Here is a 72,089-nt window from a genome sequence, read left to right as displayed (position 1 = left end):
CTAATTTTATTTGAGTCCTTTCTCTTTTTTTCTTGGTGAGACTGGCTAAGGGTTCATTGATCTTGTTTACCTTTTCTAAGAACCAGCTCTTGGTTTCATTGATCCTCTGTATTGTTTTTTTAGTCTCTATGTCATTTACTTCTGCTCTGATCTTTATTATTTCCTTCCTTCTACTTCTTCTTGGCTTTACTTGCTGTTCTTTTTCCAGTTTTTTAGTTGCAGGATTAAGTTGTTTATTTCAGCTTTTTCTAGCTCCTTAAGTTATGCTTGTAATGCTATGAACTTTCCTCTCAGGACTACTTTTGCTGTGTCCCACAGATTTTGAGTTGTTGTATGCTCATTTTCATTTGTTTCAAGGAAATTTTTTATTTCTTCCTCGATCTCCTATTGACCCATTCATTATTTAATAACATGCTATTTAGTTTCCAAGTGTTTGAGTGTTTTTCAGTTTTTCTATTGTAGTTGATTTCTAGTTTCATGCTATTGTGGTCAGAGAAGATGCTTGATATGGTTTCAATCTTCTTAAATTTGTTGAGACTCGTTTTATGCCCTAATATGCCATCTATCCTAGAGAATGGACCATGTGCACTTGCAAAGAATGTATGATATATTCTGCTGCTTTAGGGTGAAAGGTTCTGAAGATATCTATTAAATCCAATTATATAGTGTGTCCCTTAATTCTGCTGGGGTTTTTTTTTGTTAATTTTCTTTCTTGAGGATCAATCCAGTGATGTTACTGGGGTATTAAAATCCCCTACTATTATAGTATTGCTGTTGGTCACTCCCTTTATGTCAATCAAAATCTGTTTTATATATTTAGGTGCTCCTATATTAGCTGCATAGATATTTATAATGGTTATTTTTTCCTGTTGGAATGCTCCCTTTATCTTTATGTAGTGACCTTCTTTATCCCTTACTATAATCTTGTTTTAAAGTATATTTTGTCAGATATAAGTATTGCTACCTCAGCTTTTTATTCCATTTCCATTTGTATAAAATATTATTTTCCATCCTTTTACTTTCAGTCCAAGTGTATCTTTTGTTTTGAGGTGGGTCTCTTGTAGACAGCATATGTATGGGTCCTGTTTTCTTATCCATTCAGCTTCCTGATGTCTTTTAATTGGATCATTTAATCTATTTACACTTAAGGTTATTATTGATATGTAGTTGTTTATTGCCATATTTTTCTTTAAATTTACATTCTTCTCTTACTAGATTTATTCTCCCCACTTTGTTCTGTCTACAGCAGGCCCCTTAATATTTCTTGCAGCATTGGTTTGGTTGTGATGAATTCCTTATGTTTTGTTTGTTTTTTTTTTTCTTTTTTTTTGTTCTGGAAAACCTTTTATTTCTTCTTCAATTTTAAATGATAGTCTTGTTGGATAAAGAAGTCTTGGTTGAAGGTTCTTGTTCTGCATTACTTTGAATATTTCTTGCCATTCCCTCTGGCCTCAAGTGTTTCTGCTGAAAAGTTGGATGTCATCCTTATAAGGGTTCCTTTGTAGATGTTTGACTGTTTTTCTCCTACAGCTTTTAGTATTCTTTCTTTATCTCTTAGCTTTGGTATTTTGATAATGATATGTATTGGTTTGGGTCTCTTTGGGTTCTTTTTAAATAGAGTTCTTTTTGCTTCTTGAAACTGTGTGACTCTTTCCTGCATCAATTTAGGGAAATTTTTAGCTATAATTTCTTCAAATAGGTTCTCTATTCCTTGTTCTTTCTCTTCTCTTTCAGGAACTCTTATTATGCATATATTATTTCTCTTCTTATTGTCACAGAGCTCTCTTAGAGTTTCCTCAGATGTTTTATCCTCTTTTCTTTTTTCTGTTCTGCTTCCATGCTTTTGCTTATCTTGTCCTCTATGTCGCTGATTCAATCCTCTGCTTCATCCAGCCTGCTTTGAATTCCTTCTAGTGTAGTCTTCATTTCTGATCTTGTGTTTGTCATTTCTGTCTTGTTCTTTGTTATGATTTCTCTATGGCCATTATCCACAGCTGCCATCACAGCCTCCTGGCCCATGCAGGTTCACATTGGATTCAGACAGATGGTAAAGAAACAATGGATCCAAGAACTGGTGGACCATCATCTTTAATCCCAGCTTGCACACAGCAGGCAAGTAAAAACACACACTGAGCTCCAATACCCACTCATTCAGTGCTCACAAAGCCACTGACTTATCCGAGTTTCCTAGAATCAAAGGTTTCTAGCTCACCAGACTTATTCACCTCTGTTTCCCATCTCCTTCCTTCTCCCTGCACAAACTGGCTTCTCACTCTGCACTCCACCATCTTGGCTGCTTGTCCTGGCCTCCTCCACGTGGCCTTTTTCTGCTTTCCTTTCTCTGCTCTCTCCTCTAATGCTAATCTCAGGAACCAAGAGAGAGAGCAAGCTTCTGGTCTGCCCCACATTATAGTGCAGAAATCAAAACCTTTAATCCAATATACAAAATAGAGAAGTCTCTAATACAGGGGTCCCCAAACTATGGCCCGCGGACCACATGCGGCCCCCTGAGGCCATTTATCTGGCCCCCACCGCACTTCTGAAAGGGGCACCTCTTTCATTGGTGGTCAGTGAGAGGAGCATAGTTCCCATTGAAATACTGGTCAGTTTGTTGATTTAAATTTACATGTTCTTTATTTTAAATATTGTATTTGTTCCCTTTTTTTTTTTTTTTTTTTACTTTAAAATAAGATATGTGCAGTGTGCATAGGGATTTGTTCATAGCTTTTTTTATAGTCCGGCCCTCCAATGGTCTGAGGGACAGTGAACTGGCCCCCTGTGTAAAAAGTTTGGGGACCCCTGCTCTAATACAAAGTCACTTACCTGAGGCATAATCAGATTCCTCATGAGAGTGCACCCCCCTACATCACAAAGGGTGGGAAAGTCTTACTCCTAAAACCAAGCTCCAGGCTACAAGGATCCTGCCTGCACACAGCCAGCCCCCAACACACATTAATACATGCATTCCCATCCCAAGCAATCACCTGGTGACAGGCTTCCATGTGGGCAGCACCATCTTTAACAAAGTGAGCATAATATATTTTATCTGCCCAACAATTTCCATGTCCTTTTTGATGCTTACAATTTCTTTATTGATGTGTTCATTAAGTCCATCCATTGTACCTTTGAGATCCTTAAGCATCCTAACAATCATTATTTTATAGTCTGTATCTGGTAATTTGATTTCTTCCATTTCATCCAGGACTTTTTCTGAGGATTTGTCTTGTTGAAGCATAGGACTTATGTTTCTCTGTCTTCCCCCTGTTCTTTGTGTGGCTTGCAGGCTTTTTCCAGGTGTGGTCTCCTTACTAGTAAAGCCACTTGGAAGTCTTGATTTGTTTTTTGTTTTTTTTCAGTTTACTTATCTCAGTGGTAGGCTTGTTTACTAATCTCAGCAGGGGGCTTATTTGAAACTGTATCCAGAAATGCAGTGGGTGTAACCTCTGAGAATCTGAAGGCCAGTTCTGCCAGCTGCTCTCTGGGGGCAGGGTGCTTTCTCAGCTTCAGTAGGAGGAGGTGTATCTCAGATCTCCTTGGAGACCTGAGTTACTGCCCCTCCACCCACTTTCTGCTTTCAGCTGTGTCTTTTGCATTGATTGGAGCTGGAGAGCTTTCTGGAGGTGGGTCACCTGGAACCACTTTAGGCTTGTGCTGTGTGGAGGGATCAACCCCTCTCCCAGCTATGGCTGCCTCTGCACTGGATGAGTCAGCTTCTTAGGTCATCCCAGGCATTCCTCTGCCCATGACCGTCTGTCTCGCTCTCCTCAATTTCCTTTTGGAAGACAAGCCAGTTCTCTCAGCCCTCCTTGCCCCCAGTGCCCAGGCAAGTGGCTGTGATTAATATTATCTGCTCTGTCCCTTTAATGCACCCCCACCACTTCCCACTCACAGAACTTTGCTCTTCTCCCCTCTTTCTCCTCCAGTCCCTGGACTTCTATGCTGGATCTCTGGTTCTGAGACTGAGGGACCCCATCGCTCAGGGTCTCTCTGCTTGTAATGAGAGCCCTTCTGGGCTCTCAGCCTCCCCTCACTCCTGGAAGCAGGGGAGCCCCCACCATACCCTCTACACCCCCTACCAGGCTCAATGTGCCTTCTTCTTTGCTCCTTGGTTTTTGAGACCTGTTCTTTTAGTTCAAAGTTGGTTTTTCATGCTGACTATTCCTGAATTAATTTGTAATCCAGTTTGGTGGTGTGAGCTTGGAGTCTGTGCATCTGCCTACTCTGCTGCCATCTGGGGGGTGGCTCACTTTTAATATTAATTCCCAAAGACCTAGTTAAACATTAACTGAAATTATTTTTTGTTCAGTAATTTCAAGTAATGTTAAAGGAAAGCATAGAGTTTTTAAATTATTTTTTTAATCTAATTGTCCTTGCCCTGGTTGGATAGTTCTGCGGATCTCAGAAGTCTCAGGTTTGATACCAGGTCAGGGCACATACGAGTAACAACCAATGAGTGCACAGCTAAAAAATGGAACAATTAAGTGGACCAATGAGTTGATGTTTCTCTCTCTCTCTCTCTCTCTCTCAAATCAATGGAAAATCTAAAAGAAACAAAAAACTAGTTGTCCCCAGTCTGGAAATAAAAAAGCCTAGAAACAAATATTGAGTTCTGTGACTTAAGCCTAAAGACTCGTAAATGCAGGGTCAGAAAACTCAGGCCAGTCTGACTTCAAATGTCAAATGTGTTTCACTCAAACATACCAGGCACATCCTGCCTCATGGCCTTTGCATTTGCCCATGTTTTGACTTGCAGTGTAAAACATATTTCTTTCTATGAACCTTGAAATAAAATATTTTAAAGATAGTACATTACATCAAGCTGTCTCCACTTCTTTGTTCTCTCATACCTGAGGTTTCTTAAACCCAGTAACAGAAGTAAGTTTATTATACAGGTATATAAGTGTTGGGCAGATAAAATGTATTATGCTCACTTTGTTAAAGATGACTCTGCCCACGTGGAGGCCATTGCCCAGGTGATATTAATGTGTGTTGAGGGCTGGCTGTGGGCAGGCAGAATCCTTGTAGCCTGGGGCTTGGTTTTAGGACTAAGCCTTTCCCACCCTTTTTGATGTGGGATGGTACAATCCTATCATGCCTCAGAAAGTGACTTTGTATTAGAGACTTCCCTATTTCATATATTGGATTAAAGGTTTGGATTTCTATACTATAAAATAGGGGCAGAACGGGAGCTTGCGCTCTTGGTTCCTGAGATTAGCATGAGAGAGCAGAGAGAGCAGAGCAGAGGGCTGAAAGAGGCCGTGTCGCCAGGAGAAGCAGCCAAGATGGCGGAATGTTGAGTGAGAAGTCAATTAGTGCAGATTTTATGCAGGGAGAAGGAAGGATATGGGGAACAGAGGTGAATAAGTCTGGTGAGCTAGAAACCTTTGATTCTAGGAAACTCGGATAAGTCAGTAGCTTTGTGAGCACTGAATGAGAGTGGGTTTTGGAGCCCAGTGTGTGTTTTTACTTGCCCGCCGGGTGCAAGCTAGAATGAAATATAATGGCCCATCAGTTATTGGCTCTGTGTCTCTTTACCGACTGTCCGAATCCAATGCGGACCTGCATGGGCCAGGTGGTGGCTGTGATGGCAGCCCTGGCCACTGGCCATACAATAAGAAATTTAATTTTTTAATAAAGTATAGTTTTTCAAATCAGATAACGTTGTCTTTCCATTTGCTTTCATAGCTCATAGGTACTTTTTGTCTCTATTTGGTTATTACACATCTTAAAGCTTAGGCAAAAATATGAACAAAAAATAAATTGTTGAAATGGTACTTTCCTTAGTCTTTAAGAAGAGATGGAGTTTAGTTCGTATACTGAACTTGTGGCTGTGAGAGAACTTAAGATATAAATGTTCAACAGGAAGTTGGACAAAAAGTATAACATTCAGGAGAAAGATCAAGGCCAGAGCAGTACATCTAGTAGATCCATGAGCCACTCTGCTACAGACTGAATATTTGTGTGCTCCTACATTCACATATTGAGAGCTAGTCCCCAGTGTGGTGGCACTTGGAGTTGGGGCTCTTAAACGGTGATTAGGTCATGAGAGCAGAAGTTTACTAAATGGGATTAGTGACCTTCCAAAATAGCTCCCTCATCCTTTCTGCCATGTGAGAACCAAGAGAAGACAGCTATCTATGAACCAAGAAGCCAGTTCTCACCAGGTGCAGAATCTGCTGGCATACTGATCTTAGACTTCCCACTACAGAACTGTGAGAAATACATTTCTGTCATTTATAAGCCACCCTGTCTATGGTTTCTGTTATAGCAGCCTGAACAGACTGAAGACACAATTACAGAGAGGTGGAAATTGAAGTACCAGAGTTAGATTAAATGTCTAGAGGAAAGAATGTTTGACAGATTCTTCAGACTTCAGATCAATATCAGCTACACTGGCCACCCTAAATAAAGAAGACTCCCTCCCATCTCCCTGTTATTCTCTGTCAAAGCACCCCTTTGACTCTTTCATAAAAATTTTAATGGAAAATTTTTAATTATATATTTATATGGGTTATTAATTCATTTCTACTTTCTTACTTGCTAGTATATGAATCACAAGAACAGTAAGTAGTTTAATTTAAAATTGTAACATAATAATGATAGCAAACTCAGATGAGTGTTTTATGTATATCAATAGATTTACCCTCATAACAATCCTAAAAGTTAGATTCTATTTAACAATACAGCCAGAATTCAAACCTTGAAAATTTGGCTCCAAAATCAATGCTCTTAACCTCTGCTACCATGTCATACTGTCCCTCTAAACCCAAAACCCATTACTATCATTGGCACAAGGGTGATGCATAGTAGTTTTCAATCATGTTATCCTGTTTAAAATGTATCAATACTCCCGATCTCCAACTAGATAATATCATATTCTAGTCTTTCACATAGCCTTAGAAGACTTGGCCTCAGTTCACCTCCTCTGTCGAATCTCCCATCTTTCTCCCTTGCAATCTTACACAGTTCCCAGAATATGCTGTGTCATACTCATCTTGTCCTTGTACACCCAGCACCATTGGCTATGGGTTCTATCCTTTCTCTTCCTGTGCATTAAAGTGATGAACTCCTACTTAGGTTTGCCTATGAAGCATTCCCTAGCCTGCATGGGAAGAACTGACTGATACTTTCTTTGAGCCTCACTGACCCTCACCTTATTCTTTATAGCACTTTTCATATTGTTCAGCATTCATCATGTTGCATATGTATTTCAACCACTGGACTCTTTGCTTCTTCTAAGTATTAACATTTCCATGCCTACTGCTTTGTGATGCAACTGGCATATGCAGATTCTATTCTAATAATACTTGCTGAATTTAGTTGAAATGTAGGCAAAAGAGAATTTGGTGAAGGAGGTGAAAATAGAGGAGTCTTTACAAAGAGAAGTATGTGGCCCTGGCTTGTGGCTCAGTGGATAGAGTGTCAGCAGGACTATGGATGTCCTAGGTTCAATTTCCAGTTAGGGCACACAGAAGAAGCAACCAACTGCTTCTCTTCCCTTCCCTCTCCCACTCTCTCTCCCTCTTCTCTGCAGCCAGTGGAATTGAGCATGGCCTGGGGCACTGAGGTTAGCTCATTTGGTCCAAGTGCATCAGCCTCAGGCGCTAAAAAAAATAGCTCAGTACTCAGAGCATAGGCCCCAGATAGGGTTGTCGGATGGGAGTCTGCCTCAGTATCTCCCTTCCTCTCACCTAAATAAAAACAAAAAAGAAAAAAGGAGACGTATATGCTTCGTACAGAAAAGATTCTCAAAAATATTAGTTGCACTGATTTGAAACAGCCTTGTACAACACCCCCCCAAAAATAACTAAAACATCTGGATAAATAAAGTTTGGCTAATAGTCAATAGATTCACTGGCAGTACAATAAACGAGATTAGCTTCCTTTAAATATCTCAGAAACAACAAAGTATTGGGTTTAATTTAAAGTTAACTAAAATAGGCCTGACCTGTGGTGGCGCAGTGAGTAAAAGCATCGACCTGGAACACTGAGGTTGCTGGTTCAAAACCCCAGGCTTACCTAGTCAAGTCACATATGGGAGTTGATGCTTTCTGCTCCTCCTCCCCTTCTCTCTCTCTGTCTCCTCTCTCTAAAATGAATAAAATCTAAAAAAAAAATAATAATAAAGTTTACTAAAATATTAATAGTGGCTTTCAAACCTTACTTCCTGAGACTCTAGGTCACACATTCATAGTTTACTATGTACCAAGCTCTATTAACCCTTTGAGTAGTGAGTTTTTTCATGCTCCCTGACGCCCAGGAGTGACTTTTTTTTAATAAAAAAAATGACATTAGTTCCAGTTACAGTTTTATTAACTTAAAATTATGTTTGTTTGATAACCAATTTATGGAAACAAGAACATTCATTTGCATTTATTTATTTATTTATTTATTTTGTATTTTTCTGAAGCTGGAAACGGGGAGAGACAGTCAGACAGACTCCCGCATGCCCCCGACCGGGATCCACCCGGCACGCCCACCAGGGGCTACGCTCTGCCCACCAGGGGGCGATGCTCTGCCCCTCCAGGGTGTCCCTCTGTTGAGACCAGAGCCACTCTAGCACCTGGGGCAGAGGCCAAGGAGCCATCCCCAGCGCCCGGGCCATCTTTGCTCCAATGGAGCCTCGGCTGCGGGAAGGGAAGAGAGAGACAGAGAGGAAGGAGAGGGGGAGGGGTGGAGAAGCAAATGGGTGCTTCTCTTGTGTGCCCTGGCCGGGAATCGAACCTGGGACCTCTGCACGCCAGGCCGACACTCTACCACCAAGCCAACTGGCCAGGGCCTCATTTGCCTTTTTTTAATGTTGCCTTAAACATTTTTTTAAAAATTGACCATACTCTGGATGGTCAGGAGGCACAAGAATGAACATTTGTACATCTCAAAGAGTTAAGAACGTGTTATATATATTATTTCATTTAATCTTCACAAATAATCACAAAAGGACAGACACTAAAATTATTTTTCCTCTTACAGACAAGGAAACTAAAATGAAATAATTATATAATTTGCCCAAGGTCAGAGATAATAATAAGTTGAGCAAAGGTTCAACTTCAGGCAGTCTGGCTCCGGTCCATCCTCTTGGCACTTTGTTGCCTCTCAAGTAACTAATACAAACAGGTGCACACACAGAACAAACACCCCACACACTCCTCCACCCCATTTATCTGTATGAAACTGACATAAAAGTTCCACCAGTGATACTTACCCAGAACAATGCCCTACGGTATTTTCTACATATTATACATTTTTGAATTCTGGTATGACCCTCTAAATTTCTTTTACAACAAAAGGGATTCTTTGACCCACTAATAGAAAATAAGGAAGTTTCAGGGGTTTTTTTAAACCCCAGATTGGAATAACAATACACTTTCTTTCCCAATTAGGCAGTTCCTTCAGTCAGTTTAGTTGTTGATGAAGCAAGTAATCTTGATAGTGAATGGATTTAAAGGTGTTTAATAATCTTAGACAAAATAGAATGTACTATTTGAAAATGAAGACACTTCCTATGTGGACTGCCGGGGTCCAGCCCCGGGGGGGATCCAGGGGTCCCACAGGAGAAGACGGCGTCAGTGAAAATGGAGTGAGAGAGCCGAATTCTTTTCTTTCTCTTTATTCTCTGGTTAGCATTTACTGCCAGGCATCTCTGCTCAATGCTAGTATAGCTCCCTTTTTATACACGCATACCAAGTTACAATCACATGGTGTTAATTATTGCTTTTGTTTTACTATGTTTTCATGTTTCTGGATAACAGTTAATTTACATCTATGAGTCACAAATCAGGTAGCAAATTATTCAAAATAACTTGAATAACAACATCAGTAAAAGCTTTTAAAGTATTAGTCTGTTGTGAGTTAAGGGGCAGAGAGAGATTTAGCAGACGACTAACAATGGACCACCACTTGCTCAGGTAAATGGTCTTGAGTTTATGCAGTGTCCTACAAGATTCTGAAAGGCTTGCCTCTAAAGAAATTAACATAACATTAAGGATAGCTTTCACCCAAAGATATGCAGAGTGCACTTGCAAGATAGCCCAGCAGCAACACAAGACATTAACTGTTATTACTTCCTACATTTTATTTAAACACTAGTTAAGTTCTGACTCTATTCTTCTCAGAATGTACCACTATTTGCAGATCAAATAAGCAGGAAGAAAGGAATGTTTCTCTACTTATCACATGAAAAGGCTAGGGAGGAAAAAATGTTAAGTGAAGGTGAAGGGTGCTCTGTGCACAGCCACTGCCTCCTAAGTCACAATTTATTCTTTTTAACATGATTAAGAAGGAATTCTTCTACAGACTTAACCCTTTACGAGGGATATCATAGCCAGCCTCTTATGTCTATGAGCCCAGTTCAAGGGGCTTACAGGCTTTTCTGTGGAACTCACACCCTCTGTCTCATATCCAAAGAAATCACTATGAATCTACAGGGAAAGCGCGGTACTATTATCCCTGTGCCACAAATAATAGCACACACCCAGAAAAAGAGGGGATATAAGGCCAGATTAATTCAAAAAGTCAAAGGGGGGAGTATCATTGTGCCTATCCTTTGTGGTGACTTTGTCACCCCGCAGCCATTGGTCTTCTCTGCTGTGACTTTGTCAATCAGCAGTTTTTGATCTTCTTCTGCTGTGACCTTGTCAGCCAGCAGTTGTGGGTCTTCTCCTGCTGTGACCTTGTCAGCCAGCAGTTGTGGGTCGGCTCCCGACAGTGGACCAACATAATGTTTTTTCCTAGTTAGATTTAGGAAGTGCCCCTCCCCAATGCCCTTGCCAGTCTGTTAGAATCCTATCCTCCCTGAAGACACAACTCAAATCCAACCCTCCAGCAAGCCATTCCTAACCACCAAAATAAATCCACTATACTCCGTAGCATTTTTTTTCAGTTTCTATTCAAATACTATTTTGTTTTCCCAGGGTAATGTATTGTTCTGTACTCTCTCATAAATTGTAGGATCCTAAGGAGATAGACATGTCTTTTCTCTATGTCACATGCTGTATAAAGTCTTGCTCATCGACATACTGAATATAAAACGGTGGTCTCAAAAGATTATAATGTAGCTAAAATTCCTATCACCTAGTGACATCACAACTGTCTTTTTAAAAAAAAATTTATCGTGGTAAAATATACATAAAATTTCCTCATAGCTATACTAAACATTGGAGCACAACATATTACTCACATGTTTGTGGTGATGCTGGTGCAAACACACTTTGCTGCCTGCTGTATAAAGGTATAGCACACCCAATTATGCACAGTACATAATACTATATAATGATAGCAAGTGACTGTTACCAGTTTATGTAGTTACTATTCTATACTTTTTATTGTTATTTTAGTGTGTATTCTTTCTATTTATTTAAAAATAAGTTAGCTGTATCAGTATGCTGTGTTTCTCTGGCAGCAGCCTCATACACCTCATGTTTACAGTCTCTTGATTACATCATTTTCTGTTGTGCTTGATTTCAACTCATGTTTGTTTTGTATGGTCACCTGCTATAGAGGCTGGTAGCCTAGGAGCAATAGTATGCCATGTAGCCTTGGTATGCCATCTAAGTCTGTGTAAGTGCATTCTATGATGTTCACAGAACGGTGAAATTGCCTGACAATGTTGTTAAGTGGCTTCATATCCCTCATGGTGCCTTGCACACAGAATGTGTGATAACATTTGTTCAATTGAATTAACTAGAATTTTTTTTCAAATTATAAACAAACATTTATTTAGAAAGTTACAGAGGTAATAGAAGTGAGGCAGCTGGAAGCTGCATGGCTCTAGAAAACAAGTAGTTACAGAATCAAAAGAGGGGCCTGTGGCACTTAGGAGAGATAGAGAGAGAGGCAAAGGTAACCAGCCGGGGGGGGGGGGGGTGAGTAGTCACCATGCTCCAAAGAGGGAGAGCCTGCCTGAATTAAATAAAACTGATAGTAATCCCTCAATGCTACTTCATTAAGAACAATAAAGACACTAAAAAGAGTTTCTTTTCTTTAGCGAGAGAAACAGAGAGACTGAGACAGACAGGGACAGATAGACAAGAAGGGAAATGAGAAATTGTTCATTGATTGCTTTCTCATATGTGCCTTGATGGGGGGCTTCACTGAAGCCAGTGACCACTTGCTCAAGCAAGTGACCTTGGCCTTCAAGCCAGTGACCTTCGGGCTCAAGCCAGCGACCTTCAGGCTCAAGTCAGCAACCATGGGGTCACTCACATCTATGATCCCACGCTCAAGCCAGCGACCCCGCACTCAAGCTGGTGAGCCTGAACTCAAGGCAGTGATGCTGGGGTCTCAAACCTGTGTCTTTGCTGTCCCAAGCTGACGCTGTATCTACTGTGCAACCACCGGGTCAGACTTTCTTGAGGGAATAAAGAAAAGGAAGAACTTCCTTCAGCCTTTCCACAGTACAATAATGGTATTTTCTTCGGTACTTTTGTTCTGGGAAAGGACCAATTCCTTTTCTTTTTCTTTTCTTTCTTTTCTCTTCTTTTTATGGATAAGTTCTTGTTTTTATGTTTAAATCAGAAAATAATCTAAATATTCAATTAAGAAGTTACATAAAATTTATTTATTTTTTTCAATAAATGAATTACTGAATTTAAAAATGAGCTTATTACCTGAGATTTCTAAGTTGATTTTCACCTACTTTCAAGAATAACAGTTTGTGCATTTTATTCAATACATTGCAGTACAGTTTGTAATAAAGATAGTTGCTTCATTTACCCTAGCCTGCAAAATGAGAAAATGAGGAATTAAGCAGATTATTGGAGAAAATAACAGTGGAGAGCTTAACTGAATCTTTATTCAATCCTAAATAAAGAAAATGGGAGCATTTGAATTTAGGTCCCTAATCACAATCTCAGAACAGTTTTAAGAAAAATAAGGGGCCCGGCACAGAATAACTTTGTCAGAACAACTTTTTTGCAGCATTGATTACTTCCAGATTTTTCTCTTAGATGAGAGTGTCTAAAGCCATTCTTTGATATAATGTTTTTCAAAATTCATATACTACTCATCCTGGCCTAGTACCTCAGTTGGTTGGAGCATCATCCCAAAGTGCAGAGGTTGCCAGTTCATTCCCTGGTCAGGGCCCATACAAGAGCAGATCGATGATCCTGTCTCTATTTCCCTTCCTCTCTCCCTCCAAGATCAATACAATAAATATTTTCTAAAAATTCATATAGTACTTACACTGTACCACGCATTGTTCTAAATGCTTTAAAATGCTAACTCTTTTAATCTTCTTGAGAATCCTACAACGTAGTTACTAAATTTTATAGATAAGGACACTGAGGCACAACGATTTTAAATGACTTGTCCAAAATCAGACATCTACAGCAACGATTTTTTTTTTTTTCATTTTTCTGAAGCTGGAAACAGGAAGAGACATTCAGACAGACTCCCGCATGTGCCCAACCAGGATGCGCCCGACCAGGATCCACCCGGCACGCCCACCATGGGGCGACGCTCTGCCCACCAGGGGGCGATGCTCTGCCCATCCTGGGCGTCGCCATGTTGCGACCAGAGCCACTCTAGCGCCTGAGGCAGAGGCCACAGAGCCATCCCCAGCGCCCGGGCCATCTTTGCTCCAATGGAGCCTTGGCTGCGGGAAGGGAAGAGAGAGACAGAGAGGAAAGCGCGGCGGAGGGGTGGAGAAGCAAATGGGCGCTTCTCCTGTGTGCCCTGGCCGGGAATCGAACCCGGGTCCTCCACACGCTAGGCCGACACTCTACCGCTGAGCCAACCGGTCAGGGCCAACAGCAACGATTTTTAACCTTTCTCATCTCGTGGCACACATGAACTAATAACTAAAATTCTGTGGCACATCAAAAAAATACATTTTTTGTTGAACTAACAAAATAAAACAGGCATAATTTTTATTTATTCACACCGTACAACTATTGTTGTATTGGCTGTTGTCATTTTTTTACTTGACAATGCTAAGCAAAAAGAGATCAGTGCCCTAAATAGTCAGGTATTGCGTAATTTAAAAATTCTTGCACCACACAGGTTACAATTGCTGATCTAGAGAATAATGGAGCTAGAATTCCTACCTGACTTCAGAGTTTTTGCTCTAGCACTATGCTGCCTCGGGCTTCAGAAAGACCCGTGATGAATAGTTTCGAGATGACAGCGAATTTTCTCTTGTCTAGTTCACCCCACATAGTTTATTTGTAGTATCAGCCTGAGTAAGGCCACTGTTGTTAATCACAAGAATGTAAATGCTATTTGTTGACTCTCAGATTTCACAATCAACAGGTAGACCTAGCACAGAAAATGTTACAGTTACAAAATAGGAAATAAATATTTTCAGCCCTGACATGGTGAAAGTAAATTTGCAGGAATTCTTACCCTTTGCAATAATATGGATGAACATGGAGAGCATAATGCTAAGTGAAATCAGCCAGTCAGAGAAAGACAAGCATATGATTTCACTCATATGTGGGACCTAATGAACAAAATAAACAAACAAAATATCATATAAACAGACTCATAGGGAGCAAGGTGACAGCTGTCAGAGGAAGGGGAGTTGGGGGGCTGGGTGAAAAGGGTGAAGAGATTAAGCAAAGGAAAAAACAAAACCCATAGGCAGACAGCAGTAAAGGGGAAAGGGGCGTGGCGGAAGTAGAAGAGGGGAAAGGGGGATAGATGGTGATGGAAGGAGACTTGAGTTGGGTGGTGAACACAATACAATATACAGATGATGGATTATAGAATTGTGCACCTATACTTAATATAATTCTTATATTAACCAAAGTCACCCCAATAAATTCAATAAAAAAGTAAATGTACAGATAATACAAGCTGGGAAGTAGAAATGGACAGCTGAGGAGAAGAAAAGGGTATACCTGCCTCTTTCAAAATCGGAAGGCAAACGTTTTAGCAGGTAGTTGCTGGAATAAGATATAAAAAGTTTCAAATATAACCATATAAAAGTAATAGAGATAATGACATAATTATATTGGGAAAGGATACATGGGGAAGACGGAGTTAGGGGAGGAGTGAGCTACATCCTCAATTTTTACAGGAGAAAACCGATTACAGCTAGTGCTCGACTTACGACCACGATTGGTTCTGACACACTGATCATAACGCGATTTGTTAGTAAGTTGAGTAGGCTCTATGTACAGTACTGTGAAATGATGTTATAAAAATCTTTAAGTCATATTTTATCATAATTTTCTTTCATTATTATTATATATCATAATTTTCTTTGTTCATTTTATGCCATTTGTATCATCTCTACACTATTTTCTTTCTTATTTTCACATTCGTCAGGTTTAAGTAAAACACTGCATTACCAGTACTGGTTTAATATTTGCAAAGACAATTTCCTCTTGGTAGACATCTTGGGAGGGGTTTGATGAAAAATATCCAAGACACAAAACACAAATTGCTGTACCAAGTCTGGGATAACAGTTGAAATGGTGCACATGGAGATGGTAGTGCTGCTGGAAGCTGGTCCACACTGTCGTACGCCCAGCTGGGCAATGCTTGCGCTGCCAGTTGTGGAGCAGTCCTGGTTAGCGATTGTGGTCGTAAAGTCGAATGGTCGTAAGTTGCATAGGTCCTAAGTTGATCAATGTTTGTAATGTCTACTGTCTACCATAAGCCTATATTAGAGGCTTGTAAGTCGTCTCTGCAATGAACAGCTAAATGTATTAACAGTAGTTTATCTGAGGATTCAGACAAATATCTGACTAAAACTGTGTTTTTAATATCTGCCCTGTTGAATCATTTTTAAACCAGATATACTCATTACTTTGAATTTATAGATTTATTACTTGGGGGGAAAAAAGACGCGGCTGGACAGGCTGACATCTAATTTCCTCCAGCTCTTAAATCTAGATTCCAGAGCCAAGTGTGAAGGCTTCTAACTCAGAAGGGCAGGAAAACCATTTGAAGTACCGCCTTTAGCAGCGGTCCGGCAATCGATTCGGGATGTTCTTCCTCGGTAGTTTTTAGAGTAACAGGAAAAGAAAAGGTTGTGTAATTGCTAAGTATGGTGGTGTTTTGTTCTGAATCCACTAGGATTCTATAGAGCTAGAGCCTTACAGATGACCAGTTCATCTATAGTAATAGCTATCATTCATTATGTACATTTTGTATGTAAGATGTCATGCTCTGTGCTGTTTAAATATCTCATTTACTCAAGCAAGCTGCTATTGCATCCATTTTACAGATGAAGTAACTAAGACTTCAGATGAGGGTAAATAATTAACCAGATATTATATAGCTAATAAAAACATTGGCAGGAATTAAAACTCATTTGTTTAACAGTTGTACTCTTAGTCCATTTGCTAATTAGTCTGTTATGTAACCTAATGATAGGAGAGGGAGGTGCTATGAATGCTGTTGGAGTTATAAATAGTGGGAGTTTTGATCCTTTTGGATTTTCACATTGATTTAGAACTGGTTTAGCTTTTCTTGTTTGCCCTAAGAAAGAAGCCAACCTAGCACAGTCATAATGGCCTAGGCTTAAATTCAACTCTACCATTTATACTATGACCTCAGATCATTTGCTTAATTTCTCTTAATCCTTTCTTTCTTCAGTCATGTAATAGAGATCTCAACTGAGCTTACTGCTAAGGTTCTTGAGAGGATAAAAGGAACCATTGCGTATGTGAAGCACTCAACATAATGCCTGGCCACACACAGCAAGTGCTCAATACATTGTTGAGGAATCCCTTATTCTGCTATCTTTTTAAGGTCACTACAACAGGTGGGAAGGCAGCATGAAATTAGGATGCTCCACATATAAAATATGTAACACTCTCTTAATGAAAGGTATTTTTTAAACCACAAATATATACTGCTCACAAAAATTAGAGGATATTTCAAAATGAATATGAAGCTATAAAATATTCCCTAATTTTTGTGAGCAGTATAGTATAAAATCACATACTTTACCACTGTATCAAATTAGTGGCTAATCATCACTCACTAAACCATTCACCCTCTGATTATATTACTGTTAATTATAATTTACACAGAGATGAATAGTAGATAAAGTTCTGTGCTTTATGTTAACTCATTTCAACTTAACAAAAATTTGTAAGGTACCAATAACATCCTAACTTTACAAATTAGAACAAATGCTCAGGGAGGTCCAGTCACATACACGTATGGGATTCAGGTATGAATGTTTCCAAACACTGGATTTTCTCTTTCCTTGGTCAACTTAGTGCGTCAAAGCTACCCAGTTTTTCTTAATACAATTTTCTAAGAGAACAAATAGAGTCAGAGCCTCACTGTACATTCAGGTCGGCATATACAATAGGAAACACATATACATACATGAAGTCACCATGGAAAACGTGATTTTTTCCTACAGGTATCAGGCAAAACAAGTTTGACAGACACTGACCCTGTGACTGGCTCCAAGTTTTAACTTTCTGTGGGAACTTTAAAAAGTCAATTTACCTGGCCGGTTGGTTCAGCGGTAGAGCGTCGGCCTGGCGTGTGGGGGACCCAGGTTCGATTACCGGCCAGGGCACATAGGAAAAGCGCCCATTTGCTTCTCCACCCCCCCCCCCCTCCTTCCTCTCTGTCTCTCTCTTCCCCTCCCGCAGCCAAGGCTCCATTGAAGCAAAGATGGCCCGGGCGCTGGGGATGGCTCCTTGGCCTCTGCCCCAGGTGCTAGAGTGGCTCTGGTCGCGGCAGAGCATCGCCCCCTGGTGGGCAGAGCCTCGCCCCTGGTGGGCGTGCCGGGTGGATCTTGGTCAGGCGCATGCGGGAGTCTGTCTGACTGTCTCTCCCCGTTTCCAGCTTCAGAAAATACAAAAAAAAAAAAAAGAGTAAAAAAGTCAATTTAACTGATCTATTCATTTATAAAATAAAGAGAAAATTTTTTTTCCTAGGCTTCCTAGGAGACTTTTTGAAAATCAAATGAAATAAACTCTGGAAACTGTATGCTTTTTATAAGTATGTTTGTACTTCTGTAAACAGATTTGGGAGTCATAAGAAAGATCGGCCAAAGAGATTCAGAACTTTCAAGAACTCCACGGTGTCGCTTTAAGGTGCTTAAGCAAGAGGCAGGAATATAAATTATTCGTGAACTTCCATTTTTTATGATTTTCCTGCCTCAACTATAAGAGGTAACCATTATACAACGAGCCTATAGAAGTTTCTTCCTAAACACTGTACTCTCTTGCAAAAAGCCCCAATTCAATTACCCTCATGAACTGAATTGGAAAAATACATAGACAGACATTAAACTCTTACTGCGCACAAGCCCAGAGTTTGGTCTTGCCTTTCAATAACCACTCGCTGGGATTTTTTTTTTTAATCACCAGTTACATAGTAACACTCACATGAATAGGCTACTAAACCAAAAATTGCTATTTTTTTAAATATGGTACACTTCACAATCTCGCTTGTCATCCTTGCACAATGACCATGCAGATCTTCTCTGTGTCGTTGCAATTAGAGAGTATGTGCTGCCGACGTGAGCACAAGTTATAATCTTCAGACAAAATTTTTCTATTGTATTACCCATTCTGTGGGCAGTGATTAACTAACTTGGATAAATATACAGTTACTAAAGGGTACTATATGTTTTTCCCCCTACAAATTCTAATAGGCTGAGTGAAAAAAGGTTGTCCAAATATACTGTTCTTCCTCGTGGAAACGATCCCCTTTAATAAGATCAGAGATTTCCTGGGTCTTGATTATCGTTTTTCCTGAAAGGACAAAATTTCCTCTGTCCTCCAAAAATCCTGTTTAGTTCATATTAAAAAGTGAGGAAGCATCATTTCTCAGAGGAATTGATCAAATTTTGGAAAACAAGTGGCCACTAACCCTCCAAGGTTGGCTCACGAGACCGGGAGAAACCGGGTTAAAGATGACCGGAGCCGCGCAGCTCGTGGGGGCTGTGCAAAGCAGAACGAGGAAGCCTGGCTCTCCTCCGGATTTTGTCCCTCCCAGTTTCCGAGCCTGGGAGCTGTCCCTCAGCACTGCAGCCTGAGCCAATTGCAAAGGACCTGACCAAGCCCAGCCCAGCGGAAGGAACGGTTCCAGAGTTGCTCCTTTTGGATAAAGGAGCTCTTCCTTGCTCTGGGTTTTTACTGTCTCCGGTGTTAGACGGAACGACCCACTTCCCTCTCCCCCAAGCAATTTGGAGTAATTGGTAAACAAAAACAAATCTTCGCAGCAACAAAAATGAAGTTATTTCTGCACATACTCCTGCTTCTGCCCTTACTGATCGTCTTCATCTTAGAATCTTTCTTGAAGCTTTTCATTCCTAAGAGGAGAAAATCAGTCGCTGGAGAAATCGTCCTGATTACTGGAGCTGGGCATGGACTCGGGAGACTGACTGCCTATGAATTTGCCAAACTCAAAAGCAAACTGGTTCTGTGGGATATAAATAAGGTAATAGTACTGTTTTACTTCCTGGTACCTTTAATCTGTGGACATGTTTGCATTTTGCAGGCAACAACCCCTTACAGAATAATTGTAAAGTAGTAGAAAAAAAATTATTATTGCAATTTGATAGATGAGGGGGGGAACATTGGTTAATTAACGTATTTATCATCACATGATAAATGGAACTCGATGATAAGAATCTCAGTTGCTGCCCATTAGACATTGTAAATTTACCCCCACTTTTGCCTTGAAAATAATTTGAAATTTTCTACGGAACTTGATTTCCCTGATCGCGCAATCTTAATCACATCGAAAAAATAATAGTTTTAGCTAGCATATTCAAAGAGTAAGAGGTTTGTACCTATTAAAAAAAATCCGCCTGGCTGGATGGTTCAGTGGATAAAGCGTCGTCCCCGTGCACCAACGAGTTCTCTCTCTCTCTCTCTCTCTCTCTATCAGTGAGGAAATTTTTTTTAATCCTGCTTGCAATTATTGAGGTAAAGGAGTCTAAGAAAGCAATATTATTATGCCAAAATACTTTCCAAGAGTAATTTTTAAAAATCCCATATTGGCCCCGGCAGGTTGGCTCAGCGGTGGAGCGTCGGCCTGGCGTGTGGAAGTCTAGGGATGATTCCCGGTCAGGGCACACAGGAGAAGCACCCATCTGCTTCTCCATCCTTACCCCTCTCTCCTTTCTCTCTGTCTTTTCCCCTCCCACAGCCAAGGCTCCATTGGAGCAAAATTGGCTTTAGCGCTGAGGATGGCCCCATGACCTCTGCCTCAGGCTCTAGAATGGCTCTGATTACAGTGAGCATCGCCCCCTGGTGGGCATGCCGGGTGGCTCACCGTAGGGTACATGCGGGAGTCTGGCCCCCTTTCTCACTTTGGAAAAATATGAAAAATAATAATAATAGTAATAATAATAATCCCATATTAATTAAAAACAATAAAAAAAAAAAGGAGAGGCCCTGGCCAGGTAGCTCAGTTGATTAGAGAGTTGTCCTAATACACCAAGGCTATGTGTTGGCTCCCCGGTCAGGACACATACAAGAGTCAACCAATGAATGCCTAAATAACTGTAACAGCAAATCGATATTTATCTCTCTCTTTCTCTCTTTGTCTCTCTTTCTTCCTTTCTCTCTCCTTCTCTAAAATCAATAAATTAAAAATAAATAAATAGCCTAACCTGTGGTGACACAGTGAATAAAGCATCATCCTGGAATGCTGAGGTTGCCATTTCTAAGTCCCTGGCTTGCCGGGTCAAGGCACATATGAGAAGCTATTACTACAAGACTACTACAAGTTGATGCTTCCCGCTCCTCCCCCTTCTCTCTTTCTCTCTTTCTCCTCTTTCTATAATCAATAAATAAAATCTTTAAAATAAAAATAGTCTTCAATGTGAGTTTTACAAGAATAGGTATAGGTTTAAGGAAGAGAGAAGGACTTACAATCTTGTCTTTTATTTGGCCTGGGTTTGATGTGCAAAGAGGTTCCGGGAAAGCCTGAAAAGATACACCTTACACCAGTGACTTTCACTCAGTATGCTGCTAGAATATTTAAAACACGCAATATCTGACTATTAGTCAGGGGCACTGACCTCTTTTCCCTTAGATTGTCAAAAAAAAGAAATTTACAACAGCCAACACAACAGTAGCCCTCTGCTCTGAATGCCATATTAAACCATATATATAATATATGTCAAATAATACAGTTACATCTTATTGGTCATGCCACATAACAAAGTTGCATTTATTTAATCAGTTAATTCTTCGTACCAGAAATCCTTATGTACAAGTACAGGCACCTAATTTTTTTTAAAAGTCACTGTGGAGGCTCTGGCCAGTTGGCTTCATTGTAGAGTATGGGCCCAGAATGTGGATGTCCCAGGTTTGATTCCCAGTCAGGGCACTCAAGAGAAATGACTATCTGCTTCTCCACCGTTCCCCTTCCCCTTTTATTTCTCTCTTTCTCCCTTCCTCCTGCTGCCATGGCTTGATTGGTTCCAGTGAGTTGGTCTCGGGCTCTGAGCATGGCTTTGTGGCCTCAGCCTCAGGCGCTAAAAAATGCCTAGGTTGCTAAGTAAAAGAGCAACACCTCCAGATGGGCAGAGCATCACCCTTAGTGGATTTTCTGGGTGGATCCCTGTTAGGGCACATGTGGGTGTCTATTTGCCTCCCCTCCTCTCACTAAAAAAAAAGTCACAGTGGCACAAAAAGGGTAGTTAATTGAGGGGTTTTTTGTAAGCCCATCAAAATGATACCTATTTTTTGTCAGATTGGTAAAAAAATATATTTTTTGGTGTGCTGCAGAATTATAGTAATTAGTTTATGTGTGGCGTGAGATGAAAAAGTTTGAAAATTGCTGCCTTACACAATAGTGAACATCCAATGGTGTAAAGAATAATTCATGGACCCAGGCTGGGTGGTTCAATGGATAAAGCGTGGCTCCCACACTCCCAGGTTGTGGGTTCCATTTCTGGTCAGGGCACGTACAAGAAGCAATCAATGAGTGCACAACCAAATAGAACAACTAAGTGGAATAGTGAGTTGGTGCTTCGCGCTCTCCTATTTTCTCTTTCCCTAAAATCAATGGGGAAAAAAATGAATTCCTGGGATGTGAAGTAGAAGAGGTCCAACCTAATGAATGAGTATTGAGAGAGCAATCAACAAATACTTCCTGAGTATTGCCTACATATTAAAAAGACAGTGGCAAACAGTAAATAAGTTCCCATGCCCTCACTCTAGTAAGGAAAATAGACATTAAATAGTTACTGTGCAAAGAAAGATGCGAACTAGGCTTGGTCTAGTCTGGTGTAGTCAAGGAGGTGTCTGCTACTGTGGTGTGGTCAGATTCATCTGAGCTCTCCACTTCTTCATGAATAACTTTCCCAATATCATGGGTAACTCCCTAGAGCTTTAGGCTCCTTTTCTGCAAACTGGATAAAATACCGGTACTTACCTTAGAGGGCTGGAGGATTATATGAAATAATGCACACTTAGTATTCATATAATATGCTATAATTTGGACTTCCACTGGCCTTGAACTTTATGACCCAGCAACGCCAATCTGCTAGTGCTTCCCCAGAGAACCCATCTCCTATCTGTTCCTTTACTTACACTGCCACACATGCTCTTCCTCCTCTTTGCACGGCTGTTCTACTCACCCTTAAGACTCACTCAGGTACCTCTTCTTCCTGAATTGCACTGCACGCCCTTTCTCTGTGTTCCCATAACTCTCTATATAGAGTGTGCACTCTATATAGAGTCGTGCACTCATTGATTGCTTCTATATAGCTCTATTATTATACTTATCGCAATATATTAGTGAGAATTATATGAAATGGCCAATATTCAATCCTTTATTATAAAACAATAACAATCTCTTATGGTTCTACCTATATACTATGTTTATTTTATGTTCCTTTATATTACACTGTGAGCTCTCTGAGGTCAGGACTCTGACTCATTCATATTTGTGTCCACAATTCTCTTCTAAGCATTATAAATATGACCTACACATTAACATGTAAGAACATTGATATCCATAATTAGTTTGTAGTGACAGAAAAAGAGCTTAATGTTATTTTTTAAAGCCTGATATAGAATAGACACACAGACACACATACATAGATTCACAATGTAAAATTCATAGTACAAAACTAGTATTTTAAGCTTTTTATCTTCTTTTTTAAAGCTTGCTTTAAGTTCAGTGCCAACTAAAAGAGGCTCTTTGGAGTACTGAGAGCAAAGTGTACCTGCATCCTTGCCAAAACTACGGGTCAGCTGAGTTGCCCAATGTTCAAATAATCTGACACTCTTAATGATTCTCAGCTGTTTATATAACATGCTCATATCATTTATTTTGTTCTCCTTGCCTTCTTTGCTACTTTTCCCAGCACGGAATTGAGGAAACAGCTGCTGAATGCAGGAAGCTGGGTGCCAGTGCTCATGCCTTTGTGGTAGACTGCAGCAACCGGGAAGAAATTTACAACTCGGCGAAGAAGGTGAAATTTTAGTTTGGTTAGAATCACCGTGTCAGAGGTGGGAAGGATTTTGGAGACGATCCAGTCATGGTGCAGACAACAAACTAACAGAAGTTTTGTGATTTGCCTAAGGTTGTACAGCTAGCTAGTGGCAGACCCAGAACTAAAACCCAGAACTGAGATTTCCTGACTTGACTGTGTTCTGGGGAGCTTGTTACAAAAAATAAGCACCCCAGAAGTTTTTCTTTCAGGAGGTCGAGGGCTGGGCCCAGGAATTTGCCTGTTTAGTACCCGGAGCACCCACTCCTCACTTATCTGATTCTGATGTAGCTAAATCCTTGGGTGGCACTACAGAATCACTGACTGGGTCTTTTGAGGTCCAGTCAAAGAACTCAGTTAGGAAGACAGGATAAACCTAACTGTTTATCAGGCTTTGGTCATAGACAGAGACGTATCTATTTCTACAAAGCATTATTTGTCTTGTCTGTATACAACTGAGATGTCCTATATATAATAGGGTTTCCTCTGAACACATTCCTAAATAACAAATGTACTTGTTAACTAAATGTGGTAATGGTAGAAAGGTCAGTAACAATTACCTGGGCAAATTCCTTAAAGTACACCTTTCCAGACCTCACTGCTGGATATTTTGTTTCAATACAGTATAAAGATTCTGATTCAGCCCAACCAAGCAGTGACAAAGTGGGTAGAGTGTCAGCCTAGAACGCAGAGGATCCAGGTTCAAAACCCCAAGGTGGCCGGCTTGAGCACAGGCTCACCTGGCCTGAGCGCGGGCTCACCTGGCTTGAGTGCAGGGTCGCAGGCTTAAGCATGAGATCATAGACGTGACCCCATGGTCACTGGTGTTAGCCCAAGGTCACTGGCTTGAGCCCAAGGTCACTGGCTTCGTTGGAGCCCTCACCCCCATCAAGGCACATATGAGAAAGCAATCAATGAACAAATAAAGTGCCACAACAAAGAATTGATGCTTCTCATCTCCTTTCCTGTCTGTCTGTCCCTCTCTGTCCTTCTCTCTGTCTCTGTCTCTGTCTGTCTGTCCCTCTCTCACTAAAAAAAAAAAAAATTCTGATTCAGCCAAGACTTGAGAACCTCCTAAAGTTCGGGGACATTTTTTACTTTTATTTTAAATTATAATCTTTTATTCAAACTGATGCCACTATCGTTGATTAAGCCTTAGCTATGTCAAAAGAATAGGTAGAAATTACCCAAGCCAGTGCTGGGTGACAAATGACCTTCCTGGAAAGGGGTACAGTAAGATCAAGCCCTTTGGATAATAATCATCTGCATTTCAAAATAACTATTTTACTTAAATGAACAATTATCCTCCTTCATAGAAATGAATGTTTATCCAGTTAATACTAGCTATCTCAGCTTGGGCAATTATTTAACCTCTTTGTGCCTAACTTTACTCAATTATAAAATGGAGATCACAGCAGTATCTACCTAAAGGGTTTTATGAGGATCAAGTGAATTAATGACATAAAGTTCTTAGAACAGTACCTGGTGCTCAGGAGTCACTTTGTACGAATTAGTTATTAGTATTACAATAGAATCACCAATATTATCATTTTGTTACCAGTCATTATTAAGGGGAGTTAATAGTGTTAATTTCCTAAATGGAAAGCATTTCTTTCCATACTCATTGGGAATAGGCTTTTTTGGAAAAGATAATTTGACTCTTTGAAACAATTCCATGTATTTTAAACAATGGTTTTACTGAAATTGTTCTGATATGTACTGACTGTATGCTTAAACAGACTGTACTCAATGACATGTGATTGTCAGATATTGTGAAGTAGCTATTTTGATGTGGCTGTTTTCTATCAAGACAATATTATGCCACCTAAACAATATACCTCTCAGCTTGTTTTCATTATTAAGAAATGTGCAAATCGACATTGTTCATCCTGGGGAGACAGTAGGCGACAGTGGGGAGCTCGAGGTTGAAGGAAGGGTCCAGAGGGTCTGGGCAAATGCTTTGGCATGTTAATTTGGAAGTGTGAAAGCATCTTCAATTCAACTGCATAAAATTTCCTGTTTTTCTCATAGCTTAGGGGCATTGATCTGAACAATAGTTTTCCTCTTGAGCGAGAGATGAGGATACAGGTACAAATTGTGTTGATCAAGGGCCAAATAACTTTGCTTGACTCTAATAATTTACATGTAACCTGATGAAATTCAGTTCTGGCTGAGGAACCCTCAGAATGACACACTAATGTTCCACAGGGATACTGACAGGCCTCCTCCTTCTGACTTCCTTTCTATTTGACATTGGAGGCTTGTCTTGGTCTCTCAGGTCAGAAAATCTGAGAGCATCCCAATTCCATGTGACCTTTAATAATGATGTAACCTTTGGCAAGAAAGCCATTTGTGTTTCATGTTTCTTATCATTAAAACAAGCATAGTAAGAGTTGCTACCTCATAGAATTCTTGTGAGAGTTAAATGAGATCATGAAATTCTATAAAATGCATTGCACTTACACATGTGAAAGGTTTAAGTAGGCTCCTTGCCACCTCCCCTTCAGTCCAGCACATTGCAGCCCCATCAAAATAATGATAGCTCTATTAATAGAGGTTAACTTTTATTTGGAACACAATTTATAACAGATGCATTGTAACTTTAGGGCCCATCTACCAAGAAGCTTATTTACTCAAAGAACCATAAAAATATTGACTAAGATACTCTTGCACTGCTATCCCTTAATTTACAGTGACTTCAAGGAGAAAGGTTGGGGAGTAATAGAATGGAGTGACCATAAAAATAAATAGAAGATGTAGCCAGTTTAATAATGTAGTCAGTTTTACATAGTTCTTCATAATAATCCCTGTATTTGCCAATTAAATAATCTTATCTTGGCTTATCTTTAAAGTAGTATTTAAAAAAGAAAGCTGCGTATTTGTCAATGGTTATGTTTTTGTTAGCCATGTACCTCTTGAGCTGTAAACAATAGAGCAAAGTGACAAGACTGACTTCAAAAGGGAGAAAGATGAGAAACACCAACTCAGAATTGTGGCACTTCAGTTGTTCATCAATTGCTTCTCATACATGCCTTGACTGGGGAGCTCTAGCCAAGCCAGTGACACTTGCTCAAGCCAGCCACCGTCTGCTCAAGCCAGTGACTCTAGGCTTCAAGCCAGAGACCTATGGGCTCACACCAGTGACCATGGGATCATGTCTACAATCCCATGCTCAAGCTGGCGACCCTCGCTCAAGCCAGATGAGCCTGTGCTCAAGCCGGCTACCTCAGGGCCTCTAACCTAGGTCCTCAGCATCCAAAGTGGATGCTGTATTCACTGTGCCACCACTGGTCAAGCTACCCTCATACTGCTTAATAATGTGTATTTCTTTTTCCTTTTCTTTTTAAGGTGAAGGCAGAAATCGGAGATGTTAGTATTCTAATAAATAACGCTGGTGTAGTCTATACATCAGATTTGTTTGCTACACAAGACCCTCAAATTGAAAAGACTTTTGAAGTTAATGTACTTGCACATTTCTGGGTAAGTATGATTTCTTTTACAAAAACATTTCCTTTTGTAGGGCTCAAAGATTAAGTTTACAAAGGAGCTTTCAGTAGACACAAAGACACATCACCTCAGTGCTAACATTTTCTCCAGGTACCAAGGATAATATACAAAAAGATCATTTTTCATGCTACAACCAACTCTCATCAATTATTCTTCCTCTGCCCTCAAAAAATTAATAATAATAATAATAAATAACAATAAACTTCAGGTTTTATGTATACATTAATTCTGAGCTCGATTCTCATATCTCTGTGTCTCCTTAGAGATGGAGGAGGGCGTAGGGGTCATCCTAGTCATCTTCTGTGATTCCATAGAAGGAGAACCCAGGTTGCCTTCAGAGTCACATGAGACTCAGTTCTTCCGTTATATCCTGGTCCCAGATGTAAACTTTGTTTTGAAACTCACCATTCAAGGTCTTAAACACATACAAATACACACACACACACACACACACACACACACACACACACGAGTTTCTGAGGATTCTAAATTTTGCCGAAATAGTCAGTTCCTGAAAGGGTCCTTGAAAGTTTTCTTGGATGTGGGTTTGGTATGAGTAATCTCAAAAGAATATTGGCATTGGTTGATGAAAATGTAATATCATGCTATGTTAACATGCTCGAGTTACTAACATATGTCTTTATATTTTCCTGACATGAGCTTACCTATCTTTTTTGCCTCTATTTCAATGTGGGGTATTGTCTTACTGTGTTTCTAAATCCCATCATATAATATGTTCTCAATAAATATTTATTGCATGAATTATTCAGAAGATTGCCGTTCACTTCATTATTTTAATGACCTAGCCAAACTTTTTTTTTTAACAATTTCATATTAAGATACAAGACATCATTAATAAAAGGTAAAGGAACAGTGAACTTATGTTCACAATTTAAATGAAGTGAATTATTAAAGTTTTCAGTATACATTGTTTACTTTCATTTTTCTAATCTGGGCATCCTTTCCAGTTGTTTTATATTGCCATATTTGGCAATTAATATAGTTGGGTTTTTTTAATGCCATAAACAATGGTAACAAAATATACTTTTATTTCAAAATATGCCCAGTAGGTCCGTGAATCAGAAATAAAATATTTTTTCTGTCTTATAAAAATGATTTCTAGACTACAAAGGCATTTCTTCCAGCAATGATGAAAAATAATCATGGCCATATTGTCACCGTGGCTTCGGTAGCTGGGCATACTGTGGTCCCCTTTTTAATAGCTTATTGGTAAGTGGACATGTATTTTTTCACTCTTTTGCATGCTTAGCTTTTATTTTTTTAATTTATTGATTTTAGAGAGAGAGAGGAAGGGAGAAAGAATCATCAATTTGTTGTTCCAACCATTCATGCACTCATTGGTTGAATCTTGTATGTGCCCTGACCAGGACTGAACCCACAACCTTGGCATATCAGGAACTTGCTGCAGCCTACTGAGCTACCTAGTCAGGGTCTATGCTTATCTTCATTTGCACAAAGTCTCTTGTGCAACAGTGTTATCAACCGCTAATCCCCTCCTATGTTGATTGTTGTAGATGTGGCTGTAGGGAAATTGTCCAATTAGAAGCCTCCTTCAAGCATTTCTTATCTCTTTTAGGAGAAAGGAATTACAAAAGAAGAGCAATACCATGAACAGAAGTTAATAATTGTTTTGAATAAAATAATATGGCAATAATACTTTAAGACAGAGAGTATCATCTGGGACTCTAAACATTACAAGCATTCAAACAATAGAATTGTGAAAATAATTGTAATTGTTATTTATTTAATAATCAACATTATTTTAATAGTCAAAGAACTTATTATAGCAAGCAAGGCACAGTAATGGTATGCTCTATGTACACTGTAAAGAATTGATCAGTGAGGCCAGTGTAGCCAAGGTGATCCTACTGGTTGCATACACCCTAACAGTTCTTGGCTGTTTCTGGAGTTTAGCAAATAATCACCTTTAAAAGTTGAGTTATGATTGTGCAAATAAATATGCATACAAATAATGCTCAAATGTGTCTTCCACCATTGTGCTCTTTTGGAATTAATTATCTCAATTCTAGAAACAATATAGATATAGTTGTATATGTAGCTATAGAGAATTTGTATAAGTATATAGACATAGGCATGGGCAGGTAACTTGTTTATAATATATATATTTGTCTTGCATTTAAAAAGTTTGCAAGGATATATGCCAAACCATTTATATAACCACGCCTAGAGAGTGGTTATTCTTATGTAATGGCAATAAAAATTTTTATTTTGTCCTTCTTGTTTATCCATGTTTTCTTTCTTTCTGAACATATATTTGATTTATAATATTTTTAATAATAAATATAGACATGGATTGAGTTTTTAAAAAAGAATAAAATAACTGCTGATGCAGTCACAGAAGAGACCTATAGTGTCCAGATTGTACCTTAATCTCTTTCTGAGCCAGTATAAATTAGGCAGTTAGCCCCTTACTATCAAGAGCTAATAAAATTTTACATTTCTTTACCTTACTTGATGAAAAATAGTACATTTGTTGTACATATCCAGTTACCTTGTCGTTCAATTATGTTGCATACCCATCACCCAAAGTCAGATTGTCCTCTGTCACCTTCTATCTAGCTTTCTTTGTGCCCCTCCCCCTCCCCCTTTCCCTCTCCCTCTCCACTCTCCCCCCGTAACCACCACACTCTTATCAATGTCTCTTAGTCTCACTTTTATGTCCCACCTACGCATGGAATAATTCAGTTACTGTTTTTTTCTGATTTACTAATTTCACTTCGTATAATGTTATCAAGATCTCACCATTTTGCTGTAAATGATCCGATGTCATCATTTCTTATGGCTGAGTAGTATTCCATAGTGTATATGTGCCACATCTTCTTTATCCAGTCTGGTGACGTCACGGAAATGGCGCCGTGAGCAGCGCGTCCGACAGATCTCCCCAAAATCACAACAAATTTATCAACTAGAAACAGGAAAATTTATCTTCGGAGCAAACTGAAAGCAAAAGGACTGTTATCACTCGAATCTGAGAGACGAGGGTGTGGAGGAAGCTACCGCAGGGACGTTCATTCAAGCCGCGAGGAAGTGCGCCTGTGTGCTATCAACAAGACCACCCTCAGATGCCAATAAGAAAGAGGAAATCGAATATTATGGATACAAAAGAAAGAGAGGTAACACAAATAGATGTGGAAAAATCTATGGAGAAAAGACTTAACATATTGGAAGCCTTGGAGCTAAATGACAGAGAATTTAAAATAGAAATCTTAAAAATACTCAGAGATATACAAGAAAACACGGAAAGGCAATATAGGGAGATCAGAAAACAACTCAATGAACACAAAGAATATATTACCAAGGAAATTGAAACTATAAAAACAAATCAAACAGAAATGAAAAACTCAATTCACGAGCTGAAAAACGAGGTAACAAGCTTAGCTAGCAGAACAACCCAGATTGAAGATAGGATTAATGAAATAGAAGACAAACAACTTGAGGCACAACAGAGAGAAGAAGAAAGAGACTCAAAAATAATAAAAAACGAGAAAGTCCTACAGGAATTATCTGACTCCATCAGAAAGAATAACATAAGAATAATAGGTATATCAGAGGGAGAAGAGAAAGAAAATGGAATGGAGAATATACTCAAACAAATAATAGACGAGAACTTCCCTAGCCTGTGGAAAGAACTAAAGCCTCAAATTCAAGAAGCAAACAGAACACTGAGTTTTCTTAACCCCAACAAACCCACTCCAAGGCACATCATAATAAAGATGACACAAACCAATGACAAAGAAAAAATTCTCAAGGCAGCCAGGGAAAAGAAGAGTACAACATATAAAGGAAGGCCTATTAGATTATCATCAGATTTCTCAGCAGAAACTCTACAAGCTAGAAGAGAGTGGACCCCAATATTTAAAGCCCTGAAAGAGAGGAACTTTCAGCCAAGAATACTATACCCATCAAAGCTATCCTTCAAGTATGAAGGAGATATAAAAACATTCACAAATACAGAAAAGATGAGAGAATTTATCACGAGAAAGCCCCCACTCCAGGAAATACTAAAGGAGGTTTTCCAACCAGATTCAAAGAACAAAAGAAAACAACACCACAAGTAACAGATCCACCAAGAACACAATAAAACCAAACATAAACTGTGACAACAAAGGAAAAAAAAAGGGGGGGAGAGAATGGAGATTAACAGTAGCAAAGGACGATGAAGTGCAGAAATACTTATAAGATAGGGCACTACAATGAATATGGTAGGTACCCTTTTCATTACTTAATGGTAACCACCCTAGAAAAAACCACCACAAAAACACATGACTTAAAAAAGGTAGCAACAGAGGAAAGAAGTATGGAACACAAACAAACAGAAACAAATGATAGAAAAACAAAAGAGAAGAATCAAACTAAATACAAAACTAACAGAAAGCAATTTATAAAATGGCAGTAGGGAACCCACAAGTGTCAATAATTACACTAAATGTAAATGGATTAAACTTACCAATAAAAAGACACAGAGTAGCAGAATGGATTAAAAAAGAAAATCCAACTATATGCTGCCTACAAGAAACACATCTAAGCAACAAGGATAAAAACAAATTCAAAGTGAAAGGCTGGAAAACAATACTCCAAGCAAACAACACCCAAAAAAAAGCAGGTGTAGCAATACTCATATCTGATAATGCTGACTACAAGACAGAAAAAGTACTCAGAGACAAAAATGGTCACTTCATAATGATTAAGGGGACACTGAATCAAGAAGACATAACAATCCTTAATATATATGCACCAAACCAAGGAGCACCAAAATATATAAGACAGCTACTTATTGACCTTAAAACAAAAACTAACAAAAATTCTTTATCCAGTCATCTATTGACGGGCTTTTGGGTTGTTTCCATGTCCTGGCCACTGTGAACAATGCTGCAATGAACATGGGGCTGCATGTGTCTTTCTGTATCAATATTTCTGAGTTTTGGGGGTATATACCCAGTAGAGGGATTGCTGGGTCATAAGGTAGTTCTATTTTCAGTTTTTTGAGGAACCACCATACTTTTTTCCATAATGGCTGTACTACTTTACATTCCCACCAACAGTGGATGAGGCTTCCTTTTTCTCTACAGCCTCTCCAACATTTGCTATTACCTGTCTTGTTAATAATAGCTAATCTAACAGGTATGAGGTAGTATCTCATTGCAGTTTTGATTTGCATTTCTCTAATAACTAAAGAAGATGAGCATCTTTTCATATATCTGTTGGCCATTTGTATTTCTTCCTGGGAGAAGTTTCTGTCAATGTCCTCTTCCCATTTTTTTATTGGATTGTTTGTTTGTTTGTTGTTCAGTTTTATGAGTTCTTTGTATATTTTGGATATTAGGTGCTTATCTGAGCTGTTGTTTGAAAATATCATTTCCCATTTAGTTGGCTGTCTGTTTGTTATCAGTTTCTCTTGCTGAGCAAAAACTTCTTAGTCTGATATAGTCCCATTCATTAATTTTCCCTTCACTTCTCTTGCCTTTGGAGTCAAATTCATAAAATGCTCTTTAAAACCCAGGCCCATGAGTTTAGTACCTAAGTCTTCTTCTATATACTTTATTTTTTCAGGTCCTATGTTTAGATCTTTGATCCATTTTGAGTTAATTTTAGTACAGGGGGACAAACTGTAGTCCAGTTTCATTCTTTTGCATGTGGCTTTCCAGTTTTCCCAGCACCATTTATTGAAGGAGCTTTCTTTTCTCCATTGTGTGTGATTGGCCCCTTTATCAAAAATTATTTGACTATATATATGTGGTTTTATTTCTGGGTTTTCTATTCTGTTCCATTGGTCTGATTGTCTATTTTTCTGCCAATACCATGCTGTTTTGATTGTCGTGGCCCTATAATATAGTTTGAAGTCAGGTATTGTAATGCCCCCAGCTTCATTCTTTTTCTTTAGGATTGCTTTGGCTATTCGGGGTTTTTTATAGTTCCATATAAATCTGATGATTTTTTGCTCCATTTCTTTAAAAAATGTCATTGGAATTTTGATGGGAATAGCATTAAATTTGTATATTGCTTTGGGTAATATGGCCATCTTGATTATATTTATTCTTCCTAACCAAGAACAAGGAATATTCTGCCATCTCAATATATCTTTTTCAATTTCCCTTAACAATTGTTTATCGTTTTTGTTATATAAGTCCTTTTCATTCTTTGTTATGTTTATTCCTAAGTATTTTACTTTTTTGGTTGCAATCGTGAAGGGGATTATTCTTTTGAGTTCGTTCTCAATTGTTTCATTGTTGGCATATAGAAAGGCTATTGACTTCTGTATGTTAATTTTGTATCCTGCGACCTTACTGTATTGGCTTATTGTTTCTAGTAGTCTTTTTGTGGATTCTTTGTTGTTTTTGATGTATAGGATCATATCATCTGCAAAAAGTGATACCTTTACTTCTTTTCTTATATGGATGCCTTTTATTTCTTTGTCGTGTCTGATTGCTCTGGCTAGAACCTCTAGTACCACATTAAATAAGAGTGGAGAGAGTGGACAACCCTGTCTTGTTCCTGATTTAAGGGGGAAAGCCTTCAGTTTTGTGCCATTTAATATGATGTTAGCTGATAGTTTATTATATATGGCCTTTATCATGTTGAGATATTTTCCTTCTATACTCATTTTGTTGAGAGTCTTAAACATAAAATTGTGTTGTATTTTATCGAAAGCCTTTTCTATGTCTATTGATAAGATCATGTGGTTTTTGTTCTTTGTTTTGCTGATCTGGTATATTACGTTAACCGTTTTACGTATGTTGAACCATCCTTGAGATTCTGGGATGAATCCCACTTGATCATGATGTATTATTTTTTTAATATGTTGTTGTATTCGATTTGCTAGTATTTTGTTTAGTATTTTAGCATCCGTATTCATTAGAGATATTGGTTTGTAGTTTTCTTTTTTTGAGCCATTGTTGCCAGGTTTTGGTATGACGGTTATGTTGGCCTCATAAAATGTGTTTGCAAGTATTGCTTCTTCTTTAATTTTTTGGAAGACTTTCAGTATAATAGGAACCAAGTCTTCTTTGAATGTTTGATAAAATTCGCTGGTATAGCCGTCTGGGCTTGGACTTTTATTTTTGGGGAGGTTTTTAATGGTTTTTTCTATATTTTCTCTACTAATAGGTTTGTTTAGGCTTTCTGCTTCTTCTTGACTCAGTCTAGGAAGGTTGTATTGTACAAGGAATTTATCCATTTCTTCTAGGTTCTTGAATTTAGTGGCATAAACTTTTTCATAGTATTCTACAATAATTCTTTGTATATCTATGGTGTCCATGGTGATTTCTCCTCTTTCATTTTGGATTTTGTTTATATGAGTTCTTTCTCTTTTTGCCTTAGTAAGTCTTGCCAAGGGTTTGTCAATTTTGTTGATCTTTTCAAAGAACCAGCTCCTTGTTCTATTAATTTTTTCTATAGGTTTTCTGTTCTCTATTTCATTTATTTCTGCTCTGATTTTTATTATCTCCTTTCTTTGGCTGGTTTTGGGTTGTCTTTGTTCTTCTTTTTCTAGTTCCTTAAGGTGTGAAGTTAAGAGGTTCACTTGGACTCTCTCTTGTTTTTTCATATATGCCTGAAGTGATATGAACTTCCCTCTTATCACTGCTTTTGCTGCATCCCATAGATTCTGATATGTTGTATTGTCATTTTCACTTGTCTGTATATATCTTTTGATCTCTGCACTCATTTCTTCTTTGATCCATTCATTTTTTAAAAGTATGTTGTTTAGTTTCCACATTTTTGTGGGATTTTTTTTGTCTTTTTTGCAGTTGAATTCTAGTTTCAAGGCTTTATGATCAGAAAATATGCTTGGTACAACTTCGATTTTTATGAATTTTTTGATGTTGTTTTTGTGGCCCAACATATGGTCAATTCTTTAGAATGATCCATGTACACTGGAGAAAAATGTATACTCAGTCACTTTGGGATAAAATGTCCTATAAATGTCTATCATATCCAGGTGCTCTAGTGTTTTGTTTAAGGTCACTATATCTTTGTTGATTCTCTGTTGGGATGACCGATCTAGAGCCGTCAGCGGTGTATTGAGGTCTCCAAGTATGATTGTATTTTTGTCAGTTTTTGTTTTAAGGTCAATAAGTAGCTCTCTTATATATTTTGGTGCTCCTTGGTTTGGTGCATATATATTAAGAACTATTATGTATTCTTGATTCAGTGTCCCCTTAGCCGTTATAAAATGGCCATTTTTGTCTCTGAGTACTTTTGCTGTCTTGTCGTCAGCATTATCAGATATGAGTATTGCTATGCCTGCTTTTTTTTGTATGTTATTTGCTTGGAGTATTGTTTTCCAGCCTTTCACTTTGAATTTGTTTTTATCCTTGATACTTAGATGAGTTTCTTGTAGGCAGCATACAGTTGGATTTTCTTTTTTAATCCATTCTGCTACTCTGTGCCTTTTTATTGGTGAGTTTAATCCATTTACATTTAGTGTAATTATTGACACTTGTGAGTTCCCTATTGCCATTTTATAGATTGCTTTCTGTTAGTTTTGTGTCTTGTTTGATCCTTCTCTTTCATTTTTCTATCTTTTGCTTTTATTTGGTTGTGTTCCATACATCTTTCCTCTGTTGCTATCTTTTTTATCTCATGTGCTTCTGTGGTGGTTTTTTCAATGGTGGTTACCATTAAGTAATGAAAAGGGTTCCTACCCTGTTCATTGTAGTGCACTATTTTGTGAGTACTTTTGCACTCCATCATCCTTTGCTACTGTTAATCTCCATCTTCTCCACCCCCTTTCTTTTTGTTGTTCTCACAGTTTAAATTTGGTTATATTGTGTTCTTCTTGGAGCTTTTACTTGTGGCTTTGTTGTTATTTTTTTGTTCTTTGTATCTGATTGGAGAACCCCCTTTAGTAATTCCTGGAGTGGGGGTTTTCTGATGATAAATTCCCTCATCTTTTCTGTATCTGTGAATGTTTTTATTTCTCCTTCATATTTGAAGGATAGCTTTGATGGGTATAGTATCCATGGCTGAAAGTTCCTCTCTTTCAGGACTTTAAATATTGGGGTCCACTCTCTTCTAGCTTGTAGAGTTTCTGTTGAGAAATCGGATGATAATCTAATGGGCCTTCCTTTATATGTTGTATTCTTCTTTTGCCTGGCTGCCTTGAGAATTTTTTCTTTGCCGTTGGTTTGTGCCAATTTTATTATGATGTGCCTTGGAGTAGGTTTGTTGGGATTAAAAAAACTCGGAAGTCTGTTTGCTTCTTGAATTTGAGGCTTTAGTTCTTTCCACAGGCTTGGGAAGTTCTCATCTATTATTTGTTTGAGTATGTTCTCCATTCCATTTTCTCTCTCTTCTCCCTCTGATATACCTATTATTCTTATGTTATTCTTTTTGATGGAATCAGATAATTCCTGTAGGGCTATCTCTTTTTTTTTAATTTTTCATTCTCTTTCTTCTTCTTCTTTTGTGCCTCAAGTTGCTTGTCTTCTATTTCACTAATCCTACCTTCTATCTGGCCTGTTCTATTAGCTAAGCTTGTGACCTCATTTTTCAGCTCATGAATTGAGTCTTTCATCTCTGTTTGATTTGTTTTTATACTTTCAATTTCCTTGGAAATATATTCTTTGTGTTCATTGAGTTGTTTTCTGAGCTCCCTAAATTGCCTTTCTGTGTTTTCTTGTATATCTGTGAGTATTTTTAGGATTTCTATTTTAAATTCTCTGTCGTTTAACTCCAAGGTTTCCAATACATTAAATATTATCTCCATAGATTTTTCCTCATCTATCTGTGTTACCTGTCTTTCTTTTGTATCCATGATATTCAATTTTCTCTTCCTTAATGACATCTGAGGGTGGTTTTGTTGATGGTATTAATGAGATTTAATAAAGAATAAAAAGTTAAAAAAATAAAAAATTAAAAAGAGTGTTTTTTAATTAATAATTAAATAAAGAAAAAGAAAAATTAACTTAAAAAAGGGAAATTATTCCCACCCTCCTTTTTTGCTCTCCTCTCTTCTCCCCTCTTTCTTGAGAAAATCTTGTAGTGAACTGTGAATTATAGTGTACTAAATAGAACAAACAATGCCTGTAATGGAGGGCCTGAATTAGGGAGAAGTAATAAAGGGGGGGGGAAGAAAAGAAAAAAAAAGGAGGGTATGGACCCACAAAAAGCAAATAGGAAAAAATTTGGGTCCAGAATAAAATGATTTGCTTTTAAGTGTTGGTTGGCTAAGAGTTATGATGAGAGGAATAAGAGGGAAACAGGAAAATGGGGGCCAAATTAAAAAATTATTATTGTATTTAGTGGTACAAGAACTAGATAAAATGTAGAGCCAGGGATGGGAGCACTGCTAGTGAGTTAAAAAGGTAAAGTAAAAAACCCCCAAAATGCCACAAACATAAGTTTGAATCCCAGATAAGATAATTTGTTCGTTATTGAGGTTTGAATGAGAGAAGACATAAAGGACAAAGGAAGAAAATAATATAGAGGGAGAAAAGAAAGAGAAAGAGAGAAAAAAAAGAGGGAACCACTAAAAGAAGAAAAAAGAAAAAAAGAGGAGAGAGAGAGAGAGTTAAGGGTTTTGGAGTGCAACCCTCATAGAGAGAAAGAAAGAGAAAAGATAATGGGAGATGTAACACTTATGGGTAGTGTAGTTCAAGGAGAGGAGAGAGTAAGACCGGCTGAGAGTTAAATGACCAAATTGGAGGAGGAAAAAAAAATCAAGAATGAAGATAAGAGAAACAAATGAACAAATATAATAAAATGGGATAGCTTATAAAAATTGCGGATTATTCTTGATTTTGAGAGGTTATCTTCTTGCTTTTTCTTTTCTCTCCCTCTTCCTGATTGGTGACTCTGTATCCCGGGTTCTGCCCCTTTGGCACGCTCAGGTAGAGGTTTGCAGTTGATAAGTCTCTATGGCAATGTCATGTATTATGCTTCAGTCTCGTTGGCAGTCGAGGCTCATTAGCATTTATAGGCTCCGACAGTGAGAGAGTCCGTGTTCCTGGAGCCTCTCTCCTAGTCTTTCCTTCCTCAATTAGTAGCCTGATGATCCAGCTATGGGGTTGCTGCTGCCTCTGCCTGGAGCGTAAGAGGCTCAAAGAGCTGGAAAATCCCCTCTCTATTCCCACACAGCACAGGGCTCTGGGTAAGGCTTAGTCAGTCAGAGCTGCTAGCATAATCAGGCGGGGTTTCCGCCCACTCAAAGACCTCTGGCTCTGCCACTCTGTCCGGTAACACGGGCAGGCACCCACTCCCGGGGCTCTTGGAGGAAACTCTCGCTCACTATCTATGCGCAAACCAGGATACCAGACCAGCAGTCTCACACTCTGAGTGAAACCCCCACCCTCACAAAAAAGTTCTAGCATTAGAATTGGCTCTCACTCCCTCCCCGTGCATGGCTTTTTCAGAGCGCTGGGGCAGCCTGAAGATTCTGCTTTTGGCCCACACAAAGGCCCCTGACTCTGCCCCTCTGTGCAATAACACGGGCTCCTACTGCCAAGGCACTCGGAGGAATCTCTCACTCACTATTTGCGCATGCTAACCAGGATATCAGGCCGGCCCCCTCACCCTCTGAGTGAAACCCCTGCCTATATGAAAAAGTTCCAGCACTGGAATTGGCTCTCGCTCCCTCCCTGTGCGCAGCATTTTCAGGGCACTGGGGCAGCCTGGAGATTCTGCTTTTGGTCCACTCAGAGGCCTCTGACTCTGCCCCTCTGTGGGATAACACAGGCTCCCACTCCTGAGGTGCTCAGAGGAATCTCTTGCCCATTCTACGTGCACGCAGACCAGGATATCAGGCCGGCCACCTCACAGTTTGAGTGAAACCCCCGCCCACACGGAAAAGTTTCAGCATTGGAATTGGCTCTCGCTCCCTCCCCGTGCACGGCTTTTTCAGGGCTCTGGGGCTGCCTAGAGATTCGGCTTTTGGCCCACACAAAGGCCTCTGACTCTGTCTCTCTGTGGGAAAACACGGGCGCCCACTCCCGGGGATTTCGAAGGAATCTCTCGCCCACTATTTGCGCGCGCCGACCAGGAGATCGAGGAAAATGGCTGCCCCACTTGTCTTTCTTTGTCTGGGTTTGGCGCGAGTGTTAGCTTGTTTTGCCTGGGTTGCCACAGGCACAGTTTTTCCTCAGCTTGTATCGCCGTGCCACAGCCTGGTTCAGCTGTTTGTGCCACGGCCTGGATCTGTTCACCCCCTTTGCCCGCCTCTGTTTCTATACTCTCAGTTCCCAGTGAAAGCAGCCCTATTTAGGTTAGTGAGGAAGGCGGAGCATTTCTTACTCCCTATTTTCTTCGGGGTTTGATTATATATTTAGCCAATTTTTCTCTCGACCATACCTTCGGGTGTATTGCGAAACATCTGGAGGCTCCAAGGATAGGTTTTTCTGTTTCTGGTTGAAGATCTTGTTGAGTTTTGGGGGAGATTTATCAGTATCACTTCCTACCGCACCATTACTCTGACGTCATCTTCCCAACCTCCTCTGAAAGAACTTTCTTATCCACAGCTTTGTATCTTCTAAAGCACAGTTTAACTGACAAGAATTTACAGCTACTTTGTATAATTGCTAATCCATACAGGTGTATAGAACAGTTTATCTCATAATGCCATTGAATTGCACACTTTAAAATGGTTAAAATTTCAAATTTTGTTATATATATTTTCACATAAATTTAAAAATAGTAATCATGTATATTCTAAAAACCATTGAATTGTACACTTCAAATGGGCCAATTATATGCTATGTGAGTTTATGTCTCTTTTTTACTTGAATTTATTTATTTGCAATTTATATCTCAATAATGTTATTATTATTTTTTTGTGTGTATTTTTCTGAAGTTGGAAACGGGGAGGTAGTCAGACATACTCCTTGTTCAAAAAAATTTTTTGAGGGTACTATTTTTCCTCTTGTTGTATATGAGTATTGAATGCAGGTGGTTCTTTGTGAATACGGTTATTACTTCAGGCTGGTTGGCTCTATAGGTCAATCTTTTTTTTTTTGTATTTTTTTGAAGTTTGAAATGGGGAGGCAGTCAGACAGTCCCGTATGCGCCGACCGGAATCCACCCAGCACACTCACCAGGGAGCAATGCTCTGCCCATCTGGGGCATTGCTCTGCCTCATTCAGAGCCAATCTAGCGCCTGAGGCAGAGGCCACAGAGCCATCCTCATTGCCCGGGCAAACTTTGCTCCAATGGAGCCTTGGCTGAGGGAGGGGAAGTGAGAGACAAAGAGGAAGGAGAGGGGGAGGGGTGGAGAAGCAGATGGGTGCTTCTCCTGTATGCCCTGGCCAGGAATCGAACCCAGAACTCCTGCATGCCAGGCTGACGCTCTACCACATAGGCATCCAGCCAGGGCTTTTTAAACACCTAACTGGAAGTATAATGTCCACTTAAAATATGATTAATTTCCCTTCTCTTTCCAAATGAGGAGACTAAGACAATAAGAATGGCTTTGCATTTTCATTCACTCGTTTGAAAAATATTTAGTCTTATTTATTTATTTATTTATTTACATATTTACTTATTGTAAAGAGAGAAGGAAAGACGGAAACATCAATTTGTTGTTCCACTTATTTATGCATTAATTAGTTTATTCTTGTATGTGCCCTGACCTGGGATGAAACCCACAACCTTGGCACAACAAGACAACATTCCAACCAATACAGCTACCCAGCCAGGGTTGTTTGACAATATTTTTTGGGCACCTATTATAGGCCTAGCATTGTGTCAGGTCTTGGGGATTCATTGGAGACCAGACAGTCATGAAACTTATAGTAAAAGTAGGAGGGACAGACATTAAAAAAATTCACACAAATAAATATTTAATTACAAATTCAAGATGTACTGGAAGATTGGCCTGTGGTGGTGCAGTGGATAAAGTGACAACCTGGAGCGCTGAGGTCTCTGGGCTTGCCCTATCAAGGCACATATTATATGAGAAGCAACCGTGAGCTAATGCTTCCCATTCTCCTGCCCACCTTTCTCTCTTTCGCTCTCTCCTCTCTAAAAATCAATAAACAAAATCTTAAAAAAAAAAAAAAAGGAAAGAAAAGAAAACTAAAGGTTACTATATAAAAGGAAATAATTTAGGGTAGGATTCAGGAAGGCCTCTTTGAGGAAGTTACGCTGAGACTTAAAGGAGGAATAGGATTTATGCAGACAATTTTCCAATGAATTTCATGAACATATTAAAGTAAATAAGTGTCAATAAATGTTACGGAAACAGCAACAACAAAACAAACACCCTACCGATTTTTCTAAAAAGACATTTAAACTTACTCAGTTGTCACTCTAATAAATGATATTGGGATCCAGTAAATGTTCTGTTAGTACTTCTTAGACTTTAATGTGCCTACATATTTACCTAAAGATCTTCTAGAACACAGTTTCTGGTTCAGTAGGCCTGGGCTGTATGTTGAGATTAAGGTGACAGAGGACAATCTGACTTTGGGTGGTGGGTATGCAACATAATTGAACGACAAGATAACCTGGACTTGTTATCTTTGAATATATGTATCCTGATTTATTGATGTCACCCCATTAAAAAAATAAAATTATATTAAAAAAAAAAAAGTAAATAATTGAGATTAGGTGCTGCCCACACTTCTCTGCAGAAGACCACGCTTAACTAAGGAAAATAGACATCTGAATTAAATAGATGCTGCACTCTGGCCAGTGGGCACAGTGGTAGAGCATTGGCCGAGCATGTGGATGTCCCGAGTTCAATTCCCAGGCAAGGGCACACAAAAGAAACTCCCTTCTGCTTCTCTGCCTCTCCCCTTCTCTCTTCTCTCTCTCTCTCTCTCTTCTATTGAAGTTGGAGTGAGTTGGCCCTGGATGCTCAGGATTGCTCCATGGCCTCTGCCTCAGGAGCTAAAGAAGAGTTCAGTTGCTGAGCAACAGATCAATGCCCCAGATGGACAGAACATTGCTCCCTGGTGGGCTTGCGGGTGGATCCTGGTCAGAGTGACTGTGTGAGTCTATCTATCTCTCTGCTTTCCTCTTCTCACTGAATATAAATGCAGGAGTTGGTCTCTCTCTGTCTTCCTCTTCTCACTGAATATAAATACAGAAAGAAAGAAAGAGAAAAGGAGAGAGAGAGAGAGAAGAAAGAAAGAAAGAAAGAAAGAAAGAAAGAAAGAAAGAAAGAAAGAAAGAAAGAAAGAAAGAAAGAAAGAAAGAAAGAAAGAAAAAAGAAAGAAAGAAAGAAAGAAAAGAAAGATGCAGCTGTCTTGAATTATATTGTGACCTCTGTTTATTTCCAGTTCAAGCAAGTTTGCGGCTGTTGGATTTCATAACAGTCTGTCTGTAGAACTGGCTGCCTTTGGATTAACTGGAATCAAAACCTCATGTCTCTGCCCTAATTTCATAAACACTGGCTTCATCAAAAACCCAAGTACCAAGTAAGTGGAGATATAGATGGAGATAAAAGGGTTGGTGATTGCATGAATATGAGCCATTCTGTGTGTTTTCTTAAGTATTTTAATTCTTAAAATACCTGATATTCTGCCCTTGCTGGTTGGCTCAGTGGTAGAGCATCAGCCTAGCATGTGGATGTCCCTGCTTCGATTCCTGGTCAAGGCACACAAGAGAAGCAACCATCTGCTTCTCTACCGCTCCCCCTCTAATTTCTCTATATCTCTCTCTCTTCTCCTCCTGCAGCCATGGCTTCCTTAAAGCAAGTTGGCCTTGACTGCTAAGGATGTCTCCATGGCCTCACCTCAGGTGCTAAAATAGCTCAGTTGTCAAGCAACGCAGTACTGGCCCCAGATGGGCAGTGCATCGCCCCATAGGGAGCTTGCCGGGGGAATACTGGTCTGGGTGCATATGGAAGTCTGTCTCTTTGCCTCCCAGTTTCTCACTTAAGGAAAAACAAAACAAAACAAAACAAAAGAACAACCAGATAATTAGTTCCCTTAACTCATCTCAGTTTCACCTTCTGTAGATTGTGGGAAAACAGGTAGAGAATCAAAAGAGAGAGGGAGAGAATGTATATAAATGTGAATATGAACAACACCGGTGAATTTATTATTCTCCCTTTTCTTCTTCCCCTAAGCAGTGGTTTTAGACTTCAGTATACATAAATTTCATTAGGAGTGCTTGAGAACTGTGTAGGAAACCCCTCACCCCCAGAGATGTTGGTTTGTATTGGGTTTGGTTGGGATAGGATTGTTAGTAGTTAGGAAGGGTACTTGAAACTATGTATGTTTAACAGGCATCATCGGTCTTTCAGGACCACAATGTGAAAAACATTCTCCATTGGTAACCTAGAGAAAATCTTCCAGATTGAGTATCAGACCATGGTCTTTCCTGGGCTAAAACAGAAAATTGGAAAGAATTGCTCTGATGTTAATTTTAATGTTTCCTCTCTTTGAGAATAGCTTTAATATCTTTGTAAACACATTGTATACTTTTTTTAAAAAATTCCAACACAGAGAAAAATACAAATAAGAATGTTTCTTTTCAAAATTTCTTAAAACCCTTTATCCAATGAAAACTACTCTTAACATTATGATGAACATCTTCCTAGACATCTCTCTATGACAGATTAAATGTTTACATTTTATATAACTGGTATCTATTACACATGGGGTTCTGGAAATAGTAAGTAAATCGCTCATTTCCCTCAGCATTATGTTGATAGGCAATATTGTATTAAAAATGTTAAAATGCTAAGAAGCTAGATCTTCTTATAGAATTGATCTACCTATTTCTAACACAAAAATGAAATAATTATGTAACATGATAGAGGTGTTAGCTCACTCTACAGTGATAATCATATTACAATATATGTGTGTCAAATCAATATATTGTGCTCCTTAAAATTATACAGTGTGATATGTCAGTTGTGTCACAATAAAAAATAATTAATTTTAGAAGTTCACTAAAACTGAAAGAGTGTGTCAAAGGAAGAGGTACCATCCCCAAGGATAGAAATTGCCAACTTCCTACATTATTTTTAGAATTTGGATGCTAAAATGATATATTGTTGTTTCTTTTTTGCTTAGACTGCCTTTCAGCACTGAAAAATAGACAGCACATTTTTTAAAATTACAATTAAATTTATAACATTAGATCCAGGCTGCACCAAACTAACCTTTATGTGGTGAGGGGTGCCCTCTCCTGGCAAAGCTCTACTGGCACAATTGAAAAATAACTGGGAAGCTTGCTATAGGGCAGGGGTCCCCAAACTTTTTACACAGAGGGCCAGTTCGCTGTCCCTCAGACCATTGGAGAGCCGTAGTATAAAAAAGAAACTATGAACAAATCCCTATGCACACTGCACATATCTTATTTTAAAGTAAAAAAACAAAACAGGAACAAATACAATATTTAAAATAAAGAACAAGTAAATTTAAATCAACAAACTGACCAGTATTTCAATGGGAACTATGCTCCTCTCACTGACCACTGATGAAAGAGGTGCCCCTTCTGGAAGTCCGGCGGGGGCCAGATAAATGGCCTCAGGGGGCCGCATGTGGCCCACGGGCTGTAGTTTGGGGACCCCTGCTATAGGGGGACGATAAGTAGAAGCTGACAGGATTCCAGCCTCCTCACAGGAATATAACCTGTCTAAGAAGAGTCTGGGGCTTGTCCTGCCACGTAAACCCTTTGAAGATAAGTTGATACTAGAGTGTATGTCAAGGGTGAAGTTGGTTTTAATTTAGAAACTTCGTTCTTTTAATTAGAAGACAGAGAGATCTCACTTGTTTATATTTTGGATGCTAAAGAAAATCGGTAATTTTCTTAAACTTCATAACAATACTTTGCTTAGAGAAATCAAGTAACTTGCCTATAAGTAGCAATCTCAGTAGAACTGAGATTCAGACCAAACTTTTTTACACAGAGGACAACCTTTCTGAAAGAAGTAAACTGAACGAACCTCTAAATGACTACTTTCTGTCTTACTGCTTGACCAAGCAGTGGCGCAGTAGATAGAGCATTGGACTGGGATACAGAGGACCCAAGTTCAAAACCCCAAGGTTACTGGATTGAGCGTAGGCTCACCAGCTTGAGCATGGGGTCTCTGGCTTGAGAGTGGGGTCATAAATATGACCCCGTGTTCACTGGCTTTAGCCAAAAGGTTGCTTGCTTGAGCCCAAGGTTGCTGGATTGTGCAAGGGGTCACTTGCTATGCTGTAGCTCCCTGTCAAGGCACATATGAGAAAATAATCAATGAACAACTAAGGTGCTCCAACGAAGAAACAATGCTTTTCCTCTTGCTCCCTTCCTGTCTGTCCCTCTCTCTGTCTCTTTTACACACAAGAAAAATAATAATTTGTGTCTTACTAATATTGGAATTTAAATTCTCTTTTAAAGCACATCCAAGACGTAGTTTATAGGTTCTTATATTAACATCTAACACACTGCAACTAAACTACAATAGTTTACTATGATGGTTATAACACAACATAACCTAAGTTTACTGGAATTGAGTGTAATTCGGTGTTCTAAGTAATTTTTGACTGCTAAGAATTATTTTTGTTAAATAACCTTGGATTTAAGAAATCATTTTATTAAAAGCATTTATTGAAGGTCTGTTAAATACCCAAGAATTCTACTAGTTCTGGATTCCTTATATAATTACTTCTAATCTCTAATAATATAGGAGGGCTCGATTTGGCCCCAGCCCATCATTTGTCTATCTCTGCATTAATCCTTCTAACAATTCTGCAAGATAAGTACTACTATTTCCCACTTTCTGAACAAACAGAAACTTGGAGAAGTTAAGAGAATTGCCCAAGGTCACAAAACTCTAAAGGGACAAACTGAAATTCTTCCTTTGGTCCTGGATTCCAAACACCCTATTATTTCTAGCTTTTCTTTTTTACAAAATTTTAATTAATTTTTTTCTGAGAATCATCATTGAAAAATCCTGTATTAAATATTTCATTGGAAATACCTTTATTGCTTTTCTGATAACATGTTATGATTACAAATAAAATTTAAAAGATGTTGCTCTTCCAGAGATAACCACTTTATTAAAAAATTAGATTTCCAATTCAAAAGGCTACACTTCTTAATTTAATATATTTTTTTTCTGGTACATGTACATTCTTTTCTGTGAGTTGCCCTTTTGACTTAACAATATGCTTTGTTGGACGCTGGCAAAAAGGCGATGGAGTAGGTGGATGTACCAACTTCCACCTCCCAGAACCAAAGTGGATTACAACTTAATTTTAAGAACCATCATTTGGAAAAACCAACTTTGGACTAAACTAAGAAGACTTTTTAACCAAAGATCACCGAAGAAGCCACACTGAGACTGGTAGGAAAAGCTGAAATGTGAAGAGGGCTGCCCAGCTCCCCGGAGCGAACGGCACCCCAGAGAGATTCGCATGATGGGAAGTGAGTTTAGCAGAGAGTGGGTCCTGAGCCTCAGGAATGAAGCCCCAGCCTGCAGCCCCAAAGCCAAGAAGAGGCATATGGACAGTATTTAGCTGTGAAACAAGTCAGGATACTGTTTGTGAGAAAGAGAAATAGTTCTCAGATCCAGAATTCTTCTTAAAGGGACCACGCAGAAAACCTCTATCACAACCACCCACCTGGGACTCCGAGGGAGAGAGAGAGAGGAGAGGACCAGAGCAGTGGGAAGAGAGTGTAATCTAGGAGGTACAGGGAAAAGCACTTTGAGGGACAGCCACCTTAACCACTGGGATGAGTCACTCCCCAAATCTAAAGCAAATATTTCCCCTGGAGACAGCAATACCAGCAAAGGAAAGAAGAGCACCAGCCAAACAAGCTCTCCTGTGGCACTCAGAACAGAGTTGCTTAGCAGGAGAAAGCTTTTGGGACTACAGCATGGAATGTTAGGGTCTGAGCTATCGCGCCCCCACCCCATGGCTGAGGGTTCACCCAAGGGCAAGCGGTGGCAGGATGCAAAAGTGCAGTTCTGTTGGCAAGGGCAGAAGCCAGCCGGCCACACCTGAGGCCCGGCTGAGCTCAGTCTAGCCTGGCGGGGGCGGAGAAGATGTGTGAAAGCAATCAGGCCCAGCTGTGGCCTCCCTGCAATCCCAGTTGCAGGAGAAGGACGGGACTATGGGAGGGGTGTGGACCCACCACTGAGCAAGGGCATGCAGGCGTGCAGCCTAACCCGACCTGCAGAACCCAAGCATGCAGCCCAACACATAAGATAGCTCCTCCTGCTGGGGTGTGTAGAAAGCCCAGGCCGAGTCCTACAACTGAGCATAGGCACACAGCCCCGCCTGGACAATAGAGCTAAAACTTGCAGCTGACCTGCAAGGGGGCTCCTCCCGCCGGGGTGGGACGAAAGCCGGGAAACAGGCGCAGAACTGCAGCTGAGCAAAGTTGCTTACCCCATCCTACAGTGCTGAGGATTGTGACCTGGTTGTGGTGCATAACCTCAGCTGTAGGGGTGGGGCAAAGGCCGAGGCCATGAGGCTTGTAGACCTGGGCACATAACCATAGTCCCTCCCATGGAGGAGAGGCTGAAACAGCAGCAACAGCCCCAGTGGTCTGGAACCGGCAATGCCCATACCTGAAAGCCCAGGCAGCAGTGGCAGAGGTGGTGGTGGGCCTGCAGACAAACCACACCTAGGGAACACAGATGCCACACCCATTGGACTCCAGTGGCCAAAACCTTCTTATACACAGACAAAATGGGAAGGTGGAGAAATGCAACACAAATGAATCAAGACAAATCCCCAGAAAAGGACCTGAGTGAGTCAGATATAACCAAATTACCGGATGCAGAGTTTAAAATAATGATTGTTAGGAAGCTCAAAGATCTTAGAACAAGAAAGATGGTCATTACGAATGCCTAAATAAAGACATAGCAAATATAAAAAAGGACATTGAAATAATAAAAAAAGACCATTTCCACCTTCAGAAAAATACACACACACACAAACACAAAGAAATAAAAAAGAATCAGTCAGAAATGACAAATACAATATCAGCAATGAAGACCACAATGGAAGGAATTAAAAGCAGGATGGATGAAGCTGAAGTTTGAATCAGCGAGTTAAAGCACAAGATAAATGAAGGCATGGAAGCAGAGCAGAAAAAAGAAAAGAGACACAAAAAGTATGAGGGAACTCTAAGAGAGCTCTGTGACAACATGAAGTTAAATAACATCCACATAATAGTGGTTCCTGAAAAAGAAGAGAAAAAACAAGGGATAGGGATTTTGTTCAATCACATCATAGCTGAAAACTTCTCTAAATTAATGCAGGAAAAAGTCTGACAAGTTCAAGAAGCACAGAGAACTCCATTAAAGAGAAACCCAAAGAAACCTACACCAAGACACATCATAATTAAAATACCAAAGCTAATTGATAAAGAGAAAATATTGAAAATATTAAAAGCTGCTAGAGAAAAAAAAAGTTATCACCTACAAAGGAGCCTCCATAAAGATGATATCCGACTTCTCAACAGAAACACTTCAGGCCAGAAGGGAATGGCAAGAAATATTCAAGTACTGCAGAACAAGAGCCTACAACCAAGACTATTTTATCCAACAAGGCTATCATTTAAAATTGAAGGAGAAATAAAAAGCTTCCCAGAAGAAAAACCTCAAGAAATTCACTACAACCAAACCAGTGCTGCAAGAAATGCTAAAGGGCCTGCTGTAACAGATCAAAGGGGAAAAACAATATAGCAAAAAAGGAATACAGCTTTAAAGAATAGAATGGCAATAAACAACTACGAAAAAATAATAACCTTAAATGTAAATGGATTAAATAATCCAATCAAAAGACATAGGGTAGCTGCATGGATAAGAAAACAGGACTCCTACATATGCTGTCTACAAGAGACACACCTTAAAACAAAAGATGCACATAGACTGAAGGTAAAAGGATGGAAAAAAATATTTCATGCAAATGGAAATGAAAAAAAAGCAGGGGTAGCAATACTTATATCAGACAAAATGGACTTTAAAACAAAGGCTATATAGTAAGAGATAAAGATGGCCACTACATAATGATAAAGGGAGCAATCCAACAGGAAGATATAACCATTATAAATATCTATGCACCTAATATAGGAGCACCTAAATATATAAAGCAGATTTTGATGGATATAAAGGGCGAGATCAACAACAATACTATAGTAGTAGAGGATTCCAATACCCCACTAACATCACTAGATGTAACGTCAATAGATCAGGGGTCGGGAACCTATGGATTGTAAGCCAGATGTTACTCTTTTGATATCTACATCTGGCTCGCAGACAAATCTTTAATAAAAAATAATAACGTTAAAAATATAAAACATTCTCATGTATTACAATCTGTTCATTTTCTTTTTTTTTTTTTTTATATATAATTTTATTTTTTTAATGGGGTGACATCAATAAATCAGGATACACATATTCAAAGATAACAAGTCCAGGTTATCTTGTCGTTCAATTATGTTGCATACCCACCACCCAAAGTCAGATTGTCCTCTGTCACCTTCTATCTTGTTTTCTTTGTGCCCCTCCCCACCCCCTATCCCTCTCCCATTCCCCCCTCCCCACCGTAACCACCACACTCTTATCAATGTCTCTTAGTTTCACTATTATGTCCCACCTACGTATGGAATAATACAGTTCCTGGTTTTTTCTGATTTACTTATTTCGCTTCGTATCATGTTATCAAGATCCCACCATTTTGCTGTAAATGTTCCGATGTCATCATTTCTTATGGCTGAGTAGTATTCCATAGTGTATATGTGCCACATCTTCTTTATCCAGTCATCTATTGATGGGCTTTTTGGTTGTTTCCATGTCCTGGCCACTGTGAACAATGCTGCAATAAACATGGGGCTGCATGTGTCTTTACGTATCAATGTTTCTGAGTTTTTGGGATATATACCCAGTAGAGGGATTGCTGGGTCATAAGGTAGTTCTATTTTCAGTTTTTTGAGGAACCACCATACTTTCTTCCATAATGGTTGTACTACTTTACATTCCACCAACAGTGTATGAGGGTTCCTTTTTCTCCACAGCCTCTCCAACATTTGCTGTTACCTGACTTGCTAATAACAGCTAATCGAACAGGTGTGAGGTGGTAACTCATTGCTGTTTTGATTTGCATTTCTCTAATAGCTAAAGAAGATGAGCATCTTTTCATATATCTGTTGGCCATTTGTATTTCTTCCTGGGAGAAGTGTCTATTCATCTCCTCTTCCCATTTTTTTATTGGATTGTTTGTTTGTTTGTTGTTGAGTTTTATGAGTTCTTTGTATATTTTGGATATTAGGCCCTTATCTGAGCTGTCGTTTGAAAAAATCTGTTCATTTTCTACTGCTCATGTTCATGGTTGCGGGTGGCTGGAGCCAATCACAGCTGTCCTCCGAGACAACACCAAATTTTTATTGGATAATGTGTAACTTACATGGGTTGTTGTATGGCTCTCACGGAATTGCATTTTAAAATATATGGTGTTCATGGTTCATTCAGACAAAAAGTTTCCCCACACCTGAGATAGATGCTCAAGAAAGAAAATTAACAAAGAAACAGCAGGCTTAAAGGACACACTAGATCAACTGGATTTAATAAATATCTTCAGAACCTTTCATCCTAAAGCAGCAGAATATACATTCTTTTCAAGTGCTCATGGTACATTCTCTAGGATAGACCACATATTAGGGCACAAAAGCAGTCTCAACAAATTTAAGAAGATTGAAATCATATCAAGCCTTTTCTCAGATTACAATGGCATGAAACTAGAAATCAACCACAACAGAAAAACTGAAAAATACTCAAACACTTGGAAACTAAATAGCATGTTATTAAATAATGAATGGGTTAACAATGAGATCAAAGAAGAAGTAAAAAAAAATCCTAGAAACAAATGATAATGAGCATACAACAACTCAAAATTTATGGGACACAGCAAAAACAGTACTGAGAGGGAAGTTCATAGCATGACAGGCATACCTTAAGAAGCTAGAAAAATCTCAAATAAACAACTTAACACTGCATCTAAAAGAACTAGAAAAAAAACAGCAAGTAAAGCCCAGAGGTAGTAGAAGGAAGAAAATAATAAAGATCAGAGTGGAAATAAATGACATAGAGGCTAAAGAAACAATACAAAGGATCAATGAAACCAGGAGCTGGTTCTCTGAAAAGGTAAATAAGATCAATGAACTTTTAACCAGACTCACAAGAAAAAAAGAGAGAGAACTCAAATAAATAAAAGTAGAAATGAGAGTGGAGAAATAACAACTGACACAACAGAAATACAAAAGATTTTAAGAAAATAATATGAAGAACTGTATGCCAAATGATACACAACTTAGATGAAATGGACAAATTCCTTGAAACATATAATCTTCCAAAAATTAATCTGGGAAAATCAGAAAACCTAAACAGACCGATTACAACAAATGAAATCGAAACAGTTATCAAAAAACTCCCAACAAAGAAAAGTCTTGGGACTGATACCTTCAGAAGTGAATTCTACCAAATAATCAAAGAACTAACTCCTATCCTTCTCAAGCTATTTCTAAAAATTCAAGAGGAAGGAAGACTTCCAAGCACCTTTTATGAGGCAAGCATAATTCTGATTCCAAAACCAGGCAAAGAAAGAAAATTATAGGCCAATATCCCTGATGAATTTAGATGCTAAAATCCTCAATAAAATATTAGCAAACCGAATCCAGCAATATATGAAAAAAATCATACACCATGATCAAGTGGAATTTATTCTGGGGAGGCAAGGCTGGTACAATATTCGCAAATCAATCAATTTGATTCATCACATAAGCAAAAGGAAGGAGAAAAACCACATGATAATTTCAATAGATGCAGAAAAGCATTTGATAAAATCCAGCACCCATTCATGATCAAAACTCTCAGCAAAGTGGGAATACAGGGAACATACCTGAACATGATAAAGTCCATCTATGACAAACCCACAGTCAACATTATACTCAATGGGTGAAAATTAAAGCAATCTCCTTAAGATCAGGAACAGGGCAGGGGTGCCCCCTTTCTCCACTCTTATTTAACATAGTTCTGTAAGTCCTAGCCACAGCAATCAGACAAGAAAAAGAAATAAAAGGCATCCAAATTTGAAAAGAAGAAGTAAAACTATCATTATTTGCAGATGATATGATATTGTATATAGAAAACCCTACAGTCTCAGTCAAAAAACTGCTGGACCTGATACTGAATTCAGCAAGGTGGCAGGATATAGAATTAATACTCAGAAACCAGAGGCATTTTTATAAACTAACAATGAACTGTCAGAAAGATAAATTAAGGAAACAATCCCCTTCACTATTGCAACCAAAAAAATAAAGTACCTAGGTGTAAATTTAACCAAGGAGATTAAGACTTGTACTTGGAAAATTATAAAACATTGATAAAAGAAATCAAGGAAGATACAAACACATGGAAGCATATACCATGCTAATAGGAAGAATAAACATCATTAAAATGTCTATATTATGCAAAGCAATTTATAAATTCAATGCAATACCAATTAAAATACCAATGACATGCTTCAAAGATATAGAAAACATATTCCAAAAATTTATATGGAACCAAGAAAAGAACACAAATAGCCTCAGCAATCTTGAAAAGGATGAATAAAGTGGGAGGTATCACACTTCCTGATATCAAGTTATACTACAAGGTCATTGTACTCAAAACAGCCTGGTACTGGCATAAGAACAGGCATGTAGATCAATGGAACAGAACTGAGAACCCAGAAATAAAACTTCACCTTTATGGACAACTGATATTTGACAAAGAAGGTAAGAGCATACAATGAAGTAAAGACAGCCTGTTTAACAAATGGTGTTGGGTAAATTGGACATCTACCTGCAAAAAAATGAAACTAGACCACCAACTTACACAATCCACAAAAATAAACTCAAAATGAATCAAAGAGTTAAATGTAAGCTGTGAAACCATAAGCATCTTAGAAGAAAACATAGGCAGTAAGTTCTCTGACATCTATCACAGCAATATATTTGCAGATTTATCTCCACGGGCAAGTGAAATAAAAGACAGGATAAACAAATGGGACTATATCAAACTAAAAAACTTTTGCACAGCTAAAGACAATAAGAATAGAATAAAAAGACAAACTACACAATGGGAGAACATATTCAACAATACATCTGATAAGGGGTTAATAATCAAAATTTATAAAGAACTTGTAAAACTCAACATCAGGAAGACAAACAATCCAATCAAAAAATGGGAAAAAGAAATGAATAGACACTTTTCCAAAGAGGACATACAGATGGCCAATAGGCATATGAAAAAATGCTCAACATCACTAATCATTAGAGAAATGCAAATTAAAACCACAATGAGATATCACCTCACACCAGCCAGAATGGCGCTCATCAACAAAACAACACAGAATAAGTGCTGGTGATGATGTGGAGAAAAGGGAACCCTCCTGCACTGCTGGTGGGAATGCAGACTGGTGCAGTCACTGTGGAAAACAGTATGGAGATTCCTCAAAAAACTGAAAATCGAACTGCCTTTTGACCCAGCTATCCCTCTTTTAGGAATATAATCCAAGAACACCATAGAATGGCTCCAAAAGGAGAAATGCACCCCCATGTTTGTGGCAGCATTGTTCACAATAGTGAAGATCTGGAAACAGCCCAAGTGTCTGACAGAGAACAAGTGGATTAAAAAGCTTTGGTACATATATATTATGGAATACTACTCAGCCATAAGAAATGATGACATTGGATCATTTACAACAACATGGATGGACCTTGATAACATTATACTGAGCAAAATAAGTAAATCAGAAAAAACTAAGAACAATATGATTCCATACATAGGTGGACATAAAAATGAGACTCAGAGATTGATTCCATACATAGGTGGACATAAAAATGAGACTCAGAGACATGACAAGAGTGTGGTTGTTACGGGGTGAGAGGGAGGAGAGGGAGGGGTTGGGGGAGGGGAGGGGCACAAAGAAAACCAGATAGAAGGTGACCAAAGACAATTTGACTTTGGGTGATGGGTATGCAACATAATCAAATGTCAAAATAACCCGGAGATGTTTTCTCTGGACATATGTACCGTGATTTGTCAAGGTCACCCCATTAAAATTAATAATAATAGTAAAAAAATATGCTTTGTTGCATTATTTACAATAGCTGAGATATGGAAACAACCCAAGTACCCATCAATAGACAAGTAGATAAAAAAGCTCTGCTACATATACATTGCTCACAAAAATTAGGGGATATTTTGTTGCTTCGTATTCATTTTGAAATATCCACTTAACTTTTGTGAGATGTATATATATAATGGAATGTTACTTAGCCATGAAAAAGAATGAAATCTTTGGATCATATAAATTGAGCCATGGTTGCGGAAGAGGAAGAAAGAGAAAGATAGAGAAGGGGGAGAATGGAGAGGAGAAGCAGATGGTCATTTCTCCTTTATGCCCTGATAGGAATTGAACCGGGACTTCCATACACCAAGTTGAATATCTACTGCTGAGGATATTATGCTAAGTGATATAAGTCAGAGAAAGATAAATACCATATGATTCCATTTACATGTGGAATCTAAAGAACAATATAAATGAACAAATGAAACAGAAAGACTCATAGATACAGAGAAAGGACTGGTGGTTGACAGAGGAGAGGGGTTTGGGGAACTGAATGAAAAAGGTGAAGGGATTAGGAAGTAAAAATAGGGAGGTCTAAAATAGTCACGGAATGTGAAGTATAGCATAAGAATTAAAGTTAATAATATTGTGACAACTGTGTTTGGTACCAGGTAGGTACTGGAAATATTGGGGAAACACTTTGTAAAATATATGAATGTCTGAGCACTATGTTGTACAACTGAAACTAATATTAATAATATTGGATATAAACTGTAATTGAAAAATAATATAAAATAAAAAGCAATAAACACACATAAAAAACAACAAGAACCAATATCTATTAACTTTCTGTGTTGATATATAAAGAGTTTCCTTACCTTATTCTATTTATTTATTTATTTATTTATTTATTTATTTATTTTTTGTATTTTTCTGAAGTAAGAAGCAGAGAGGCAGAGAGACATCCCGCATGCATCCGACTGGAACCTACCAAGCAAGCCCACTAGAGGGAGATGTTCTGCCCATCTGGGCTATTGCTCCACTGCAACCAACGCCATTTCAGTGCCTGAGGTGGTGGCCATAAAGCTATTTTCAGCACCCTGGCCATCTTTTGCTCTAGTGGAGCCTTGGCTGTGGGAGGGGAAAAGAGAGATAGAGAGAAAGGAGGGGGGAGGTGCGGAAAAGCAAGATGGGCGCTTCTCCTGTTTGCCCTGGCTGGAAATCAAACCCAGAACTTCCACACGCCAGGCTAATGCTCTACCACTGACCAACCAGCCAGAACCGCCTTATTCTTTTTAATGTTAGCCAGCAATCTGGGTTTATGTCTTTTCAATGGAATGACATTTACTTATATATTACTATTTTTTCTTTTTAGCAAAAGAGAGAGACAGGAAGGGTGAAAGATGAGAAGCATCAACCCGTAGTTGGGGCAATTTAGTTGTTCATTGATTGCATCTCATATGTGACTTGATGAGAGGGGGCTCCAGCAGAGCCAGTGACCCCCTACTCAAGCCAGTGACCTTGGGCTCAAACCAGTGACCTTTGGGCTCAAGCTAGCCAGCATGGGGTCATGTCTAGGATCCCATGCTCAAGCCAGTGACCCCGTGTCAAGCTGGTGAGCCTGTGCTTAAGCCAGATGAACTCGAACTCAAACCTCAACCTCAGGATTTGAAACCTGAGTCTTCAGTGTCCCAGGGCAATCTCTAGGCACTGTGCCATCACCTGGTCAGGCTGGAATGACATTTAGATCTCTAATCTTTTAAAATTGTAATAAATGCATAACCTTGTTTGTCTGTGCATGTGTACATCTATATACGTGTTATGTGTTTATATATTCATATATATGTATATTTATGTATATGTATGTGTATGTGTGTATTCTGGTTCATTTTTCCAACCATTTTGTTATAATTTTTTTGTTATTTTTTAAACAATTGCTTGATCAATGAGTAGGAACTTATTTACTTTTATTTATTAGATTTATTAGATTGTTTCCAGAAGGATTTTAATTTATCCTCCCACAAGCAGGGTATGCCCTTGCCCTCACCTTTTCTAACTTTGAATATTAGCACACTTTTAAATTTTGCCAATATGATAAGAAAAAAGGATTTCTATGTTATATTATATTGTTGGCCCTGGCCAGCTGGCTCAGCAGTAGATATTCAACTTGGCGTATGGAAATACTGGGTTTGATTCCTATCAGGGCATAAAGGAGAAGTGACCATCTCCTCTCCATTCTCCCCCTTCTCTATCTTTCTCTTTCTTCCTCTCCCACAGCCATGGCTCAATTGATTCGAGCAGATTGGCCCCAGGCACTGAGGATGGCTTCATGGAACCTCCACCTCAGATGCTAAAAATAGCTCTGTTGTGAGCAACCCCAGATGAGCAGAGTATTGGCCCCAAACAGGGGTTGCCAGGTGGATCCTGGTTGGGGTGTGTGCAGGAGTCTATCTCTCTATCTCTCCACCAATTACTTAAAAAAAAGAAATATATATTTGATTATTAGAAAGGCTAACAGTTACCTTTTTATATTTAATAAGTTCTGTTATCCTACCTACTTTACTCTGCTTATACAAATCAGACTGCATTATACAAGTTTTTATACAAATCATGTAAAGGAAGTTCCATTGTTACTTGTTTGTTATGTGTTCTTGTTTTTTGATGAAAGCATTTTGCCAATTGCTTTTTCTGTGCTCATTGAGATGATCATGTGGGGCTTTTTCTACATTCTGCTAATATGGTATATTACATTGACTAATTTTTATTTGGTGAACCACTTTGCATTCTTAGAATAAATCTCATTTGGCCATAGCGTATAATCCTTTTAATATGATGCTGGATCTGATTTGATAGTATTTTGTTAAAAATATTTGCATCTATATTTATAAGAGATATTAATATGTAGTTTTCTGGTGATATCTTAGCCTGGCTTTAGTAACAATGTAATTCTGGCCTCATAAAATTAGTGAGGAAGTATATTCTTATCTTTTGAAAGACTTTGAGAAGGACAAGTGTTATTTCTATAAACATTCTAGTGTTGATTCTTTAAACATCATGAAACTATCTATCTGGTCCTAGGATTTTCTTTGCTGGGAGTTTTTTGAGTACTGATTCAATCTCTTGTTAAAGGTCTGTTCAGATTTCCTATTTCTTCCTGAGTCAGTTTTGGCACTTTCTGTGCTCCTAGGAATTTGTACATTTCACTAGGTTATTTAATTTTTGGTATACACCTTTTTTTAAATAGTGTTCTAATTCTTCTTTATTCCTGTGAGGTTTGTAATAAAGTTTTTGTTTTTACTCCTGATTTTCACAGTTTGGGTCTTCTCTCTCTTTTTCTAGGTTGTCTAGCTAAAGATTTTTCAATTTTGTTGATCTTTTTAGAGTCAACTTTTGTTTTTATTGATTCTTTCTATTGTTACCTAGTCTGTATTTTATTTATATCTGCTTTAGTCTTATTTCCTGCATTTTGTTTGCTTTAGATTTAGTTTCTTTCTTATAGTTTCTTAAAGTGGAAAGTTGATTTGAGATCTTTTTTAATATAGACATTTGTAGCTATAAATTTTCCTCTGAGCATTGTTTTTACTACATCTCATAAACTTTGTGTGTGTTTTTTCATTCACCTCCAAGTATTTTTTTAATTTCTTATGATTTCTTTCTTTGTCCCATTAGTTAATTTCTTCATATTTCTGAATTTTCTTGTTTTTCTTTTGTTATTGATTTCTAATTTTATTCCATTGCGGCTAGAGGACACACTTTGTATGATTTCAGTCTTTTTTAATTTAACAAGATTTTGGGGGGGGGGGGCTCAAACATATGATCTGTTCTGGAGCATGCGCTTGTACCCTTAAGAAGAAATATGTATTCTGCTGTTGGGTGGAATTCTACAGATGCTGTTAGGTATAGTTGATTTATACTCTTTTATAAGTCTTCTATTTGCTTGTTATTTTCTGTATAGTTGTTCAATCCATCATTAAATATGAGATTAATGTCTCCAACTTTTATTATTACCCTGTCTTTATCTTCCTTCAACTCTGTTAATTTTTTGTTTTATGTATTTTGGGACTCTTGTTATATATATGAACATATATATATATTTTATTTTAGAAAGAGAGAGACAGAAAGGGAGAGAGGGAGGAGATGATCAACTCTTAGGTTTTTTCACTTTAATTGTTCATTTGTTGCTTCTTATATGTGCTTTGACCCAGACGTTCAAGTCAAGCTAGTGACCCATGCCAGTGTTGCGACCCTGTGCTCAAACTGGCAAGCCTGTACTCAAGTCAGTGACCTCAGGGTTTTGAACTGGAGACCTCAGCATTCCTGGTCGGTGCTCTATCCACTGTGCCACCACCAGTCAGGCTGAATAACTTTTTATTAAATGATTTTCCACCAAATAAGTTATCTTTTCATTTCCCATTAGTGATAGAAACAATGCAGCATAATCTGAATTTATTATAGTAAGTATAATTGAATGTTCTGATTAATTTTTGTTGAACATCTTTCTGAAACACCTACTCTCCTATATGTAATATACATGACAGAATCTATTTTCTCTAAAAATTTTGATTATCTATGTGCTACAGAAAGACACTACTTTTTTATTGACTGTTACCATGAAAAAAGATATTATGTAAAAAGGTGACAAGTAATAATTGTATAGCATAACGTATAAAGTGCTTGTATCATATATGTACATTTCTCATTTAATCGTCATGTTACCAGTGGAGTACTGAAGCTGGATTTTACTCATTCAGTGATGTTATGTTATAGCTTGAAATTAGCCACTAGCCCTGGCTGAGTAGCTCAGTTGTTTAGAGCATCGTCCCAATGGACAGAGGTTGCTGGTTTTGATCCTGGTTAGGGCACACACAGAAACAGATTGATGTTTCTGTCTGTCTGTCTGTCTCTCCCTTCCTCTCTCTCTAAAATCAATAAATTTAAAAAAATAAAATTAAGTAAAAAAGAAAAAAATTCTGCGGCAAAAAAAGAACTAAAAAAAAAATTAGCCACAGATGGAACATTTATTCCATAGAAATTAGAAAATGCTACCAAACTGGTCATTCTGTCCCATTGAGAAAGAGTTGTTAAACTTTAATTAGTGTACCACTGCTTCATTCCTATTTTTCAGATTAAATACAAAAACAAAGCCTGAGGTTTAGAGAGTAGAAATGCGTCCCTCAAAATTATTCATCTATTTAAGTGGTAAAGTTAGATTATCAAACACAGCCCTCCTTCCGGAAAATAATTTTTCTTTCTAAGTATTCCTATGGCCCCCCATGCATTCTCCTTTCCTAAAGCAACAGGTTGGCCCAAAGTGTGTTTGATTGTTTCTACAAAATCCTTTGTGAGCATTTATTTAATAGGATTTGCAACTCTTTTTGTTAACTGCTGTTAACATTAGAGAGTCAAGGGAAAAAATATATCCACATTGTGACATATTAGTGATTAAGATTTTATTCTGCCAAGAAATTGAATTCTTTTCCAAAAGCCTTTTCTTTTGGTCTTTTAAAAATGATATTGGACAGCCATTAAAGTTAATTTAAAAAAACTCCTTTGGCAGAGGTAAAAAGATCAAGTACACTAAGTTCAGTCAATGCAACACTGTTTGGTAGGTTAGCAAGGTCATAGTGTGAATAAGGGAGTGTGCTGTACTGTTTACACAGTTATTTGTGAGCTTTGGTGGAGCTTGGAAATATTAAAGTCTTGATAGCAACGGCTAGAAAATGAATTTCCTTCTGTATACTTTTCAAGACACAGGTTCTCTTTGGTTTTTGTTTCATCCTCGTTGGCACCCACAACTTGTCTGTTGCTACAGGCTGAATGAAGGACAGCTTAGTCTTCTGTAAACTTACATTGCCTTTCATTTTACCTCCTTTGGGCCAAAAGCTTCACTTCCATTATTATATTTCCTCTCCTGTCACATCTCCAAGCTTTTATGTGCAATAATACTACAGTCTGTCCGTAAAGTCATGGTGCACTTTTGACCGGTCACAGAAAAGCAACAAAAGACGATAGAAATGTGAAATCTGCACCAAATAAAAGGAAAACTCTCCCAGTTTTATACCGATTCAGTGCAGTTGGATTTGGGCTCATGCACAGATTTTTTAAGGCTCCTTAGGTAGCTATCCCATATACCCTCTACAGACTCTTCACTGATTGATGGCCTACCAGAACAGGGTTTCTCCACCAAACTGCCACTTTCCTTCAACTGCTTATCCTACCAAATAATGTTATTCCTAGGTGGTGGCGCTTTGTTATAAACGCGCCTACATACACATTGCACTTTGGTCATGGAATAGAATTTAGCGAGCCACAGAACACACTGAACTTTCCTCTGTACCATCCACATCTCGACTGATTGGCCGTGGGCTGCTGTGCTGTATACGCTGTGTTACGTCATCATCTGTGCATGCGCACATGCTGCCACATCATACTACAGACACTAGGAGGGTTTTCCTTTTATTTGGTGCATATTTCACATTTCTGTCATCTTTGGTTGCTTTCCTGTGACTGGTCAAATGTGCACCATGACTTTATGGACACACTGTATTTGCTTCAGGATCCTGGGGTGAACACAGTATTCTAATAAATGATTGACCTCTGCTGAGAGTGTAAGATTACATCCTGTATGTTTTAGTCTCTTCTCTTCATGTATCAATTATAGTGCTCACTTTTAAGTACAGTACTACTTTTCTCATTTGTCCCATTTTTATTTTATTGCATATTTTTTCTTTCTGAATGAACTATTTCTATATTTGTTCTGTATTTGTTCCTAAGAAATCTCATGGAGTTCTTTTTGTCTCTCTTCTTTTAACTAGTCACAACATTTATAATCTGCCTCCCCAATATGTTAGTCACCCAAATAGTTTAGCGACATTGGCAAAATTTAGAAACGTATTTAATTGGTTTCCCCCCCCAAATCATTAGTAAATCACTTGGAACTCAGGACCAACTCCTGTGCAGTTTCAACCTCAGTGCATTTATTCTAACACCCAGATAACAAAGAGCACAGGACTACCTGCTACTCAGTAGTGCACACACCAGGGTGATGACACAGTGAAGATGTAACATGGAACTAAGTAACAAAGCTGAAAATGAAACAAAGGCCTAATAAAGTGGTAAAGTTAGAAGACAATAAGAAGATTGTCCATACAGAGATTAAGGACCTGGAGCCAGACACATTCCTATATTTTAACTTCTCTGACACTTTAGAAATTGTTCATTATATATATATATATAATAACGTTTGTGTGATGGCATCTGACTTCTTTTCCAAAGCTTCTACAGAATTAAAAGTGATTTTATCAGTCTTAATGTAGCTGCATTATTTTTGACTTAGTTACTTTTTTATACTGTTCACAAAAATTAGAGGGTATTTTATCACTTCATATTCATTTTTGAAATATCCCCTAATTTTTGTGAGCAGTATACTTGTTATTTGCATAATAAGAACTATGGTTTCTCCTTCCTAGGGTTGTTGCAAAACCTCAAGGAGATAACCTGTGTAAAATACTGAACACAGTGGGCATGCCATCCATGATAAGCACTAAGTAGTTGTTGCTGTTGTCATTATTAATGCTAAAGCACCTACCATTTCTGAGCACCTGTGGTGGGCTAGGTGCTACAAGTCAGTTATGGTTCTGACAGTAATTTAACTGGTTTGTTTAGCACTAAACTAAAGCTGAAGCCTCCATGAAATTATTTGTTTCTGAACACAGTTTCTGGTTTCAGATTGGGACCCACCTTGGAACCTGAGGAAGTGGTAAGAGAGCTGATGAAGGGGATTCTGACGGACCGGAAAATGATTTTTGTTCCATCTTCTACAAAACTTTTAACAGCGCTAGAAAGGTAAGCAACAGTTATGTTTGCTAGCATTATGAATATTTTCTATCACATGGTTTTACTGATTTAAGGCCAAATTTTTGTAAAGTACGGTGAAATGAAATTAAGTGAATAAAAAATAATAGCCTTAAAGAATCCATCAGGTTTTAAACTACGTTTGTGAGTGATTGAAGCACGATTGATATAATGGTTGAGTGTGGGAACTGAATAATTTCCATAAGTCTTTAAGTTTTCTTTAAAGAAAAAAATTTGTATATTTTTGGAAGTCTTGTCTTAAAAATGAGTGACTGAAGAAGGACAGTTTTTAAGCATTAGCACATAATGGAATCATAGACAATGATGTTAGAGGAGGCCATAGTTAAGTACTATATATTCATTTAAATAGACCACATAATCACTGAGCTCTTATTTTGTGCAAAATTGTACTAAAGTTGAGAGTATGAGTATTTAAATTCAGAAACGTTTCTTTAGAGCAGTAGCTCTCAACTTTGGTGTACATTGGAATTCATCTGGGAGTTTTCAAGATGCTAATGCCTAAGACCTCCTCCCCAAGACTCTGATGTAACTGGTCTGGAGTGTGGCCTGGTCTCTGAGAGATAGAACGACTTTCCCTATGATTCTAATGTACAGCCAAGATTGAAAACCACTGATTTAAAGAACGCCTCATCATAACACATTGTTTCATCACTCATCTGGGAAAGCTGTGTGGCCATGAGGCTGGTCAGGTAATGAGGGGAAACAGAAGAGGTGCCTTAGCTTTAAAAAAAAAGTCTTTTCTTGTCCCTAGAGTAAGGCTTTTCCAACATGGTAGAGGATCAGGATTACTGGGGAAGTTAATTTAAAAATAGATTCCTGAATCTCACCTATTGAAATTTTAATATAGGGTGTTTGAGTTGAGACCACAAAAGCTGTATTTTTTTATTATTATTATTAATTTTTTTAGAGAGAGGAGAGGAAAGAGAGGGAGAAAGAGAAAGAGTGGGAGGGGAAGCAGGAAGCATCAACTCATAGTAGTTGCTTTCTGTATGTGCCTTGACCAGGCAATTTCAGGGTTTTGAATTGATGACCTCAGCATCCCAGGTTGACACTTCATCCACTGTACCACCACAGGTCAGGCAAAATCTGTATTTTAACAGGCGATTGCCACAAGCAATTGGTTCAAAGATCATACCTTGAGAACTACTGACACAGAGATTAAAAAATTATAAGAGATTAAGAGTACTAGGGTGGCCCTGGTTGGTTGGCCCAGGTAGAACATCCGCGGTATGTGGATGTTCTGGGTGGATTCCCTGTCAGAGCACAAAGTAGAAACGACCATCTGCTTCTCCACCCCTCCCCTTCTCACTCTCTCTCTCTCTCTCTCTCCCTCTCTGTTCCAGTGGTTGTCCCAGGCACTGTGGTCTCAGGCGCTAATAGATAGATAGATAGATAGATAGATAGATAGATAGCTCGGTTGTGAAGCAACGGAACAACACTCTTCAAGGACAGAGCATCGCCCCATAGGAGGCTTGCTGAGTCGTTCGTGGTGGGGCACATGCAGGAATCTCTCAGTGCTTCCCTGCTTTACACTTAATAATAATAATAATAATAATAATAATAATAATAATAACAATAATAAAAGGCACTAGGGCTTGTCAGGTTTTTAGCCCCTTCTGCTAGGAACTGTGGTTGAACATACTGAACATACTTAAATGTTTAGGTAGTGAAGCCCAAGGATCTTCTTGGTGAGCAAACAAGGTGTTTAGCATTTTACTTGTCACATCTCCTAATTAAGCATTCCTTAATTACAGTCCTTTAGAACAGTGATTTTTAACCATTTATACTTGTAAACTGGTGAAAATAGGAGAATTATTTCAGGGACTGCTAAGGTAGAAATCACCCTGAGCATAAGTGATTCTGACTAAGATCATTGGGTCTGCATCTTCATACAGCATCAGGGTGGTTTCTCTTTTGCGGGCTGGCATTAAGTTTCTGATAGACAGGTCTGCAGACCAGCGGTTGAAAAAACACTGCTTTAGAATATAACTCTATGAGGGAAGGAGCCTGTTTTCATCACTAATATCCCCTGCATTTTGAAGAGTTGATGGACACATTCAAAGCATCAAAATGTTCACTGAGTGAACAAATTAATTCTGTTTCGTAGATCTTTAACCCAGAAACTCAAAGTTTGTGCTCTGTAGTTAGGTGAAGCTGTGTTTGTGTGACTGTTTGCAATGTGAACATGATGTTTTATTTAACTCCTTTGAAGCTCAGTTTCTTATCTGTCACATGGAGACAAAAATAGGGCTCTTAGGGAAATGAAAGAATGCACTTAAAGTGTTTAGTAAACTATAAATACTCAATAAATGTTGCATACCACTGTTATTTTATTTTATTTTTTTATTTTCCTTAAGTGAGAAGTGGGAGGCAGAGAGACAGACTCCCACATGCATCAAGATTGGGATCCACCCAGGAAGCCCCCTATGAGCCAATGCTCTGCCTATCAGGAGCCATTGCTTGCTCCATTGCTTGCTACGTTGCTCAGCAACTGAGCTATTTTAGTGTCTGAGGTGAGGCCATGGAGCCATCCTCAGTTCTGAGACCAACTTGCTCCAATCGAGCCATAACTGCAGGAGCAGAAGAAAGAGAGAGAGAAGCGAGTGTGAGAGGGGAGAAGTAGATGGTTGCTTTCCCTGTGTGCCCTGACTGTGAATCAAACCCAGGACATCCACACACCCAGCCAACACTCTACCACTGAGCCCACCGGCCAGGACCTATACCACTGTTATTTTATTTTATTTTATTTTATTTTTAATTCTTTTTTTTTAATTTTTTTTATTTATTTAGTCATTTTAGAGAGGAGAGGGACAGACAGACAGAGAGAGAGAGAGAAAGAGAGAGACAGAGAGAGAGAAGGGGAGGAGGAGCTGGAAGCATCAACTCCCATATGTGCCTTGACCAGGCAAGCCCAGGTTTCGAACCGGTGACCTCAGCATTTCCAGGTCGACGCTTTATCCACTGCGCCACCACAGGTCAGGCTACCACTGTTATTTTAATAATTACCATTACTATTATCATTGACCTGGTTTTCCCTATGAATGTTCAGTGCTCAATTTCCAAATTTTATTTTAATGCCATGTAGTTATACTGATTTACATAATCTGTATAATTTCTCTCAGACTCATTGGAATGTGACAAGTTCCTCAATATCTCTTAAGTATAGAGTGGGGAGAAAAAATTAGACCTACTAGATACCTATCACTGTTTAAGCATTTTATAGGAACATGTTGGTTCTTCAACTAACACTGTGGTGTGAGTGTTAATTTTTTCATTTACATGTGAGGAATTTAAACTAAAAAGTTAAATAACTTGTTTAACATTATGCTCCAAACCAGGTGTATTGTCTCTATTTTCATTGAGCAATTCTGCATCCCCCAGTCTCTTTGTGTAACATTTTAATAATATAAAGGAAATGGATTTAATTGGAAAGAATATATAGTAGTGACTGTGTTAACATTCTTAATCTTGTTTAAAATGAACATGTTTATGATACATGATAAACATAAATATTTTAAGAAAAGATAACATGTACTTAATACTAATTTCCTGATCATGTTCTTGTATCTTTCTTATAGGATCTTACCTGAACGTTTTATGACAATTTTAAAAAGAAAGATCGATATTAAGTTTGATGCAGTTATTGGATATAAAAGTAAAAAACAATAAGTGCTCGGTTTTTTGTTTGTTTGTTTTTTTGAAAATTGATTTACTAGGTTTAAGTTGACTTCATCTAATATTAACCAGCTTGGACTTCTGCTTTTCCTAATTATTATTTTTTCTTCAATATCACCTTTTGAGGTTCTGGTGGTGCTCATTTATTACCAATGTTCTTTAGCTGAAAGCTAATTTCATATAATGCAAAGAAACAAATAGCAAGTGCCTTATGGAAGAATGGATAAGAAGAACAAAAGCAGTTTTACAATAATTCCTAAGATTTTGTGACTCATCTGAAGGCTCTGCAAAATTTGTACTATAAATGTTTGAGATATATTTTTATTTTTCATTACATTTAAATTTTGTATAATTCACATTTCCTTTTTCTATTGTATATAAAATAGAAACTTCAACTTCTCTAAATATAATAAAGGACTATATCTAGTAGCATTTCACAATGAATTTTACGTGATATAAGAAATGTCATTTAAACATTTCATCCTACCCATTACCACTGTTTCCTAAAGATACCTCACATTTCAGTGCCAAACATTTCAGCACAAGGAAAACTGGAGGTGGACACATGTTGTAAATTGAAAACACATCATTGGGATTTAAGGCTGAGAATTGGGAAAATGTACCTATAAGTGGCAATAATAAATGGATCAAGCATAAACTTGTGATGTTTCTATCTTTTTATTTTAAATAGAATATGACTTAACTTTCAAATTAAAAGAAAATGGATTCGGTACTCAAAGATCTTTCTTTCTTTCTTCCTTTCTTTCTTTCTTTCTTTCTTTCTTTTTATTTTTTAGTATCTGGAGATTAGATGTGAGTGAGACTCAGTGAAATGGTAATATAAGTTTGGTCCTCTAAACTGAAAAAAATAAGTATGTTTATTGTATTTCTATTAAAGAAAAATAGTTTCAAGAATATGTTAGACACGCAGTGGCCAGTAATGCAGTGGATAGAGCATCGTCCCAGACCACCAAGGTTGCCAATTAGATCCCAGAGTCACTGGCTTGATCCAGGGTTGCCAGCTCAATCCTGAGGGTACTGGCTCAACCTGAAGGGTGCAAGTTTGACACAAAGTCACCAGTCACGACATGTATGAGAAGCAATCAGTGGATGTACAACTGAGTGGAACAATGAGTTGATGCTTGTCTTTCTCTCCCTTCCTCTTTCTCAAATCAATGAAAAAGAAAAAAGATTATGTTAAACACATGAAGTAAAGAACATACATATCAAGTAAAGAACTTTGGTCCTTATATCAGAGAGTTCATATTCAGAAAACATATATCAGAGTCACTGACCCCTATAGAACGTAGCAAGTGAATCACATTTAGGTTCAAATCCTTCATAGTAAAAGATTTTGATCCATTTTATAAGCAAGAATTAATATTTATTCAACATATCTTTTTTTTGTGGCAGAGACAGAGAGAGTCAGAGAGAGGGACAGATAGGGACAGACAGACAGGAAGGGAGAGAGATGAAAAACATCAATTCCTCATTGCGGTTCCTTAGTTGTTCATTGATTGATTTCTCATATGTGCCTTGACGAGGGGGGGCGGGGGGGTACAGCAGACCGAGTGAACCCTTGTTTGAGCCAGCAACCTTGGGCTCAAGCTGGTGAGCCCTGTTCAAACCCAATGAGCCCGCGCCTCAAGTTGGCAACCTCGGGGTCTTGAACCTGGGTCCTCCACGTCCCAGTCCGATGCTCCATCCACTGAGCCACCACCTGTTAAGCTATTCAACATGTTTTAGGTGCTATCCTAAACTGTTGACTTATTGAACAAATTAATTAATTTCATCAATGTCATTGCAGATTATAAGAATTGTATGATCATCTGTTTAAGGAAGGTTGTGCTATAGATTTTGTACCATATAAGAACATTTCAGAAGGTATCATTCCTACAATAAATTTCTTCTTCTTTCCCATAAACTACCTTCTAATATAGAGAATCAAAAAAGAATTACTGCTGGACTATATTCAATAGTTAGTTAATGTAAAGACATATCCCAGTAAAAATGCCTGCTTTCCAAATCATCGTGTTTGAATGCTCTAACTTCGATTCTTTCCCATACCTTCACCACAACATAGTAGAACTCTACTAGAGTATCTATGAGAATGACACTAGAAGTCATAAGTCAACTTCTAATTCATTTTGAAATAGATGTAATTGTTTATTCATCTAATTAAATTTTTCTTTTTAAGATTTTATTTATTCATTTTAGGAGGGGAGAGAAAAAGAGAGAGAAGGGGAGAGTAGCAGGAAACCAACTCCCATATGTGCCTTGACCAGGCAAGCCTGGGGTTTCCAACTGGCGACCTCTTTACCCACTGTGCAACCACAGATCAAGCTGTTCTTCTCATTAAGTTTTTACCTGTTCCAGCTTGCCAAGTGGAATCGTGAGGAGAAAGCCGATATTGAAACTTCCAGTAAGGTAATTGAGGTTCAAAGAGTACTGATAACTTTCATCTTTTCACAATAAAGGAGTTTTGACTCTTAGTATACTTGTTTGAAATCAACACTTTTATGAACTTGACCTTAACCATTGTGGTTAAGTACTACTCCTTGGATACTAGGCTGACAAAATGATAATTACTTCTTTTTATTGAATGTTAACCACATGCTAGGTAGTTTGCCATTTAATTCCACAGCAGTCTTGTGTGGCAGGCATTGTTGAAGAACTTAAAATAGCTGTGAACACAGCAGTTGTAAGCAGGAATGCAGAGGAACCTTAGAAGCTGGAGCGCTGCACTGTTGGAAGGTGCACGATAGAATGAATACTGTACGGGTTCTGCATTTAGTTCTTTGCGTTTTTCATAAAAAGCTGCTCCAATTCACCAACATCAGGCAATTACTACTGTGACTCCAAGTTTAAAAACTTTTGTCATTTGAATAAAGTTAGTCTTATCTTATCTGTGAACCCACTTTTCAAAGGTTAGTGGGGAAATCCATCTCAGCCATCAACAGGGCTACTTCTGAAGGTTACACCAAAATCAGACTTACATTGATTGCCTTGGAGTAAATGGAGAAGACTCCTCATGTCAATTATCATGTTTCTCTGTGGTCCTAAACTAAGATCTTAATGACAGATGGCTCTCTCTTTTACGGGGTATAGAAATCCTGACTGCAGCAAAAACCCGCCCTCCAGTGACACACAACAAAGCCTTCCTCTGAGCCGTTCCTGTCACCCTGGAGCTCTTCCACAGCACTGTGGGACTCACTGACCTCTCTTCTATTCCCTTTGAGAATGTTTCTATGCTCACCTTCAGAAACACTCTTTCCTGCCTCACCCCCATGCCACCATGCTCATTGCCAGAAATGGACTGTTCTTAATGGAAATGGAGGTTAGAAAGAGTGGGGAACCAGGCCAAAGAAAAAGGTTAAAACTGACCTTTAATACATCTTCAACATCAACTCCGCTAGGGAGTAAATGGCTAGTAAGAATTTTAGTGTGGGGAAAGGGGGCAATTATTAACAGCCTCCTCTTCCAGGCTGGCTGATAGACTTTTTCCCTTGGTCAATTCTCTGTGTGTGACAACATTATTCCAATTTTATAGATGAAATAACTATAGCTCAGAGGTTCAACAAACTAACCTAAAACCACACAGCTACTTGGAGGTCAAGCTGAGGATTTGAACCCATGTTTGCTGACCTCACTGTCATACAGCCTCAGTGAAATTCTTAATTAAACAATCATGCTAAACACCTACTTTTTTTACCCCAACCTTCCTTGGTACTCAAAATTACCCAATGAAAATCTCTGGTGGCAATTAAGGCTACCTCATCTGGGAATTATTTTAAGAAGAAATAAAATGCTACAATGAAGATGTTCAACTAATCCACTTGATAAAGTTCCTGCCTGGCCTGGCCCAACATCACCACAGTATAATTTATTAATATTAGTATATTGAGCCTGAAAATACTGGAAGTTTTAATCTACACTGGATATCACATCCTTCCCCCCAATATAGATAAGAATTCTCACTTGACCTTAGAGCCAGTTTGACCAGTTAAGTTTTTTTTTGTTTTCGTTTTTTTGTCCAGGGATAAATGATCAACCTTAGAATTAGGGAGATGTGACTTTTAGTTTTATAGTCTCTGTAACTACTGGTATCCCAGTACTGCAAAAGGAGCACTGGGCAATCTGATTCAAGCTAGCTGTTCTGGAATCTCAGTTTTCTCATCTATAAAAGGATCAGATTAGACTACATAATCTAGATTATCTCCATATTCCATTAAATAAATGTCTATAATCAACAGATGCAAAAGCAAACATCTCTTTATCTCATCTGTGTTCTGTAACAGAAAATGGGACTTCTAACAAGTATCCAAGCCCAAAACCTAGGGTTATACCTGAACCCTTCCTCTCCGACCCTCATTCCTCACCTCACCAAAACCTCTAATCACCACCACGCACATTTAATATCAGTACCAATTCTCACATTTATACTTCCAGCTTGAATCTATTCTCTGAACATCAGGCACACAAATGCTTTCTTGATAGTCTGCCTATATGTCCAAGTTATCCCAAACTTGCTCCTAACCCCATTATTCCAGTTGCTTAGACCAAAAACTTTAGAGTCATTCTTGATTCCTCTCATTTCCCACATCCATAATGAAAACAATTTTGCCTGACTGATGATGATTCAGTGGATGAAGCATCAACCAAGAGTGCTGGGTTGCCTGGTTCAAGGCCCCTAGGTTCCCAGCTTGAGTATGGGCTTGCCAGCTTAAGTATGGGGTCACCAGCTTGAGCATGAGATCATAGACATGATTTCATGGTTGCTGTCTTCAGCCCAAGGTTGCTGGCTTAAGCAAGGGGTCACTGCCTCAGCTTGAGTCCCTCAGTCAGGGCACATATGAGAAGCGATGAATGAACAACTAAAGTGTAGCAACTACAAGTTGATGCTTCTCATCTCTCTCATCCCTCGGTCTCTCCCTTTCTGTCTCTCTTTCTCTCTCAATAAAATAAAAAACCCATTCAAAAAGAAGGAAAAAATCGCTCTACCTTGAAAATATATGCAGAATTCTATTACCTTTTATCACCCCACTATGATCTAAGCCACCATCACCTCTTGTTCCCTTTGTGCCTGAGCAGCCATGCAGAGTGGCCATGCCGAGTGGGCAGACTGAGTGGCCAGTCTGTGGGGGCAGAGTGGGCAGGCTGATTAGCCATGTGGAGTGGGTAGGCTGAATGGGCAGGCTGAGTGGCCTTCCTGACTGGGTAGGCATAGTGGGCAGGCTGAGTGGCCATGCGGAGTGGGCAGGCTGGGTGGTCATGTGGACTGGCTATGCTGAGGGACAAGGCTGAGTGGACAGGCAGAGTTGGCAGGCTGAGTGGCCATGCAAATTGTTTATGCTGAGTGGCCTGGCTGAGTGGCCATGCGGGGTGGGCAAGCTAAGTGACCAGGCTGAGTGGCCATACAGAGTGGGCAGGCTGAGGGGCCAGTCTGAGGGGCTAGGCTGAGTGCCCATGGGGAGTGGCCAGACTGAGTGACCAGTCTGAGAGGCCAGGAAGAGTGGGCAGGTTGAGTGGCCATTCGGAGTGGCCAGGTGGAGTGGCTATGCTGAGGGGCCAGGCTGTGTGACCATGCAGAGTGGCCATGCTGAAGAACCTGGCTGAGTGGTCATGTTGAGTGGCCAGGCTGAGTGATCATGTGGAGTGGGCAGGCTGAGTGGACATGTGGAGAGGGCAGGTTGAGTGACCATGATGAGTGGCTAGGCAGAGTGGGCAGGCTGAGGTAATTCTCTGCTGACTACATTTTATATGTCTAGCTGCTTGCATTTATGTTTTCATCACCAGACTAAAAATCACTAGAGAGGAGGGACTGTAACAACAAAGACAATAAAAACAATGTCATTGTTTGGTAAGGAAGGTAAAAGTTGGCTGGAGATCGTGAATCCTTGACAAAAAGACTACCATGACAGATGATAACAACCATCTGAAAATACTCACACTTTACTACTGGAGTTTGGCTTTCAAACTTGGAATGGAATCCTAAGCTGCAGTGCACCACAAAGGACCCCAGATGAGTCACAAAAACTTTGTGAGTTTCTGCTCTACATGAAAATGTGTCAGGTACAGTACTTACTATGCAACCTAAGTTTGTTATCTTTTCCTGTTAACAATGACAAAGCCATGAATGGCCATTTCAAGATCTAGAGCAAGTTAACACATCCACTCCAGTTCTCCTGGACCTGTGGACTCCACCCTGACTACCAACAGGCGTTCTGGGGAGGTTAGAAAAGGGAACATGTGGCCCTGGCCGGTTGGCTCAGTGGTAGAGCATCGGCCTGGAGTGCAGAAGTCCCGGGTTCAATTCCCGGCCAGGGCACACAGGAGAAGCGCCCATCTGCTTCTCCACCCCTCCCCCTCTCCTTCTTCTCTGTCTCTCTCTTCCCCTCACACAGCTTGGAGCAAAGATGGCCCGGACGCTGAGGATGGCTCCTTGGCCTCTGCCCCAGGCACTAGAGTGGCTCTGGTCGCAACAGAGCGACGCCCCGGAGGGGCAGAGCATCGCCCCCTGGTGGGCAGAGCGTTGCCCCCTGGTGGGCGTGCCGGGTGGATCCCAATCTGGCGCATGCGGGAGTCTGACTGTCTCTCCCCATTTCCAGCTTCAGAAAAAAAAA

At 38.8% G+C, this 72,089-nt stretch overlaps 1 protein-coding gene and 2 non-coding genes across 3 annotated transcripts; 2 read left to right on the top strand and 1 right to left on the bottom strand.

The window, feature by feature from the left end:
- Positions 1–18,337: 18,337 nt before the first annotated feature.
- On the bottom strand, positions 18,338–18,444 carry LOC136407292 (U6 spliceosomal RNA). Its single transcript, XR_010751847.1, has one exon. It is a non-coding gene; the product is annotated as a U6 spliceosomal RNA (small nuclear RNA).
- Positions 18,445–19,134: 690 nt separating this feature from the next.
- On the top strand, positions 19,135–66,125 carry LOC136405291 (estradiol 17-beta-dehydrogenase 11-like). The gene is made up of 7 exons (XM_066384542.1): positions 19,135–19,359; positions 23,249–23,356; positions 26,723–26,854; positions 28,005–28,111; positions 42,136–42,273; positions 61,645–61,761; positions 65,370–66,125. The coding sequence occupies exons 1-7, from the start codon at positions 19,150–19,152 to the stop codon at positions 65,458–65,460; spliced, it is 903 nt and encodes a 300-aa protein (XP_066240639.1). The 5' UTR covers positions 19,135–19,149; the 3' UTR covers positions 65,461–66,125.
- A 5,593-nt stretch (positions 66,126–71,718) lies between these two features.
- On the top strand, positions 71,719–71,794 carry TRNAS-GGA (transfer RNA serine (anticodon GGA)). Its single transcript has one exon. It is a non-coding gene; the product is annotated as a tRNA-Ser (tRNA).
- Positions 71,795–72,089: the final 295 nt, after the last annotated feature.

The sequence above is a fragment of the Saccopteryx leptura genome, chromosome 5 (genome assembly GCF_036850995.1).
Source record: "Saccopteryx leptura isolate mSacLep1 chromosome 5, mSacLep1_pri_phased_curated, whole genome shotgun sequence".
In the NCBI taxonomy this organism is placed as follows: domain Eukaryota; kingdom Metazoa; phylum Chordata; class Mammalia; order Chiroptera; family Emballonuridae; genus Saccopteryx; species Saccopteryx leptura.
Note: the sequence above shows the minus strand (reverse complement) of the source record. Positions and strands in the feature narration are given on the sequence as shown.

Coding starts and splice junctions, on each gene's coding strand:
- LOC136405291 (XM_066384542.1), top strand. CDS start 19,150: ATGAAGTTATTTCTGCACATACTCCTGCTTCTGCCCTTACTGATCGTC. Junction 23,357..26,722: donor TTTACAACTCGGCGAAGAAG/GTGAAATTTTAG, acceptor TTTCTTTTTAAG/GTGAAGGCAGAAATCGGAGA. Junction 26,855..28,004: donor ATGTACTTGCACATTTCTGG/GTAAGTATGATT, acceptor AATGATTTCTAG/ACTACAAAGGCATTTCTTCC.